Below are 70,392 nucleotides of genomic sequence, written 5' to 3' on the forward strand. Positions count from 1 at the left end.
GGGATGCTTGCAGCATCCCCACTACATAACCTTAACAGCTTCAGTAGGTCCTCCATTAAAGCCTCTGTTACATTGTGCTTCATGGAAAATGCGAGGATGTTCAGCCAACTGGCATCTGTGACATGGTCATTTGAGGGACCTGAAGACACCAGGTTTGATTGGTTGGTATTCTGTAACAAATGGGAAAGAATCCAAATTTGAGTGATCATAAGCAAAGTGTGTACCAAAAGAAACCTGTTTTACTCTAAATGTTGATATTCTTGTTCAACAATATGGCAAGCTGTTTTGACTGTTATTAATTCCCAGGATGTTCATCAAGATTAAAGCTAGTGTTCACAACCCACCCCACCATCTACCTGTATGCTCCTTTCACTTTTACAGACACAATAATACATTACATTTTAGCATTGCTGTTGTGCTTAGATTTATATTGGTGTCTTGAGATGGAAGCCATCTCCATAGGCTACAGATGAATATATTATTATGACATAAAATTATTAGCCATGCATAATATTTTACTGACAGTACTAATGCCAGGCTGCTAATTTATAGAATGTCTGTAAACCTAAAATGGGCGACATATCCTGCTGAGGGACACTAACATTGAGACGCTATGGCGAGCAGTGAAAGCATTGCTCTCATTTCTTGGTTTCATGTCGAAAGGGTGTTTGTTGTGAATATTTAGATATGGTGACTTCGTTCATTGTTCAGTTCACGGGCAGCATTTAAAAACAACATGACCAGCTGTAGTGGGAAATCTACTCGCCTTCAGATATGTTTGTCAATGCATTTTACAACATTTTAAACACATTTTTAAAACCTTAAAACTTAACATAACTTAAACTAAACATTATTTGTACAATTATGTTCAACAATAAGTATAATGCCTATTTATGAATATATTATAGTTTATCATATTTAATACACACATTTCTAGGGCCTATAAATTATCAATATGACCAAAACTTTGCTGGAAAAACAAGTTTTGCCTTGTTTTCCACCTGGTCCGAGTACGACGAGGAATCATTCTTTCTTCTTGGCAACTGTTAAAGCAACACAATTTTCGTTTCGCCATTTTGCATAATAGAAAACACATCGCTACATGTAGGCAAGTGAATTAGGGCCATAAGACCATACAATATGCCGATTGGTTGATGTTTGAACTGCTGCGCGGGATCCAATAGAAATCCAGATCACTGACTCATTGAAGCAGCCAGACAGCGGTAAAACGGGCCGTTGCTTTAAGTTTCAACAGAGGTTTCAGATCGATTAAACATGGATTTCTAACGTCACCCCGAAGGAAAGAATAATTGTATCTTGTTGTAATTATTACTCAGGGATTTGTGTTGATTCAGGTTGGTTCATTTAGTAATTTATAAGCAAAGTAGTTGGTTTGTTCAATAAGACAACAGTTGCAAGAGTTAAGGTTACCTTGCTAGGAGCTAACTGAGCCAGCAACAACTTTGATATTGCCCTTGCTTCGTGTATTTAGGTAACGTGAACTGGATTCATGTATTTGTTGGTTTATGTTGAATGGGTATTATACCGTTAACATTAGACTACATTTACTTTTTTTACTGTCAAGCGATTCAGTTTTGAATCTATTTCATTACACAAATCTACCTACGTTGGTCAGGGGCGGGTGGGTTAATTGAGTTAAAATATTTGAATCGCGTTAGTTTCTCACAACTAACGTTAATGAATCAGATTACCGCGTTAAATCGACAGCCCTCATTATCGATTGTACTAATCTTTCACAGATCTGCAGCTAACTTGCATGCAGCTGACATTTAGCTGGCCTAGCATTATGTCTGTGTCTGGCAAACTGGTCTTACAAAGCAAAAATGATGCCCATGACGCTACAATCAGACTCACAAGACACAAAACTGTGACCTTCCCATGTGAGATCTGATGAAACAGCCGTGATCTAAATTCACTAAAAGCCAAACTCTTCTAAAGCCCAAGGTGTGATGAGAAAGTTTGCAGTGGTCCAATGGGTCAGTGGGGAGGATGCTGGGATGTATAGCGAGGTGGAAACCGAAGCCATACGTAAATATGATGACACCAAGATGGATGACGATGGATACCCGCAAACTGACTGTTCAGCTGCTGTGGGATGGCAGAAAGGGAAAAAGCCAAAACATGGCTGGCCAGTGTACGCTGCCTCTATCAAGTTTGTGAGCAGTAAGTAGACCTATCTAATGCATTTCATTTGTTTTTACACTGTCGGGGCCAATAAATAATGTGAAGCTGTTATGATACACGGATATACGGATTCAGATGAAACTGATGTTGAGAATACACCGGTAAGACTGTTTGTATTCCACTGTCACCGAATGAATGTCATGCATATAATCACACACCATTTACTTAAGTACCAATTCACATAATAATACATTTGAACTTAAAAAACAAAGAAATCTGGTATTAAATCTAGGCTAAGTCCTACTGTTATTTAGAACAGTAAAACCAGCAGTGACAAAAAGTCTATGCAAGGGAAGTCAATCACCTTCATTTATATAGCGCTTTTAACAATATGAATTGTTTGAAAGCAGCTTTCCAGTGATAAGAAATGAAAGTGACAGAGATTGTTTTGGCTTTACAGCAGCTCTAGAATAAAGTTATTGTCCAGCTCAAGTTAGTTTTGATTGATTGACTTGCATGCGAAGATCATTAGTTATTAACGACAACGTTGTAACAGAAAACCCTTAACGCGCTCCGGCCGCCCATCCGCACAAAACAGAGCCTGGTGGCTCAACAACGCGCTCCCGGAAATAGGTTCCAAGGTGCGAGCGATTATCCGCTATCTGTGCGCAAACATACGCAACCTCTGCGCAAACACCGACAACAAAGTAACCTTCTTGTTTTTGCACCTGACTATGTCCAAAATATGCATGTCATTAAGAACTGTGGTAACACTTTATTTGAATAGTCCAGAATGATGCATTAGTTAAGCATAAGTACACTAGTAATTCTGATTAGTAAGGACATATTACCCATTATTTAACATGTATTAAACATTTGAAGGATCAACATTCTTTCATATTAACAACTTAGCAAACCATATTATTTGTGTGTAGTAATGTACCTCACCATCTATTATGTTAACTGGACTATGTTTAGTTATCTTCTACTCATTGATTAGCATATTCTGTCTTGATAATCTCTGAATTGTGTTCAGGGGACGGGGTTTATGTCAATTCTAGGGTTAGTGATGTCACTAACCCAGCCGTTTGTTGTAGTCCTTAAAAAACGATTTCTTTAACAGCAAATATCTCCCTTTGCTTTGAACTTTGAGCTTCGTAACTTTGCAGATGTTGTTTATGCTCAAACAGCAACATTACACACTAACTAAAGTTAGAAAAGTGAAATCATATTCAAGCACCCCGTTAAAGCTCTGATTTCAGAGAGAAGCGCAGAGAGCTGCTATTTGATTTGCGCTCATTTCATTCCTAAAGTTTACACACATTCATTTCACACGGACATTATTGCCTAGTGATTTCAGACATTTAAGTTTCGTGATATGATCCCCTGGCTCACCTGTTATCCATCAAACACAAGCTGTGACTGTCTCAGCCTTAGCCGCATATTATTCGGCAAAATTATTCGTTATTGGTTTTGAAGCCATTATCCGTGCCTTTCCGAATAAGGTATTGTGCTTCGGGACACCCCTAGTGTAAATCTTTACAACAGGGAGTCCAATTCTCTTTAGTACTGTGTTGTTGGCAGTTTAGCCATAATTATTGCCTTATTCTAGGCCAATAAACATAAATATCACTGAATTAGTGCAATAATTAATGTGAATATAACTTTCACTTTAGAACAGGCGGTCAAATTGTCTTTCTTACAATATTTGAGCAATTTATAACTGTAAAACCAGCACTAATTAAACATAGTTACTAGCTTCATATTGTTCAGTTAATTTAATAGATACCTTATGTATAAGGTACACTTATAAATTTCAATTAAAGAAGTGAATTTATAGTATTACCTTATCACGAATCCTGGAGTCTTGTAGAACTCAATTTCTGTAATAATTGGACGCAGACAGATATAAATTGTCAAATTTATTCAAAAACAAAGAATAAATGTAGCACTACACTAATTATACAAAAGGGAAAAACTAATTAAAATTCAACTCTAGATCAACAAATCAAAGACAAATCACTTCCGTGACCAAATCAAAGACCATGGGATCGCATATGATAACACACAAATCTTTAAACAAAAAAGGTTATAAACACATTGACTACAATACCGGTTAGTAAGACGAAGGTGAGTCTCTCATTAGTATTGTTAGTCAGACATTAAATAACTACGCAGGTTAGTATTTATGTCAGGTAACTTCTCGTTATATATATATATATCAGTCTCATTAACGTTTAGGTACAGAGAAAGATCCTATCATTACTTGTTACCACAATTTCCCTTAACTGATTATTATTCAATGATTAAGGATAGGCAGGGCCACCAATAATCTAATGTCTATTCACTTGTGTCAATTTCAGACTAAACAGTTAAACAGGAATGAGAAGATATTTCTCGGCGTTGACAGATTTTATTTCTAAAATTATCAACAAAACAGTTGAATGCAACACACATTTATATTTAAGAAAACTAAATGATATTACACATTCTAGAGTTATGAATCACAGATTAACATTTCTAATTGATTTCTTAAATGTCATGAATCACAAACTCCAAACTGTTAAACTTATGTGAACTTCGTCGCAGAGAGGCCTCTCTGGCTTCGGGCTCAGATAACAGCACACGGCACGAGGTCCGTGTGGTTTGGAACAAAGGCAGTCCGGTTCGGCTTTGTCCAAGAACTTCCACTCAGTCGATGCACCTGGAAGTTGGGGTTTCGCGAATGTAGAGTCTTTTCCAAACAGATTTTCCATTGGTTTGAAGGCTCCAAGGTTGTGCACAAAATCTTCTTTGTAAGCAGGGTTCCACCGTAGTTACTTGAAGACAAAGTCTTTGAGGAAAGCAGGGCCCTGTTCGTTCCAAGGGTCAAGTTTCTTAAGACTCAAATAGCTATTTAAATGACTGACACTTTCGTATTCAGTCGACTTAGTCAATTGTCCAGCTGTAAAACTCCACTGATCAGGTGGGTCTGTAAAGTTATTTATTTAATAAAGTCCTTTAAAAGAATTCTTCGTACGGCTCAATCTCCTTCTCCCAGTTTAATTCTTCTGTTGCCGGCAAAGACTTGGTTGGTTTCTGGTTCCGGTTCTGGCAACAGAGCTACAGGTTGCGAGTTTCTGGTTCAGGTGAGAGAGAGAGTAAGAGAGAGAGACCGTGCGCTGTTCTTTATAGTCTGTCAGATCAATAGGTGATTGGTTCTTGATTTTTTTAGATTGGATTTCGGTTTCAGCCCCCAGTGTCCTATTGGAGGGGGGCTTGATTTATGACTGATGTCAATCCATGCCATCTTTTGGAAATGCCGGTTGGCCCGGGTTCGTAGCTCTATGTCGGGATTTCGGCTCTCGTCCACTTCAAAGAGTTTTTATTACCTACAGGCCCCTTTCTCCTATCTCATAGCAGGATTCCAAACTATTTGGCCTATTCTCGGTGCCATCCTCCCAAGACTGTCACTTTGATGTAAACCAGTTCACATGCTGATGAGTTAAGGAAATCTGATAAATTTGGGGGGGAGAGGTCTTCTTTAGATCAGTGCTTCAGCTCAGAGCTAAAATGCTCTTATCAGAATACACCCAACATAACGCTACACTGGTTAATTCTGTTCTGGGAAAACCACAATCCTGCAGGTTTAATAAGTCTCTCTACACATCAGTCCCTGAGTACCTTCAACCAATGGTCATTTTGACCAATTAAGCCCAAGAATTGAGTCAATTAAGTTGTCAAGGACTACCCAGTGAAGACGTGAACTCACGACTAGGTCACACTGTGAGCTCACCAGAGCAGACATTACACTGAGCTCACTGTGAGCTCACTTAGCGCTTTTCCAGCGACATGGTGCCGGTGCTGGAGCCGGAGCTGCTGCTCGGCCTGGGATCCAGCTGATCTTTTTTGAACCGGCCCGCTTTTCCACCGGTTTTGACGTCACTGGATGTGGGCGTTCCCAAGCATGGAGTAGAAGTGGAGAAACACAGCAATTGTAATCAGCACCGAGGCGACTGCGTCTTTAAACCCCATTTAACATCACAATCAAACTCATTCCGCGTCTATGGCAAATCGTAACCCTAATGTTACAAATGTTCCCTAAATATGTGTTTTGCAGAATACACAAGCAAACGTTATGGAATATCAGCATTTTATCGACACACATGATATAACTTATTGTTCTTTAACATTGATGAGAATAATTAACATGAATAAACTTACTGCTGAAGATGTAACCCTTACCCAGTGGCTAACCCTAACTATGTTACAAATGTTCCCTAAACACTTATTTTGCAGGATCAATAAAAAATTGTTAGGATTTTTTAAACTTTTACTGACACACATAGTTAATAGCAATGTGTTATAACTTTACCGAAAATAATAATCTGTATATCTTTAATTGTTTAGACGTTATTAAGATATAATGCATCTTTCACATAGGGAACATTTGTAACATGTTAGGAAAAACAAACAAATGATTTGAAAATATTCATAATTACAGCATACAATTTGTCAGGCTTCATAAGAATGGTATTTATAACATACTCTGTAAAAATCAAGCAAATAGCATTTGTGGTTCACGAGAAAATATATATATATAATCAAAGCTATCAGACTATAGCAGCCGGTGTATGAAGACACATACAATTATACAGCATTATTTGGCAGCTTCGCAAGACCTAATTTGAAACGTTGTTGGTAAGTTAGATAATTAGTGGGGACCCTCTATTTGCAGTTCTTCCCCTCCATAATTGCTAAAATAAAGTTTTACTGACATTTTATTGACCCTACCACTGCATAGGGCACATCTGTAACATGAACGCTACTGAATGGCACATACATTGAAAACTACGGAGAACTGAGACAAATCCACTTTACACTTCATAAATAATCTTAAAACGTTTCCAACCAAGGCAACACCCACTTGAAATACGTTCATTCTCATTTTTGGTAAACAAAAAGAGAGATTGTTACATATGTTCCCTATGATGCATCTACAGAGAGAGAGAGACAGACAGACACTAACACTCTCTCTCTCTCTCTCTCTCTCTCTCTCTCTCTCTCTCAGCTGGGAGTGTGTGGGAGGGGTCTGCAGTGAGCGGGAGTGCTGCTGAGAGCTCTGTCCTTTGGCTGCGTTTTTTTGTTGCTTTACTTTTTTCAGTTTGTTTATTTTGTCTTCTGTTTTCAGTGCTTTTCTTATTGTGGGGGAACAGGGGAGGGGAGGGGGGAGTACCGGTAGTTCTTCCCGGGTCGGGGGGTCGGACCCCCTGAATGCGTCTTTTGAAAAACTGACCCGACGCCATGGAGTCAAGATCGCTCCGGTGCAGTTCTGCCCCCTAGAGCAGTGTGTGTTAGCGGTTGGGGAGGTAGCAGGGTGTGAAAATATCAAGTCTGCTGCCATTGTTATCTTCTTAAAAACCACTGATCTGGTCAATCAGCTAGTGGCTAATGGCACAGTGTTAGACGACACTTTCACCCCGGTGTTGCCGCTCGCTGCTCCTGCCCGGAAGGTAACGCTGTCTAACGTCCCTCCGTTCATCCGCACCGGCTCGGGCAGCTGATGTCCGGCATTAAGAGGGTCCCGCTGGGCTGCAAATCCCCGCAACTGAAACACGTCATGTCCTTCCGAAGGCAGCTGTATATGATCCTCAATAACATCAATGAGGATCTTAATGTCATTTTTAAATTTAAGATCGACAATACCGACTACGTCGTGTTCGCTACTTCGGAGTCCATGAAGTGTTTCAGGTGTGGGAGCGAGGGGCATGTCGTGAGGAACTGTCCCGAACAGGACAGGGAGCGGGAGGAGGAGCGGGGCGATGCGGGGAGGAATAGAGACACCGGCCCGCAGCCACAGATGCAGCGGGCAGACAGAGATCGAGCCCCGGCGGAGGAGACAGTCGCCGGTCGGACCGATGGTACCACTGATGCCGTGACGGGGGAAGAGCTGCCCGGAGGCGATGACGCACAGCTGGGGGACGGGGTCGAGGCAGCGGGGGATAGTGACGACCGAGACGCCGGGGGGAGATGGTGTTGAGGCGGTGTACGGGGTGCTGGTTAGTGACGAGGAACAACCTCAGCAGTCAGCAGACGGGCGGACAGACACACAGGGTGTAGCCGAGGAGGAGGCAGGGCCAGGCTCGGCGGTACAAGCCGAGGCGCCGGGTGGAAAAAACGCACTAAGAAGGTGCTGGGAGGGAGCACGGACGGTGTTGGTAAATAGTGGCAGTAAAAGAAGTGGTGGCACAGTAGTGAAGCTGGGGTAGCGAGCGGCTTGGTGGGGAAAGGTCCGGCTACACGCTGGAGCATCGCGGCAGCCACCGGGGACGCCTCGGGCTCGGAGTGACAGTGAGGGCGGCTTCACGGATTCCTCTCTCGCCTCCTCGTCCTCGGTGAATCAGAGCTGCAGTGAAGGATATCAGGAGGTTTTTAGAGAAAACGAAGGGAAAGAGGTCTGTTGTAGTGGAGCAGTTTTTCCCAGATCGTGCACGCCTGCTGGCCTCTATTAAGTTTTTACAGAAACCCTGACCTATCAATTTGTACAACACTCACTGAAAACCATGGTTGGGGTCAATTCCTGTTTTTCAATTCCAATTCCTCCTACAAATCAATTCAAAATTGCAATTACTTTTTGCATTCACAGAATATTCTTTATTGGAATTGAATTGAAAAGGGAATTAAAAATTGAATTGGAATTGACCCCAACCCTGTTGAAAACAAAACAAAAAATACAGATCTGGTTCTTCAAATCTTCACTCTGGTTTCATTCTGTGTCGTAGTTCATTTATCTTGCTGTTAATTGCACCACCAATTACACTCTTTGGGGTACTGGGCAATTTTTTCAAGGTAGCCCCTAAAAAACATGTATCACATAGATTTAATGACTTGCACATAGATATATAAAAATCTTTTAATAAACATACCACATATCTTTGAGAAGGGTTCATTAGTTACATATTGCCACAGTAAATCAACATTTTTGTGTGTGGGTGTATTTAAACGTTTTGGTGTATGCTCTTAAACTTGTCTTACACTAGTTCATAGTAAAATCTGTACTTGGCGAAGCAGCTATGCAAAGGCAGTCTTTTCTCCATTAATACCTTGCTTAAGCATTACATTGATGTGGCACAACTGGACTGAAATGTGAAGTATTTGCTCAAAAGTCAAATTTAAATGAGACATGAAAGTTTATATTGTCAAGGATCCCATGGCACTATTCATTATTATTATGTATTAATATGTCTGAAGCATTAATCCAAGGTGATTTACAAGGTGTTGTTGAAAGAGTGACGTGGCTGAATTCTAAGTCAGGCTTCCCTCAATCAGGTCTAACAAATTTGTTATGACTCCACCTTTACTGCTGTGTAGTAATCTGCTGGTACAAAATGGCTGCACCCCAGAGGGTGGTGGGTGAAGTGAGTCTGTAGAGCACTTTGGGATCTTTCCAGCTGCTACATGTAAGGTATTATTATTTATTAATAAATTAACTCTAGTCTCTGAAACTAAAACAAAGGCCAAAGGAACATTTCAAATGCTAACCCTTTGTGTTCTATACAGTTAAAAAGGAGAGTTAGAAATTTTGTACAACAGCATTTACATACCATATATGGCTTCCACCTTTAAGCGATCCAGAGGTGTCTTTTTCTCCGAAGTTGGATCTCTCTTGCTGCCACCACCACGAAGATTGCTCTTTAATAATGTTGGAAAGTCAAAGACAGCAACCGTCAGGGTTCTTGCATATGACGTATTCGTGCTGCACCTCTCTGCAAGGATCCAGGACAGTTTGTCAATGTAAACTCCAGTGCCTGGGAATATTTCCACCTAAAAGACAATGGTAAATAAAAAACAAGTTTATCCCCAAACTATTCTTATATTATGTTAAGTGGAATACATTATCAGTAAGGCTGTGATTTTGTTACAGAAATGTGTTATTAAAGACCACAGTATGTCTCAATTCTAAGTTTATTAATTTACACACATAATAAAGTCAGTGAATCTGTGACACCCATAATTCAATTACATTCTTATTATCAACTATAACTATGAATATAACTGATAATGTAGCATCATTAGATTGTTTACAACCAATATTTGTTTTCAATATATATATTTTTACCTTGTCTTTGTAATATTGTAGACCAAGAGTGTTATACCTGTTTTGGTGATTCTTTGTCAGATTCAGAACAATTTGCTGTGGGGCTGTCAGAACCACTTGATGGTGACACACTTTTGTCTTCATTGCTGATAAATGTGGCTTTTGTTACAATTTTTTTCAGATTGTCCAAAAGGTCTGGAATCTCTGGAGAAAAAAACCTTAGTATTAAATGATAATCATTTCTAGTAATATATTTAATACAAAGTGAAAACAAAACCATCAATGCCTGCAATTATACTTGAGAGACTTGCTCTATGTTATTGGCAAACTGACCTTTTTGTGGGTCATTAACATTAGCTACGAAAAAAATAGAAGAGATAAAATACAAGAATTACCAGGTCTAATGTAATGCATATAGTCATTAATGTAGGATTATGAAGTTATGTTGAAAAACTTTATTTAATAATCAGTATTATTAAACTATTAGACAGTGCACATTAAGAGTCTGTATTGTGGTTCTAGATTACTTCAGTATGATCAACTATAATACATTACTCTGGAATCTAAATTACTGAAGAATAACATTTATCAAGGTAAGGAATTATTTGCTATAAATAAAAAAACTTACCATCAACCATACGGTTTCGAAGACATTGGTTTTCATTTTTAAGTCTTTTTAAGTGTTTTCCTTTTCGAGCTGCTTAACTTTTTGCTGTAGCTCAACTTCACTGGACTCTTTAAATGTCTGTAGAATATGACGGGATCTAATTCTTGAAGCTCCATCGGTTTTCTTTCTTATTTTGTGCTGTATTCAGAGAGGAAAAGAGTTTAAAATGAATATATATATATATATATATATATATATATATATATATATATATATATGAAAATGATTAAAAAAAAAACAATCCTGCAATACATTTAATATTTGCAGTAATTATCTCACCGGTAACTGTGGTTCATCAAGGTCACTATCATCTGAAATTTGAAGTTTTTTGTTTGGTTTAGGTACTCTCTTCATTTTAGGAGAGGGCATTTTTGTTAGGTCATTAAGTTTTCTTCTTAGTTCGCCTTCTTTTCCTAAAATAAAAATAAAATAAATAAAACCCTGCATTATGTCCACAGATATTTGGGGATTATATTTATTTGTCATAAAAATACTGTGCTTTGACCATACAAATTAAGATGAACAGCCAACACTGAATCAAAACTGAAGTTAAATTATATCTGGTTTAATTTATTTTGTGATTTGGGGGATTTTATTGTAAAGCACAACACACAATAAATCGTTCTTACAAATGCCAGTCAAGTATGACGAGTTTTTAGCGCCCTCACCACCACCTACCATGTTATAAGAGTATGTTAGAAGTACAACACATTAATAACTTAAACATTCATTTCAAATATACTGTGATTGTATATATCAAATAGCATGTAAAGACTTTAATGTTTTTTTTTTTTTAAATAAACATTGTTACCAGTCATAATGATCTGCGCTTCATGGACAGGCCATCCACCTTTTGGAGGTTTGTTCGTGTCTCTCCACTCTGCTCTGAAGTTTCGAGTCGTCTCTTCGTCATCATCAGCAATGCTGAATAAATCAAAATTGCGAAAGCAAGCAGTGGGAATCACGCTGTAAGAGTCTTTGTCGACCCCGCTTTCCCACTTCACCAACGCGTGCATCACCGCCATACTACCTTCACCTTCTCGTCCGTTTTTTCTGCGCCTTTTTCCCCCGACAAGTCACGGCACAAAAAACAGTCCCGCTCTGCATTCTGGTACTTGGCGTTCTTAATAACACCAACAGGGTGTAATCGCATAGACCACTCGAGTATAAAGTACTACATATCCCATCAGTTACAGTTTTTTTTCATCTTCTGAAACTGCAATTTAGCACTTTCAACTGTTTCTTAGTGATTCCTAGAATTACTAACCGGTATTGTAGTCAATGTGTTTATAACCTTTTTTGTTTAACGATTTGTGTGTTATCCTATGGGATCCCATGGTCTTTGATTTGGTCACGGAAGTGATTTGTCTTTGATTTGTTGATCTAGAGTTGAATTTTAATTAGTTTTTCCCTTTTGTATAATTAGTGTAGTGCTACATTTAGTCTTTGTTTTTAAATAAATTTGACAATTTATATCTTTGGAATTGGTGTCTGCGTCCAATTATTACAGAAATTGAGTTCTACAAGACTCCAGGATTCGTGATAAGGTGATACTATGAATTCACTTCTTTAATTGAAATGTATAAGTGTACCTTACGCTACATATATGTATGTATGTATGTATGTATGTCCAATTGCTTTGACAATACAAATGAATTGAATTGAGAGAGAGAGAGAGACAGACAGACTGACAAACAGAAAAACAGACAGACACAGACACACACACACACAGAGCCAGCCAGCCAGCCAGCTCAGCGATGACATCACGAGCCTCTCTCAGCTGACTGCTATGACATCACAGAGCACGTACATTCCATTGCTTGCCGTCTGTCAACCACTCAGTCACTGCCAGCCAGACTGGCTGGCTGGCTGGATGGGGGGGCTGCTTGCTGCTGCTGCGTACCTTAGCAAGCTTATTTGCTTGACCGGCCTTCCTACTCCTCTGCCCACATGCCCACCTATGCCCGATCTGCTGTTCACCTGGATCACAGCTCCGCCCCAACAAGGCAGAGCCCCCCAAGAATGGTACAAACTCACCCACGATCCCCTCCACGGAAAGCTTTAGCAAAAGGCAAAAGCGTTATACGTAATGAAGAGGAACCCGAGTCCAAGACGCATCCGACCAGCCATACATATTTGTGTGTATTAAAGATCACATTTTCTTACATTTAGTTTTTCTGTACTTTATTACATCTTATTGTGATTTATAAAAGTATTGTTTCTTTTCCATATGTATGTATGTATGTATGTGTGTGTGTGTGTGTGTGTGTCTGTCTCTGTGTGAAAGTTAGTGTGTGTGTCTGTACGTGTGTGTGCCTGTCTCTGTGTGATAGTGTGTGTGTGTGTGTGTGTGTGTGTGTGTGTGTATATGTCTCTCTGTGAAAGTGTGTGTGTGGGTGTGACAGTGTGTGTGAGTGTCTGTCTGTCTGTCAATTCATTTCAATTCAATTCAAAGGTTCTTTATTGCCATGATCTATCACAATATTGCCAAAGCAGATACAAATGTTCTATCAATCAAGACAAAACATTGCAATACAAGATTCAGTGGAACAAATATAGTACACATTGAAATAAAATTAAGTAGGATATAAACCATATTTGTTGTTTGTATCAAAATTTGTGTCATGACATCAGAAAAATCACTGTTTTTATTTTGTTTTGCAAATGGAGTGCCACAGGCTGGTGTCTACACACTGTCTCGCAGGCTGTGGCAGGTGGATACATATTGCGCTGCTAAGAAGGCAGTGCGCTCCTCCTCTCCCAGCAGGACGGGGAGTTTGCAGCAATCGGGGATCATGCTGAACTCAGGGATATGCATTTTTAATATTTTAAAGTATGTCTCCCTGATTTTTGTGTATTTAGGGCAGGACAGCAGGAAATGCGCCTGTGTTTCGACCTCCCCTAGGTCACACTGGCTGCACAGCCGCTCTTCTCTGGCAACCCAGAATTTTCTGTAGCGGCCTTTTTCAATGGCGAGGCTGTGGTCACTGAGCCTGTATTTAGTTAGATTTTGTCTCTCTTTTATATTTTGGATTTTTAAGTATTCAGCCAATGTAATGTTTCTATTCAGGGCCCGGTAGCATTCCAATTTGTTTTGTAATTCTAATTCGTGTCTCTAATCTTTTGTGTATTTGCTTTTCAGGTACATGTCAATTTTCCCAATTGTTGTTGTTTTGGTCATTGTGTGTTCGGGCTCTGTGAGCCTCAGAGCCGTGGGGGCGTTTCTGTGTACGTGTAAGATGTTTTTATTAAATTCTAGGTGGAATATTTCCATGGGGCTTTTGTCCCAATTGTTGTTATTGAGGTTCATGAGGGGACCCCACACTTCGCTCCCATATAGCAGGATTGGTTGGATGATGGAGTTTAATATTTTAATCCAAATAGTTATTGGTATTGTTGTTTTCCCAAATTGTGTCTTTATGGCATAAAATGCCCGGCGTGCCTTGTCTTTTAATGCGTTTATAGCCAGGCTGAAGCTCCCTGACGCACTGATGGTCAGGCCAAGGTAGTTGTATCTGGTGCAGTGCTCTAATCCAGTGCTGCCCAGAGTGAAGCGGTACCTGTTTCCCTGAGATGGGGCTTTTTTCTGGAAAACCATAACTCTGGTCTTGTCCAGATTGACTGCCAGGGCCCATTTCTGACAGTACTGCTCTAGCAGCGCCAGGTTCTGCTGAAGCCCCTGCTCTGTGGGCGACAGCAGCACCAGGTCGTCTGCATAGAGCAGGAACTTGATCTCTGTGTCATGGAGAGTTAGGCTGCGGGCGTCAGACTGCTCCAACACTGTGGCCAACTCGATGATGTAGATGTTGAACAGTGTTGGACTCAGACTGCAGCCCTGTCTCACTCCCCGCCCCTGAGTGAAGAACTCTGTTCTTGAGTTGCCAATTTGAACTCCGCATTTGTTTTCAGAATACATTGATTTAATGATGTCATAAACTTTACCCCCTACACCACTCTGTAGAAGTTTATAAAATAATCCCTTGTGCCAGATTGAGTCAAATGCCTTTCTAAAGTCTACAAAACAGGCAAATATTTTTCCTTTATTGTTTTGGGTATATTTATTTATGAGGGTGTGTAGAGTGTAAATATGATCGGTTGTGCGGCGTTTTGGTAGGAAGCCAATCTGACTCTTATTCAGGACACTGTGCTTGGTAAGGAAGGCCAGTATCTGGGCGTTGATGATACTGCAGAACACCTTCCCCAGGTTACTGCTCACACAGCTGCCCCAGTAGTTATTGGGGTCTAATTTGTCTCCACTTTTAAAAATCGGGGTGATCAATCCTTGATTCCCGACCTCAGGGAAACACCCGGCTCTCAGCACCAGGTTAAAGAGTTTGAGCAGAGCCTCCTGCAGCTGCGGGCTGCTGTGCTTCAGCATCTCAGGGCTGATGCTGTCGGGGCCGCTGGCTTTCCTGGGTTTGAGGATTTTGAGTTGATGTTTTAGTTCCTGTATTGTAAATGGGTTATCTAAGGGATTTTGGTTATTCTTAATGATTTCTTCCAATTTATTTAGGTTTTTTAATATTTTAACCTGTTCTGGCTTTGGATTGTTTTCAACATTTTGGTAAAGTTTTTCAAAGTGTGTTTTCCAGATTTCTCCATTTTGAATTGGTATTTCATTTTTTGTTTTTGGGGTATTTATTCTGCCCATATAGTGGTCTTTTTTCTTACTGAGGAGTTGCTTGTAGTGCCGCAGGGCCTGGCAGTAGCTGAGGCGAGCCTCCTGGTTGTCGGGCTCTCTGTGTTTAGTGTTGGAGAGATGTCTCAGGTGTTTCCTAGAAGTTTCACACTCCTGGTCACACCACTGTTCTTTTTTTCTTTTAGACGATTTCATATTTTGGTTTTTAATTGTTTTAATGTTTGATTTTAAAGCCAGTCTCTCAAATATTTCATTCAGTGTTTTGGTGGCTGAGTTTATTCCGTTTTGGTTTATTTGATAGTGTGAGGATTGATATCTGTCTAACATGTTTTCAATCTCATCACTATTCAGGGCTCTTGTGTAGTTCTCTGTGCTGGGCTCTGACCATCTCTAACTGGGTGGCAGGGAGACCAGTTTTGTGGGAAGTTTGGCTCTGACTTGTGGCTGCGCTGATCTTTTTAGGTAAAGTGTTATTTGGCTGTGGTCTGATAGTGGAGATTGTTGTCTGACTATAAACGCATTGTTGGCTTGTGGGTCCAGGTCAGTTATGGCGTAGTCCACCACACTGCTGCCCAGAGCCGAGCAGTATGTGAATCTCCCCAGAGAGTACCCCCTGGTCCTGCCATTGATGATATATAGACCCAGGCTTTTACATAGGCGCACTACCTGCTTCCTGCTCTTGTTTACCACGCTGTCGTGGCTGTGTCAGTGTGGAGGTGTGTGTGTGGCACAGCGGGGAGTCTCCGAACAGGTGTGTGTTCCCCTCTGTATTGATGTAGTCCATCTCTCTGCCAGTCCTGGCATTGAGATCGCCACACAGCAGTACAGAGCCCAGGGTCTGGAAGTGGCAGATTTCGTTTTGAAGCTCATGAAAGCCTTCCTCATTATAGTAGGGGGAGTCTGCGGGTGGCATATAAATTGCACATAGGTATATATCTGTGTTATTTTGTAGGGTGTCTTTTCTGATTTTCATCCACAGGTGTGTGTCTCCTCTCTGTACTGGGCATAGGGCTGCTCGGAGCTCCTCCCTGTACCACACGATAATCCCCCACGAGGCCCTGCCACACCTGACTTTGGGTTTTTTATAGGAGGGCACAATCAGCTCCCTGTATCCATTGTATCCATCCAGTGTATAGACATATCTGCACAGCACCAAGTCTCTACAAGAATGAAAACATCTGAACTATTTACAGTGTTGATCAGTTCAGGGCCTGTGCTCTTCATTCCAAAAGTTGAGGAGCGTAAACCCTGCATATTCCAACTGCTTATTTTAAAGGACATGTTAATATATTTTATTATACTTGTCTCTTCTACATAAGAAAGTTTAATTTGTGGTCTACAACTGATATTATATTACTATTAATAATTATATATGGATATACATAATAATCACTCAAAGATTTTATGTTTGCATCAAAATATCAGAATAATTAAATCACATTTTTTCTTACTCTCCATCTCCACAACCATATATATGTGTGTTGAGGCTCAGTTAACTCAGCAGTGTGGAACAGATGACACTGAGGAGTTGCCTTATCTGGGCCAGCTGGGCAGCATCGGGCCTCCAGGCTCTGGAAGCCGCTGCTGCGTGGCTGTGTGGCTGTGCTGGTCCCCGGCTGTCCGCTCTGCTGTGCTGGACGGGCCCTCTGGGGATGGGGGGGTGGGGAATGGGGCCGCGGGGTCTCAGGGGCTGGGGCTGGGGTGGAGCCGGTGGCTGGGGATGTGGCCGGGGGCTGGGGGGTTTGCTCCTGGTCTCGAGGTGGGGGTGTGTGGGGTTTCGGCCCAGGGTTGTGTCCTTGAGGACCTTTGAGATGATCCTCACACCCGTCTTGTTGAGGTGGACGTGGTCATACAGGTGATGTGGCTGGATGTCTCAGTGGTGTGCCAGGTGGACGTTGGGGAGGAGGGCACATCTTCGGGACACTTCTGCGTTGATGGCCTGGATGATGTGCAGGGGCACGTCTGTGCGGGGCAGCAGTGTGGAGATGGAAATTTTGGCAGTTGGGAATTCCTCTGTGGCTTTCGTTGCTACCTGTCTCAGGGCTGAGGCCACATCGCCCCTGCGGGCACTCAGGTCGTTAGTGCCGGTGTGGATGAGGATGTGTTTGACTTGGCAAAGCCTCCTCTTGGAGAGCAGCTCCAGGGCTCTCTGTGCTGTGGAGCACCAAAGCTTTTTCACTTTTCGCCCAGGGAAGAGGCGCCTCTCAACCAGGAACTTCCCATTGGATTCGCTCAGAATGACCACCTCTGCGTTGACCTGCCACTCCGGGTTTGCGTCGGGAGTGGTGGGGGCAGCGGGTGTGTTTTGGGGGAGTGGCGTTTCAGGGGGTTGTGTATTAGTGGCAGGTCTGGTGATAGTGGGTGTGTCAGGAGTGGTGGGGAGTGTGGGTGGATCAGTGGGTGCGTCAGGGGTTGGAGGTGTTGTGGGGTCAGTGCAGTGCAGTCTCTGTGCTCCAGTGATGTGTAGCTCCTCTCTTAGCTCCTCCAGCTGGCTCTGCAGGCTCCTCAGCTAGCTGTGCTGGGGTGTCCAGGTCAGCTCCTCCCTCGCTCTGCGCAGCTCCGTCCTCAGGGTTTGGCTCTGCTCCTCCAGGTCTCTCACTGCTGCTCTCAGCTCATGGATCTCAGCCTTGTGCTGCATCTTTAGTCTGTGCATCTCATCCCGGAGCTGATCACACAAGGAGGTCTGGGCCAGGGTGCTCAAGGTCTGCTCCCTGAACTCCGCAAACTCCAGCTCCAGCACTGATAGGCATTCCTTTAGTGTTTTAATGTTGCTGGAGAGTTTTGGGGAGACAGGGGGGCAGTCTGTGGGAGATGGGGCACTGTCTGGCTCCGTGTGGCTGGGGGCAGACTGCAGGGTGGCCGGCTCTGGCTCTTGTTTCTCTACCTCAGTCTGCTGCTTTGAGGTGTGGAAGCCGAGAGCTAATTGGTCCAGGCTGCTCTCGCTGCCCTGCACCATGATGGTCCCGTTGTGGTATACATTAAAAGTGAGCATCACACTGTCTGTGTCTTTCTCTACCAGCACTGAGATCTGCCTGCCTCTGCTAATGCCCCTCTTGTTGTTATTGGGGTATGTCTGGCACAGGGTTTTGTGAAAGGCGGTGTAGAACAGTAGATTGTTCTTGACCCTGTTTTCTCCTTTACCGGTGTAGTCTAGGATGAGGGTCTCAGGAGATGCTCTCATCACAGCTTGTTTGTAGTCCTTCTTAGCCTGTGCAGAGCGAATGTCTTCAGGGTATCGGATTTCAAAAGGCAGCTCTGCAGTCAGACTGCTGTTCGATAGATTTCTATCAGTCTCAGTGGCAGTTGGGCTCTCTCCTACTGTCACTCTATTCAAATCGGAGCTCTGCATTTTCATTGGCTGAGTCAACTACTGAGAATGCTTATTTATTTTATTAATACATATTTTTTTGTTTAATTATTTGTCTCTTACCTCCAATTCTTGTCTTCAGCTTTTCTTTTCTGACTTTTCTTCCTGAACTGTCTCTCTGCTTTCTTCTTTTTGTGTTTCTCTTAAAATTATTATTTTTTGAATACTTTTTCTTCTGAATTTCTATTCCATGTCTTCTGTGTATGTTTATAGTGCTATATATTCATTTGTAAATGACAAATTAAATCCGCTTATGTATAAAAACAAATGTTTTTTAGGAGCTCATATTCCTCTCTCTCTCTCTCTCTCTCTCTCTCTCTCTCTCTCTCAATTCATTTCATTTGTATTGTCAAAGCAATTGGACATACATACACATACATACATATACACTCACCTAAAGGATTATTAGGAACACCTGTTCAATTTCTCATTAATGCAATTATCTAATCAACCAATCACATGGCAGTTGCTTCAATGCATTTAGGGGTGTGGTCCTGGTCAAGACAATCTCCTGAACTCCAAACTGAATGTCTGAATGGGAATGAAAGGTGATTTAAGCAATTTTGAGCGTGGCATGGTTGTTGGTGCCAGACGGGCCGGTCTGAGTATTTCACAATCTGCTCAGTTACTGGGATTTTCACGCACAACCATTTCTAGGGTTTACAAAGAATGGTGTGAAAAGGGAAAAACATCCAGTATGCGGCAGTCCTGTGGGCGAAAATGCCTTGTTGATGCAAGAGGTCAGAGGAGAATGGGCTGACTGATTCAAGCTGATAGAAGAGCAACTTTGACTGAAATAACCACTAGTTACAAACGAGGTATGCAGCAAAGCATTTGTGAAGCCACAACACGTACAACCTTGAGGCGGATGGGCTACAACAGCAGAAGACCCCACCGGGTACCACTCATCTCCACTACAAATAGGAAAAAGAGGTGAGACATTCAGATGGTAGAGTCAGAATTTGGCGTAAACAGAATGAGAACATGGATCCATCATGTCTTGTTACCACTGTGCAGGCTGGTGGTGGTGGTGTAATGGTGTGGGGGATGTCTTCTTGGCACACTTTAGGCCCCTTAGTACCAATTGGGCATCGTTTAAATGCTACGGCCTACCTGAGCATTGTTTCTGACCATGTCCATCCCTTTTTGACCACCATGTACCCATCCTCTGATGGCTACTTCCAGCAGGATAATGCACCATGTCACAAAGGTCGAATCATTTCAAATTGGTTTCTTGAACATGACAATGAGTTCACTGTACTAAACTGGCCCCCACAGTCACCAGATCTCAACCCAATGGAGCATCTTTGGGATGTGGTGGAACGGGAGCTTCGTGCCCTGGATGTGCATCCCACAAATCTCCATCAACTGCAAGATGCTATCCTATCAATATGGGCCAACATTTCTAAAGAATGCTTTCAGCACCTTGTTGAAGCAATGCCACGTAGAATTAAAGCAGTTCTGAAGGCGAAAGGGGGTCAAACACAGTATTAGTATGGTGTTCCTAATAATCCTTTAGGTGAGTTCATCGTAGCTCTTAATACTCTCTTTCTGTCTGGAGGAGATATAATTGAAGTATTGTACACGTACCCGGCTACTTTCAACACCCATTGCTGCACTGATATTTTTCCCTCCATTTTTCTTTATCCATTTTTTTTTTGCTGGAAGTTCCGTCAATACCCGCCAACCTTTAAGAGACATCATGCAGCCAGGCGTTTCGGCTTGTGGCCACACCGTCCTGAACGCGCCCGATCTCGTCAGATCTCGGAAGCTAAACGGGGCAGGACCTGGTCAGTACTTGAATGTGAGACCTCCTGGAAATACCAGGTGCTGCAAACTTTTACGTCTCCTGGGTAACATTATCGTAGCTCTTAATACTCTCTTTCAGTCTGCAGGAGATATAATTGAAGAATTGTACACGTACCCGGCTACTTTCAACAGCCTTTGCTGCACTGATATTTTTCCCTCCATTTTTCTTTTTTCTTTTTTTTTTTGCTGGCAGTTCCGTCAGTACCCGCCAGCCTTTAAGAGACATCATGCAGCCAGGCATCTCGGTTTGCGGCCACACCATCCTGAACGCGCCCGATCTCGTCAGATCTCGGAAGCTAAACGGGGCAGGACCTGGTCAGTACATGAATGAGAGACCTCCTGGAAATACCTAGTGCTGCAAGCTTTTACGTCTCCTGGGTAACTTTATCGTAGCTCTTAATACTCTCTCTCTGTCTGGAGGAGATATAATTGAAGTATTGTACACGTATCCAGCTACTGTCAACACCCTTTGCTGCACTGATATTTTTCCATCCATTTTTCTTTTTTTTTTTTTTTTTTTTTTTTTTTTGCTGGAAGTTCCGTCAATACCCGCCAGCCATTAAGAGACATCATGTAGCCAGGCCTCTCGGCTTGCGGCCACACCGTCCTGAATGCGCCTGATCTCGTCAGATCTCGGAAGCTAAACGGGGCAGGGCCTCGTCAGTACTTGGATGGGACACCTCCTAGAAATACCAGGTGCTGCAAGCTTTTTACGTCTCCTGGGTAACTTCATCGTAGCTCTTAATACTCTCTTTCTGTCTCCAGGAGATATAATTGAAGAATTGTACACGTACCCGGCTACTTTCAACACCCTTTGCTGCACTGGTATATTTCCCTCTATTTTTCTTTTTTTTTTTGCTGGCAGTTCCGTCAATACCCGCCAGCCTTTAAGAGACATCATGCAGCCAGGCATCTCGGCTTGCGGCCACACCATCCTGAACGCGCCCGATCTCGTCAGATCTCGGAAGCTAAACGGGGCAGGGCCTGGTCAGTACTTGGATGGGAGACCTCCGAGAAATACCAGGTGCTGCAAGCCTTTTACGTCTCCTGGGTAACTTTATCGTAGCTCTTAATACTCTCTTTCTGTCTGGAGGAGATATAATTGAAGAATTGTACACGTACTAGGCTACTTTCAACACCCTTTGCTGCACTGATATTTTTCCCTCCATTTTTCTTTTTATTTTATTTTTTTGCTGGAAGTTCCGTCAATATCCGCCAGCCTTTAAGAGACATCATGTAGCCAGGCCTCTCGGCTTGTGGCCACACCGTCCTAAATGCGCCCGATCTCGTCAGATCTCGGAAGCTAAACGGGGCAGGGCCTGGTCAGTACTTGTATGGGAGACCTCCTAGAAATACCAGGTGCTGCAAGCTTTTTACGTCTCCTGGGTAACTTCATCGTAGCTCTTAATACTCTCTTTCTGTCTCCAGGAGATATAATTGAAGAATTGTACACGTACCCGGCTACTTTCAACACCCTTTGCTGCACTGGTATATTTCCCTCTATTTTTCTTTTTTTTTTTTGCTGGCAGTTCCGTCAATACCCGCCAGCCTTTAAGAGACATCATGCAGCCAGGCATCTCGGCTTGCGGCCACACCATCCTGAACGCGCCCGATCTCGTCAGATCTCGGAAGCTAAACGGGGCAGGACCTGGTCAGTACATGAATGTGAGACCTCCTGGAAATACCTGGTGCTGCAAGATTTTACGTCTCCTGGGTAACTTTATCGTAGCTCTTAATACTCTCTATCTGTCTGGAGGAGATATAATTGAAGTATTGTACACGTACCCGGCTACTTTCAAAACCCATTACTGCACTGATATTTTTCCCTCCATTTTTCTTTTTCTTTTTTTTTTTTTTTTTTTTTTGCTGGAAGTTCCGTCAATACCCGCCAGCCATTAAGAGACATCATGTAGCCAGGCCTCTCGGCTTGCGGCCACACCGTCCTGAATGCGCCCGATCTCGTCAGATCTCGGAAGCTAAACGGGGCAGGGCCTGGTCAGTACTTGGATGGGAGACCTCCTAGAAATACCAGGTGCTGCAAGCTTTTTACGTCTCCTGGGTAACTTCATCGTAGCTCTTAATACTCTCTTTCTGTCTCCAGGAGATATAATTGAAGAATTGTACACGTACCCGGCTACTTTCAACACCCTTTGCTGCACTGGTATATTTCCCTCTATTTTTCTTTTTTTTTTTTGCTGGCAGTTCCGTCAATACCCGCCAGCCTTTAAGAAACATCATGCAGCCAGACATCTCGGCTTGCGGCCACACCGTCCTTGACGCGCCCGATCTCGTCAGATCTCGGAAGCTAAACGGGGCAGGACCTGGTCAGTACTTGAATGTGAGACCTCCTGGAAATACCTGGTGCTGCAAGCTTTTACGTCTCCTGGGTAACTTTATCGTAGCTCTTAATACTCTCTATCTGTCTGGAGGAGATATAATTGAAGAATTGTACACATACCCAGCTACTGTCAACACCATTTGCTGCACTGATATTTTTCCCTCCATTTTTCTTTTTTCTTTTGTTTTTTGCTGGAAGTTCCATCAATACCCGCCAGCCTTTAAGACACATCATGCCGCCAGGCCTCTTGGCTTGCAGCCACACCGTCCTGAACGCCCCCGATCTCATCAGATCTTGGAATTTAAACGGGGCAGGGCCTGGTCAGTACTTGGATGGGTGACCTCCTAGAAATGCCAGGTGCTGCAAGCTTTTTACGTCTCCTGGGTAACTTCATCGTAGCTCTTAATACTCTCTTTCTGTCCGGAGGAGATATAATTGAAGAATTGTACACGTACCCGGCTACTTTCAAAACCCATTACTGCACTGATATTTTTCCCTCCATTCTTCTTTTTCTTTTTTTTTTTCTTTTGTTTTTTGCTGGCTGTTCCGTCAATACCCGCCAGCCTTTAAGAGACATCATGCCGCCAGGCATCTTGGCTTGCGGCCACACCGTCCTGAACGCGCCCGATCTCGTCAGATCTCGGAAGCCAAACGGGGCAGGGCCTGGTCAGTACTTGGATGGGTTTCCTCCTGGAAATACCAGGTGCTGCAAGCTTTTTACGTCTCCTGTGTAACTTCATCGTAGCTCTTAATACTCTCTTTCAATCTGGAGGAGATATAATTGAAGAATTGTACACGTACCTCGCTACTTTCAACACCCTTTGCTGCACTGATATTTTTACCACCATTTCTCTTTTTTTTTTTTTGCTGGCAGTTCCGTCAATACCCGCCAGCCTTTAAGAGACATCATGCAGCCAGGCGTCTCGGCTTGCGGCCACACCATCCTGAACGCGCCCGATCTCGTCAGATCTCGGAAGCTAAACGGGGCAGGACCTGGTCAGTACTTGAATGTGAGACCTCCTGGAAATACCTGGTGCTGCAAGCTTTTACAACTCCTGGGTAACTTCATCGTAGCTCTTAATACTCTCTATCTGTCTGGAAGAGATATAATTGAAGTATTGTACATGTACCCAGCTACTGTCAACACCCTTTGCTGCACTGATATTTTTCCATCCATTTTTCTTTTTTTTTTTTTTGCTGGAAGTTCCGTCAATACCCGCCAACCTTTAAGAGACATCATGCAGCCAGGCCTCTCGGCTTGTGGCCACACCGTCCTGAATGCGCCTGATCTCGTCAGATCTCGGAAGCTAAACGGGGCAGGGCCTGGTCAGTACTTGGATGGGAGACCTCCTAGAAATACCAGGTGCTGCAAGCTTTTTACGTCACCTGGGTAACTTCATCGTAGCTCTTAATACTCTCTTTCTGTCTGGAGGAGATATAATTCAAGTATTGTACACGTACCCGGCTACTTTCAACACCCTTTGCTGCACTGGTATTTCTCCCTCCATTTCTCTTTTTTTTTTTTGCTGGCAGTTCCGTCAATACCCGCCAGCCTTTAAGAGACATCATGCAGCCAGGATCTCGGCTTGCGGCCACACCATCCTGAACGCGCCCGATCTCGTCAGATCTCGGAAACTGAATGGGGCAGGGCCTGGTCAGTACTTGGATGGGAGACCTCCTGGAAATACCAGGTGCTGCAAGCTTTTTACGTCTGCTGGGTAAGTTTATCGTAGCTCTTAATACTCTCTTTCTGTCTGGAGGAGATATAATTGAAGTATTGTACACGTACCCGGTTACTTTCAACACCCATTGCTGCACTGATATTTTTCCCTCCATTTTTCTTTTTCTTTATTATTATTTCTGGAAGTTCCGTCAATATCCGCCAGCCTTTAAGAGACATCATGCAACCAGGCCTCTCGGCTTGCGGACACACAGTCCTGAACGCGCCCGATCTCGGAAGATCTCGGAAACTAAACGGGACAGGACCTGGTCAGTACTTGGATGGGAGATCGTCTGGAAATACCAGGTGCTGCCAGCTTTTTACGTCTCCTGGGGAACTTCATCGTAGCTCTTAATACTCTCTTTCTGTCTGGAGAATATATAATTGAAGAATTGTACACGTACCCGGCTACTTTCAACACCCTTTGCTGCACTGGTATTTTTCCCTCTATTTTTCTTTTTTTTTTTTTTTTTTTTTGCTGGAAGTTCCGTCAATACCCACCAGCCTTTAAGAGACATCATGCAGCCAGGCCTCTTGGCTTGCGGCCACATTGTCCTGAACGCGCCTGATCTCGTTAGATCTCGGAAGCTAAACGGGGCAGGGCCTGGTCAGTACTTGGATGGGAGACCTCCAGGAAATACCTGGTGCTGCAAGCTTTTTACGTCTCCTGGGAAACTTAATCGTAGCTCTTAATACTCTCTATCTGTCTGGAGGTGTTATAATTGAGGAATTGTACACGTACCCGGCTACTTTCATCAGCCTTTGCTGCACTGGTATTTTTCCCTCTATTTTTCTTTTTTTTTTTTGCTGGCAGTTCCGTCAATACCCGCCAGCCTTTTAGAGACATCATGCAGCCAGGCGTCTCGGCTTGCGGCCACACCATCCTGAACGCGCCCGATCTCGTCAGATCTCGGAAGCTAAACGGGGCAGGACCTGGTCAGTACTTGAATGTGAGACCTCCTGGAAATACCTGGTGCTGCAAGCTTTTACGTCTCCTGGGTAACTTCATCGTAGCTCTTAATACTCTCTTTCTGTCTGGAGGAGATATAATTCAAGTATTGTACACGTACCCGGCTACTTTCAACACCCTTTGCTGCACTGGTATTTCTCCCTCCATTTCTCTTTTTTTTATTGCTGGCAGTTCCGTCAATATCCGCCAGCCTTTAAGAGACATCATGCAGCCAGGCATCTCGGCTTGCGGCCACACCGTCCTGAACGCGTCCGATCTCGTAAGATCTCGGAAACTGAGTGGGGCAGGGCCTGGTCAGTACTTGGATGGGTGTCCTCCTGGAAATACCAGGTGCTGCAAGCTTTTTACGTCTCCTGGGTAACTTCATCGTAGCTCTTAATACTCTCTTTCAGTCTGGAGGAGATATAATTGAAGAATTGTACACGTACCTGGCTACTTTCAACACCCTTTGCTGCACTGATATTTTTACCACCATTTCTCTTTTTTTTTATTTGTTGGATGTTCCGTCAAAACCCGCCAACCATTAAGAGACATCATGCAGCCAGGCCTCTTGGCTTGCAGCCACACCGTCCTGAACGCCCCCGATCTCATCAGATCTTGGAATTTAAACGGGGCAGGGCCTGGTCAGTACTTGGATGGGTGACCTCCTAGAAATGCCAGGTGCTGCAAGCTTTTTACGTCTCCTGGGTAACTTCATCGTAGCTCTTAATACTCTCTTTCTGTCCGGAGGAGATATAATTGAAGAATTGTACACGTACCCGGCTACTTTCAAAACCCATTACTGCACTGATATTTTTCCCTCCATTTTTCTTTTTCTTTTTTTTTTTTTTTTTTTTGCTGGAAGTTCTGTCAATACCCGCCAGCCATTAAGAGACATCATGCAGCCAGGCCTCTCGGCTTGCGGCCACACCGTCCTGAACGCGCCCGATCTCGTCAGATCTCAGAATTTAAACGGGGCAGGGCCTGGTCAGTACTTTTATGGGTGACCTTCTGGAAATACGAGGTGCTGCAAACTTTTTACGTCTCCTGGGTAACTTCATCGTAGCTCTTAATTCTCTCTTTCTGTCTGGAGGAGATATAATTGAAGAGTTGTACACGTACCCGGCTACTTTCAACAGCCTTAGCTGCACTGATATTTTTCCCTCCATTTCTCTTTTTTTTTTTGCTGGCTGTTCCGTCAATACCCGCCAGCCTTTAAGAGACATCATGCCGCCAGGCATCTTGGCTTGCGGCCACACCGTCCTGAACGCGCCCGATCTCGTCAGATCTCGGAAGCCAAACGGGGCAGGGCCTGGTCAGTACTTGGATGGGTTTCCTCCTGGAAATACCAGGTGCTGCAAGCTTTTTACGTCTCCTGTGTAACTTCATCGTAGCTCTTAATACTCTCTTTCAATCTGGAGGAGATATAATTGAAGAATTGTACACGTACCTGGCTACTTTCAACACCCTTTGCTGCACTGATATTTTTACCACCATTTCTCTTTTTTTTTATTTGCTGGATGTTCCGTCACAACCCGCCAACCATTAAGAGACATCATGCAGTCAGGCCTCTCGGCTTGCAGCCACACCGTCCTGAACGCCCCCGATCTCATCAGATCTTGGAATTTAAACGGGGCAGGGCCTGGTCAGTACATGGATGGGTGACCTCCTGGAAATGCCAGGTGCTGCAAGCTTTTTACGTCTCCTGGGTAACTTCATCGTAGCTCTTAATACTCTCTTTCTGTCTGGAGGAGATATAATTGAAGAATTGTACACGTACCCGGCTACTTTCAAAACCCATTACTGCACTGATATTTTTCCCTCCATTTTTCTTTTTCTTTTTTTTTTTTTTTTTTTTTTTGCTGGAAGTTCCGTCAATACCCGCCAGCCTTTAAGAGACATCATGCAGCCAGGCCTCTTGGCTTGCGGCCACATTGTCCTGAAAGCGCCCGATCTCGTCAGATCTCGGAAGCTAAACGGGGCAGGGCCTGATCAGTACTTGGATGGGAGACCTCCAGGAAATACCTGGTGCTGCAAGCTTTTAACGTCTCCTGGGAAACTTCATCATAGCTCTTAATACTCTCTATCTGTCTGGAGGTGTTATAATTGAGGAATTGTACATGTACCCAGCTACTTTCAACAGCCTTTGCTGCACTGGTATTTTTCCCTGTATTTTTCTTTTTTTTTTTGCTGGCAGTTCCGTCAATACCCGCCAGCCTTTAAGAGACATCATGCAGCCAGGCGTCTCGGCTTGCGGCCACACCATCCTGAACGCGCCCGATCTCGTCAGATCTCGGAAGCTAAACGGGGCAGGACCTGGTCAGTACTTGAATGTGAGACCTCCTGGAAATACCTGGTGCTGCAAGCTTTTACAACTCCTGGGTAACTTCATCGTAGCTCTTAATACTCTCTATCTGTCTGGAAGAGATATAATTGAAGTATTGTACACGTACCCAGCTACTTTCAACACCCTTTGCTGCACTGGTATTTCTCCCTCCATTTCTCTTTTTTTTTTTTGCTGGCAGTTCCGTCAATATCCGCCAGCCTTTAAGAGACATCATGCAGCCAGGATCTCGGCTTGCGGCCACACCATCCTGAACGCGCCCGATCTCGTCAGATCTCGGAAACTGAATGGGGCAGGGCCTGGTCAGTACTTGGATGGGAGACCTCCTGGAAATACCTGGTGCTGCAAGCTTTTACGTCTCCTGGGTAACTTTATCGTAGCTCTTAATTCTCTCTTTCTGTCTGGAGGAGATATAATTGAAGAATTGTACACGTACCCGGCTACTTTCAACACCCTTTGCTGCACTGATATTTTTCCCTCCCTTTTTCTATTTTTTTTTTTTTTTTTTTTTGCTGGAAGTTCCGTCAATACTTGCCAGCCTTTAAGAGACATCATGCAGCCAGGCCTCTCGGCTTGCGGCCACACCGTCCTGAACGCGCCTGATCTCATCATATCTCGGAAGCTAAACGGGGCAGGGTCTGGTCAGTACTTGGTTGGGTGACCTCCTGGAAATACCAGGTGCTGCAAGCTTTTTACGTCTCCTGGGTAACTTCATCGTAGCTCTTAATACTCTCTTTCAGTCTGGAGGAGATATTATTGAAGAATTGTACACGTACCCGGCTACTTTCAACAGCCTTTGCTGCACTGATATTTTTCCCTCCATTTTTCTTTTTTTTTTTTGCTGGAAGTTCGTCAATATCCGCCAACCTTTAAGAGACATCATGCAGCCAGGCCTCTCGGCTTGTGGCCACACCGTCCTGAATGCGCCCGATCTCGTAAGATCTCGGAAGCTAAACGGGGCAGGGCCTGGTCAGTACTTGGATGGCTGACCTCCTAGAAATACCAGGTGCTGCAAGCTTTTTACGTCTCCTGGGTAACTTCATCGTAGCTCTTAAAACTCTCTTTCTGTCTGGAGGAGACATAATTGAAGTATTGTACACGTACCCAGCTACTGTCAACACCCTTTGCTGCACTGATATTTTTCCATCCATTTTTCTTTTTTTTTTTTTTTTTTTTTTTTTTGCTGGAAGTTCCGTCAATACCCGCCAACGTTTAAGAGACATCATGCAGCCCGGCCTCTTGGCTTGCAGCCACACCGTCCTGAACGCCCCCGATCTCATCAGATCTTGGAATTTAAACGGGGCAGGGCCTGGTCAGTACTTGGATGGGTGACCTCCTGGAAATGCCAGGTGCTGCAAGCTTTTTACGTCTCCTGGGAAACTTCATCGTAGCTCTTTATACTCTCTTTCTGTCTGGAGGAGATATAATTGAAGAATTGTACACGTACCCGGCTACTATCAAAACCCTTTGCTGCACTGATTTGTTTCTCTCCATTTTTCTTTTTTCTTATTTTTTTTGCTGGAAGTTCCATCAATACCCGCCAGCCTTTAAGAGACATCATGCAGCCAGGCCTCTTTGTTTGCGGCCACACCGTCCTGAACGTGCCCGATTTCGTCAGATCTCGGAAGCTGAACGGGGCAGGGCCTGATCAGTACTTGGATGGGAGACCTCCTGGAAATACCAGGTGCTGCAAGCTTCTTACGTCTCCTGGGTAACTTCATCATAGCTCTTAATACTCTCTTTCTGTCTGGAGGAGATATGATTGAAGAATTGTACACGTACCCGGCTACTTTCAACTCCCTTTGCTGCACTGAAATTTTTCACTCCATTTTTCTTATTTCTTTTTTTTTTGCTGGCAGTTCCGTCAATACCCGCCAGCCTTTAAGAGACATCATGCAGCCAGGCCTTTTGGTTTGCGGCCACACCGTCCTGAACGCGCCCAATCTCATCAGATCTCGGAAGCTAAACGGGGCAGGGCCTGGTCAGTACTTGGATGGGAGACCTCCTGGAAATACCAGGTGCTGCAAGCTTCTTACGTCTCCTGGGTAACTTCATCGTAGCTCTTAATACTCGCTTTCTGTCTGGAGGAGATATAATTGAAGTATTGTACACGTACCCAGCTACATTTAACACCCTTTGCTGCACTGATATTTTTCCCTCCATTTTTCTTATTTCTTTTTTTTTTGCTGGAACTTCCGTCAATACCCGCCAGCCTTTTAGAGACATCATGCAGCCAGGCCTCTAGGTTTGCGGCCACACCGTCCTGAACGCGCCCGATCTCATCAGATCTCGGAAGCTAAACGGGGCAAGACCTGGTCAGTACTTGGATGGGAGACCTTCTGGAAAAACTAGGTACTGCAAACTTTTTACGTCTCCTGGGTAACTTCATCGTAGCTCTTAATACTCTCTTTCTGTCAGGAGAAGATACAATTGAAGAAATGTACACGTACCCGGCTACTTTCAACACCATTTGCTGCACTGGTATTTTTCCCTCCATTTTTCTTTTTTTTGCTGGAAGTTCCGTCAATACCCGCCAGCCATTAAGAGACATCATGCAGCCAGGCTTTTTGGCTTGCGGCCACACCGTCCTGAACGCGCCCGATCTTGTCAGATCTAGGAAGCAAAACGTGGCAGGACCTGGTCAGTATTTGGATTGGTGACCTCCTGGAAAAACTAGGTACTGCAAACTTTTTACGTCTCCTGGGTAACTTCATCGTAGCTCTTAATACTCTCTTTCTGTCTGGAGGAGATATAATTGAAGAAATGTACACGTACCCGGCTACTTTCAACACCCTTTGCTGAACTGATATTTTTCCCTCCATTTTTCTTTTTTTATTTGCTGGAAGTTCCGTCAACACCCGTCAGCCTTTAAGAGACATCATGCAGCCAGGCCTCTCGGCTTGCGGCCATGCCGTCCTGAACACGACCGATCTCGTCAGATCTCGGAAGCTATACAGGGCAGGGCCTGGTCAGTACTTGGATGGGTGACCTCCTGGAAATACCAGGTGCTGCAAGCTTTTTACGTCTCCTGGGTAACTTCATCGTAGCTCTTAATACTCTCTTTCTGTCTGGAGGAGATATAATTGAAGAATTGTACACGTTCCCGGCTACTTTCAACACCCTTTCCTGCACTGTTATTTTTCCCTCCATTTTTTTATTTTTTTATTTTTTATTTTTTGCTGGAAATTCCGTCAACACCCGTCAGCCTTTAAGAGACATCATTCAGCCAGGCATTTCGGCTTGCGGCCACACCGTCCTGAACGTGCCCGGTCTCGTCAGACCTTGGAAACTAAACGGGCCAGGGCCTGGTTAGTACTTGGATGGGTGACCTCCAGGAAATACCAGGTGATGCAAGCTTTTTACGTCTCCTGGGTATCTTCATCGTAGCTCTTAATACCCTTTATCTGTCTGGAGGAGATATAATTGAAGTATTGTACACTTTGTCTTAGGGACAGTCTGGCTAGCAGTGACTGAGTGGTTGACAGACGACAAGCAACGGAATGTACGTGCTCTGTGATGTCATAGCAGTCAGCTGAGAGAGGCTCGTGATGTCATCGCTGAGCTGTCTGTCTGTCTGTCTGTCTCTCTCTCTCTCTTTCTCTCTCTCTCTCTCTCTCTCTCTTCCTCTCAATTCAATTCATTTGTATTGTCAAAGCAATTGGACATACATACATATATATATATATATACATACATACATACATCCATACATGCTAGAAAGTCATTACTATGTTATCTTAAAGGCTAACTAAGCAGAACATATATCATTATAGAACAGAGTTCATAGGTCAACACATGGTTTTAGGGAACAGGCACGTAGGTCATACCGTTTGACAATGTCTCCAAGGTTCTCATCGTAAATAACAAACAGAAATCAAACTATCTTCTGGGCTGACCTTCTAGCTTGACCGTATCTTTCTTAAGTATACAAGAGAGAAAAACAGGTGTAAGAAAATAATTTCTAATTTTCCTTCTACACATATATACATACATACATACATATGTAGCGTTATGTTGGGTGTATTTGGATAAGAGCATTTGGGCTCTGAGCTGAAGCACTGATCTAAAGAAGACCTCTCCCCCCCCAAAGTTATCAGATTTCCTTAGCTCATCAGCTTGGAACTGGTTTGCATCAAAGTGACAGTTTTGGGGAGGATGGCACCGAGAAGAGGCCAAATAGTTTGGAATTCTGCTATGAGATGTCTGGAGAAAGGGGCCTGTAGGTGATAAAAACTCTTTGAAGTGGATGAGAGCCGAAATCCCGACATAGAGCTACGAACCCAGGCCAACCGGCATTTCCAAAAGATGGCATGGATTGACATCAGTCATAAATAAAGCCTCCCTCCAATAGGACACTGGGGGCTGAAACCGAAATCCAATCTCAAGAACTCAGGGACCAATCACCTACTGATCTGACAGACTATAAGGAACAGCGGACAGTCTTTCTCTCTCTCTCTCTCTCACCTGAACCAGAAACTCGCTGCCACAGCTCAACCTGTAGCTCTGTTGCCAGAACCGGAATCAGAAACCAACCAAGTCTTTGCCGGCAACAGAAGAGTTAAACTATGAGAAGGAGATTGAGCGAAGAATTATTTTAAAGGACTTTATTAAATAAATAACTTCACAGACCCACCTGATCAGTGGAGTTTTACAGCTGGACAATTGACTAAGTCGACTGAATACGAAAGTGTCAGTCACTTAAATAGCTATTTGAGTCTTAAGAAACTTGACCCTTGGAACAAACAGGGCCCTGCTTTCCTCAAAGACTTCGTCTTCAAGTAACTACGGTGGAACCATGCTTACAAAGAAGATTTTGTGCACAACCTTGGAGCCTTCAAACCAATGGAAAATCTGTTTGGAAACGACTCTACATTCCCGAAACCCCAACTTCCAGGTGCATCGACTGAGTGGAAGTTCTTGGACAAAGCCGAACCGGACTGCCTTTGTTCCAAACCACACGGACCTCGTGCCGTGTGCTGTTATCTGAGCCCGAAGCCAGAGAGGCCTCTCTGCGACGAAGTTCACATAAGTTTAACAGTTTGGAGTTTGTGATTCATGACATTTGAGAAATCAATTAGAAATGTTAATCTGTGATTCATAACTCTAGAATGTGTAATATCATTTAGTTTTCTTAAATATAAATGTGAGTTGCATTAAACTGTTTTGTTGATAATTTTAGAAATAAAATCTGTCAACGCCGAGAAATATCTTCTCATTCCTGTTTAACTGTTTAGTCTGAAATTGACACAAGTTAATAGACATTAGATTATTGGTGGCCCTGCCTATCCTTAATCATTGAATAATAATCAGTTAAGGGAAATTGTGGTAACAAATAGGATCTTTCTCGGCACCTAAACGTAAATGAGACTGATATATATATAACGAGAAGTTACCTGACATAAATACTAACCTGCGTAGTTATTTAATGTCTGACTAATAATACTAACGAGAGACTCACCTTCGTCTTACTAACCGGTATTGTAGTCAATGTGTTTATAACCTTTTTTGTTTAACGATTTGTTAAACGGAATGTACGTGCTCTGTGATGTCATAGCAGTAAGCTGAGAGAGGCTCGTCATGTCATCGCTGAGCTGGCTGGCTGGCTCTCTGTGTGTGTGTGTGTGTGTCTCTCTCTGTCTGTCTGTCTGTCTGTCTCTCTCTCTCTCTCTTACTCTCTCTCTCTCCCTCTCAATTCAATTCATTTGTATTGTCAAAGCAATTGGACATGCATACATACATACATACATATATATGGAAAATAAACAATATGTGTACATCTCTTTCTGCATTAGTGGTGCCCTCACAGATGTGCAAGTTACATGACAGACAGACAGACAGACACACACACACTTTCACACACAGACAGACAGACACAGACACACACAGAAACACACACACATACTTTGACAGACAGACAGACAGACACACGCATATTATGGGTCTTTGTTGGGTAGTGAAATGGGTAGCATCAGTCGCAGTGTGGGTAAAGTCAGGGAGCCAATCATAGTCCCCGTTATTTGCATATCGTGGCGCAAAGCATTCTGGGAAAAGCAACTAAACACGTTTAGTCATGTATTTGTCCATAGTTTACACATGAGATGAAAGAGACAGTATGACGTATTGAGCACCTGGGATTCCTCATGTGTATGTGAGGGGCAGAGGAACCGGATCCCAAGTGTGCGTCCCAGGTGCTATAGGTTTCAAAGCATGCAGGGGAATAGGCACCCCACCCTGACACATAAAGAAGACTGGATAGGGAGATATAAATAGCAATGGGGAGACTCTTGTACTTGGTGTGGCTCTATCCATATAGTGGGGCCAGCAGGTGCAGCAATAGAAGCTCAGCCTGGGGAGACTGGATTTAGCATTTCCTCTCCATTTTGATAACTATCCATAATCATTTCTGCAAAATACTTCTATGATACCTATGTATGTTTTTTACTTGTACTATATTATACTATCAAGTATCAGTGTACACATACAATGTGACCTGTTACATTAATACAGAGGCCACGGAAGGCCAGATCACTAATAGCCACTGTCCCCTGATATTACACTTTTTTACAATCACTTTGGCACTCATTTCAGAACCTTGATGTCATTTTTCAAAACTCTAGACACTAAACTCACACCCGATGATCAAAATGCACATTTTTCAAAACTCTAACACTTTTTTACAATTGCTTGGATACAATACACATCAACCTCAGAACATTTGTTCATTGAACTAAAATGACACAACTTAACATCAAAGTATTACCATTTCAAAATGCAATTCACACATTACATCTGAGATCACTGTCTATTCATTTCATTACAAAGATCTAACTATCAATTGATACAGCTGCTCAAAATGATAAGTGACTGTTGCATTACTCTTAATGCATAATTTTATGGAAACTGACAAACAATATTCCATGTTTCGATCATGAAAGTTTCAGGATAATGAGATCCATTGACATCAATAAACGAGGAGCATGAACCAGTTGGACTACATTATCTATGGATGTAATATTTCATCATCATTCATCATCATGTAGCACTTTTCCACACCATGTTTGCAGTGTGGAAGGAAAGTTAGAAATTCTTTCTCTAATACCTGTTTTTCTCTCTTGTATACTTAAGAAAGATAAGGTCAAGCTAGAAGGTCAGGCCAGAAGGTAGTTTGATTTCTGTTTGTTATTTACGATGAGAATCTTGGAGACAATGTCAAACAGTATGATTGAAGTGCCTGCTCCCTAATCCATGTGTTGATCTATGAACTCTGTCCTATAATGATATAAATTCTGCTTAGCTAACTTTTAAGATAACATAGTAATGACTTTCTGATTATAACCAGCTCTTTGATTTTTGTGTATAAAAGCTCTGACTGTTAAAATGAAGGCAGAGCGACTTTGGGATCTACTTGAGTCACTGTTCCTCTCCACGCTGCGTGTATTAAAGGCATTGCAACTAACGCTCCAACCTGGTTGAAGATGATTGTTCTTCCACATCAGATTTGACATTACTGTATGTATGCAGGCCCTTGTAATTGCTTTTCCAATACTGCCAACTGGTTATTGATGATTGATTTCACATTGTGGTACGAGTATCGAGTGAAATGAGTGCTATCCACCCCAGCAACACAGTGATAACATGGAGCCGGCAAGTCATCCAGGTCACAATAGAGGTCAAGCAGTGGGAGGAGGAAGACGTGGTGGTCAAAGGAATGGAAGGGGACATGCACCCCTTCTGAGAGGTGGTCGTGGGCCTCGTCATAGAGGAGGGCTTAGGCCTCACCAGAGAGGCAGCCATGGGCCTCATTTGAGAGGTGTTGGGGGAACGTGGTAGAGGACAAGGCCACGGACCAGACAGCGGCAGCAACAGCAAATAGTGTCCAGTGAAATCCGAGAAATAGTTGTAGAGCATGTTGTAAATCATGGCATGACCATGACTGAGGCAGCTACAATGATTCAATCAAACCTCAGAATCAACTCAGGATCAACTGTGGCCTCAATCATCAGAAATTTCCGTACTGAGAAGCGGCAAGTCTTCAGCATGCACTAAACATTAGGCTACTCTCAATTGTCAAATGACTGTATACTGCATACCAATGTGTAGCACAGAGTATAGTGTGCCTTTTGAAAGAAATGCAGACAGAGTGAAGCAGCTGATGACTGAGTATGTTCAGGTATGTTCAGTTTCAAGATGCCTCTTGTGAAAAATGGTTGTGAGAACCTGAACCTGAACACAGGGCTGATGGAAATTCAGAAGTACAGTAATCAATCCTTTGTTTTACACTAAGCCAGGTGAGGAACACTGCAGTTGACATTTTACTGTAGTTTTGTTCTTTTTTGTAGCTAATTATTGTTGCATGGCTTCAAAGAAACCTATGGTGTGATTTGATTGTATTGCATCAATACATTTCAGATTTTGTTCAATGATTCCACTGTGTCTGTAGTATTCTCTCTACTAGTCCTTTTACAGTGATGTATTTATGTGTAGTACCATAATGAAACATGTATCACATATTTTGTACTACAATATTTAATGATTGTACGAACAACTACACAGTGAAACTATCGGTATCTTCTGTGTGGGTGATCTAAATAAATGTTACTATGGTATTTCATGATAAATGAATTATTTGAACCAACAAGTCTGCAAGTGCAAGGTTTCTTTAAAGATATGAATGCACAATGCAATGTTTTGAACATTGGACAGCCTGTGTTACAAGTGATGACCGTTTTGAGTTTTGTGTCTAGAGTTTTGAAAAATGACATCAAGGTTCTGAAATTAGTGACAAAGTGATTGTAAAAAACTGTATATTCATCCTATTTAATGTGCTCTTTTAAAATGTACTTTTCTTTTTTATGTTGCCATTTCTGTTCTACCAATGTTTCAGTTGTTAGCCAAAGATTGACAGAGTACATCTCATACACACAGGCCAGACAGCAAGGATTTCTTTTTGAAATTCAATTACAAATGCTGCATGAACTCATCAATACGATTAGAGCTCCTGAAAGCAATATAACTAACTCACTCTACAGCATCTCATTAGCAGTGAAAAGAAACCAAGAAAGTTGGGACAGTCGACTGTTTACCACTATGTAACATCACCTTTTCTTTTAATAACACTTATTAAGCACTTGGGCACTGAAGACACCACTTGGTTAAGTTTAGCAAGTGGGATTTCCCCCCATTCATCCATTATGCATTTCCTCAGCTGCGCAACTGCACAGGGCCTTCGTTGTCTTAATTTGCACTTCATAGTGCGCCACACATTCTCAATTCGGAGACAGGTCAGGACTGCAGGCAGGCCATGCTAGCACCCGCACTCTCTGCCTACGCAACCATGCGCTTGTAATCTGGGCAGAATGTGGTTTGGCGTTATCCTGCTGAAAAATGCAGGGATGTCCCTGGAAAAGACGATGTCTGGATGGCAGCATATGTTGCTCCAAAATGTGTACATCTCTTTCTGCAAAAATGGTGCCCTCACAGATGTGCGAGTTACATGACAGACAGACACTCATACACACTGTCACACCCACACACACACACACACTTTCACAGACAGACACACGCACACACACTCACTTTCACACAGAGACAGACACACAAACACAGAGACAGACACACACACACTCACTTTCACACAGAGACACACAAACACATACACTTTCACACAGACACACACACACATACATACATACATACATACATATATAAGGAAAAGAAACAATACATTTAAAAATCACAAAAAGATGTAATAAAGTACAGAAAATCTAAATGTAATAAAATGTGATCTTTAATACACACAAATATGTATGGCTGGTCGGATGCGTCTTGGACTCGGGTTCCTCTTCATTACGTATAATGCTTTTGCCTTTTGCTATAGCTTTCCGTGGAGGGGATCGTGGGTGAGTTTGTACCATTCTTGGGGGGCTCTGCCTTGTTGGGGCGGAGCTGTGATCCAGGTGAACAGCAGATCGGACATAGGTGGGCATGTGGGCGGAGGAGGAAGGCCGGTCAAGCAAATAAGCTTGCTAAGGTACGCAGCAGCAGCAAGCAGCCCCACCATCCAGTCAGCCAGCCAGTCTGGCTGGCAGTGACTGAGTGGTTGACAGACGGCAAGCAACGGAATGTACGTGCTCTGTGATGTCATAGGAGTCACCTGAGAGAGATGTTTGTGATGTCATCGCTGAGCTGGCTGGCTCTGTGTGTCTTGCTGGCTGTGTGTGTGTGTGTGAGAGAGAGAGAGACTTTTTGACTTTTATCAGACTTCATTGCCTGTTTGCAACACGCAATAATTCATACAAAAGAAAATAAATAAATAAAAAAGTGTTCCCCTTTGTTTGTCTCCCCCCAACAAGCATTAACTCCGCCACTGATCTGTACACTTTTAAAGAAAGCAACCCAATACACACAACAAAACAACCATCAAATACTAAACCCTATAAATGAATTACATAATAAAAACCAACTCCCCGTCATACAATTCACAAAGGGCATCATTAATACACCAGACCTGTTCAAAACTCTCCAAATCATTCATCAGCCTGTAATAGTTAAACTCTAGTCTGACTCTGCACTTGACCAGCATGGCAAACACTCTCACTGCATCCTCACTGCCCTCCCCACACACTCTGTTCTTCCTAGTCTTATAGACGGCCATTTTAGCCTGGCCCAGCAAGAAGTTTACCAGCTGGTCCACATGTTTGGTCTTTCTGGTGTATCGCGCCCCTAAAATAAAAACCTTTGTGTTAAAAATCAGGTTAAGATCAGTAAAAAGACGAGTTAAAAGACTAAAAATGGGTGACAACCGAGAGCAAGTGCTGAAACAGTGAAACACGGTCTCTCTCTGAGCACAGAATGGGCAGGCGTCGGACACAGCAGGGTTAAGAACAGTAATAAAAGAATTGACAGCAATAATGGTGTGTAACACCCTCCACTGCAGATTGCCAGCTCTCTTATTGAGGGGGGCTTGTACAGGCTTCTCCAGGCGGGCGCAGTGTCTTCCCCCAGCCCCAGCCTGTAAAGTAATTTTAGGAATCACAAAGAAACAGTTGAAAGTGCTAAATAAGTATTTTGATGCACCATATTAATTTAGGAAATTTACATGTTGTTTTTCATCAGCTTCTGTATCTGATGGCTCCACATCACTGGCTGGATTGACAGCAACGACACTCTAAAAAAAGAAGTGTTAAGTTTGAGCATTCAGGACTTGTTTTGAAGATCCTGAATATCACTGGTCCACAATTTATCTGTGAAACTATGGGTTAATCTCCATATACAAAATACTTTTCACACACACTTTAAATTTACAACTAAATTTACATGTTGATGTCTTTCGTCAGCTTCTGTATTTGATGGCTCAATATAACTGGTTGCATTAACAGCAACGGCACACTACAAGAAAATAACATTATATTTAAACATTCAGGACTGGTTTAGCATCACCTCGAATATCCCTAGCCCTTGAGGTCGATTGTTATTGTGGTCTTCAAGACCAGTGCTTCTCAACCTTAGTCCTGGAGGAGGCCCACTGTCTGCTGATTTTCATTACAACAACATTGTAGGTTATATCAGTGACTGTACCCCTATGCCTGCTGTTTTTTTTCCAGTTGAGCTCTTAATTACCTAATTGGCTTAACTGAAGCCATTTAACCCTTTTCCCAGGTCTTTGGTTGTTGATGAGTTACAAAGAGCTGGATTGTGGCCCGCCATGACTGGAAGTGAAGAACACTCACTCTAGGCCTTTAACTTAATGTTCATATGTAGGGGCCTATCCATCTAATTTGTTTTTGCACATTTATTAACAGAAAAATTGATGGTATGTGAAATCATCTGAGCTGAAAAACATAATGTTCCACCAATAATAAAATAAATGTATTAATTAAAATTATAGAGATAATAGAATGTTCACAGATTATTAGTTCAGAAAATAAAATATTTTTTTATATCTTAAATAGAATTAACACTCAAATCAGTTGTAGGGTAAACAAGGTCTATTTTTTGGATTGATTTTATAATTATACATGTATGGCTGCATGAAGCTTACCTGAGAATCTGATATTTTAGTAACTTTGTTGCTTCTTGTTGGGTAGTCCACGTTTGCCGCCGTTCTTTTTCTGTAAATGTAAATCAAAAGGCAATAATTACATACTGTAATTAAAATACAAAAAGTATAAACATTGTATTATTATTTTTGTATCCTGTTTCTCCATCTCGATGCTGTTCTTTTTGGAATTGCATATCTAGGTTTACTTAAATACTGTTTATAAGATTGTAAACTCATCATCCAAATTTCTTCATTTGCCAAACTTTATGTAGTGCACTTGCAGTTTCAGAAGAAGAAAAAAAACTGTAACAGATGGGATATGTAGTACTTTATACTCGAGTGGTCTATGCGATTACACCCTGTTGGTGTTATTAAGAACGCCAAGTACCAGAATGCAGAGTGGGACTGTTTTTTGTGCCGTGACTTGTCGGGGGAAAAACGGACGAGAAGGTGAAGGTAGTATGGCGGTGATGCACGCGTTGGTGAAGTGGGAAAGCGGGGTCGACAAAGACTCTAACAGCGTGATTCCCACTGCTTGCTTTCGCAATTTTGATTTATTCAGCATTGCTGATGATGACGAAGAGACGACTCGAAACTTCAGAGCAGAGTGGAGAGACACGAACAAACCTCCAAAAGGTGGATGGCCTGTCCATGAAGCGCAGATCATTATGACTGGTAACAATGTTTATTTAAAAAAAAAAAACATTAAAGTCTTTACATGCTATTTGATATATACAATCACAGTATATTTGAAATGAATGTTTAAGTTATTAATGTGTTGTACGTCTAACATACTCTTATAACATGGTAGGTGGTGGTGAGGGCGCTAAAAACTCGTCATACTTGACTGGCATTTGTAAGAACGATTTATTGTGTGTTGTGCTTTACAATAAAATCCCCCAAATCACAAAATAAATTAAACCAGATATAATTTAACTTCAGTTTTGATTCAGTGTTGGCTGTTCATCTTAATTTGTATGGTCAAAGCACAGTATTTTTATGACAAATAAATATAATCCCCAAATATCTGTGGACATAATGCAGGGTTTTATTTATTTTATTTTTATTTTAGGAAAAGAAGGCGAACTAAGAAGAAAACTTAATGACCTAACAAAAATGCCCTGTCCTAAAATGAAGAGAGTACCTAAACCAAACAAAAAACTTCAAATTTCAGATGATAGTGACCTTGATGAACCACAGTTACCGGTGAGATAATTACTGCAAATATTAAATAAATGTATTGCAGGATTGTTTTTTTTTAATCATATTCATATATATATATATATATATATATATTTTCATTTTAAACTCTTTTCCTCTCTGAATACAGCACAAAATAAGAAAGAAAACCGATGGAGCTTCAAGAATTAGATCCCGTCATATTCTACAGACATTTAAAGAGTCCAGTGAAGTTGAGCTACAGCAAAACGTTAAGCAGCTCGAAAAGGAAAACACAAGACTTAAAAATGAAAACCAATGTCTTCGAAACCGTATGGTTGATGGTAAGTTTTTTTATTTATAGCAAATAATTCCTTACCTTGATAAATGTTATTCTTCAGTAATTTAGATTCCAGAGTAATGTATTATAGTTGATCATACTGAAGTAATCTAGAACCACAATACAGACTCTTAATGTGCACTGTCTAATAGTTTAATAATACTGATTATTAAATAAAGTTTTTCAACATAACTTCATAATCCTACATTAATGACTATATGCATTACATTAGACCTGGAAATTCTTGTATTTTATCTTTCTTATTTTTTTCGTAGCTAATGTTAATGACCCACAAAAAGGTCAGTTTGCCAATAACATAGAGCAAGTCTCTCAAGTATAATTGCAGGCATTGATGGTTTTGTTTTCACTTTGCATTAAATATATTACTAGAAATGATTATCATTTAATACTAAGGTTTTTTTCTCCAGAGATTCCAGACCTTTTGGACAATCTGAAAAAAATTGTAACAAAAGCCACATTTATCAGCAATGAAGACAAAAGTGTGTCACCATCAAGTGGTTCTGACAGCCCCACAGCAAATTGTTCTGAATCTGACAAAGAATCACCAAAACAGGTATAACACTCTTGGTCTACAATATTACAAAGACAAGGTAAAAATATATATATTGAAAACAAATATTGGTTGTAAACAATCTAATGATGCTACATTATCAGTTATATTCATAGTTATAGTTGATAATAAGAATGTAATTGAATTATGGGTGTCACAGATTCACTGACTTTATTATGTCTGTAAATTAATAAACTTAGAATTGAGACATACTGTGGTCTTTAATAACACATTTCTGTAACAAAATCACAGCCTTACTGATAATGTATTCCACTTAACATAATATAAGAATAGTTTGGGGATAAACTTGTTTTTTATTTACCATTGTCTTTTAGGTGGAAAAGTTCCCAGGCACTGGAGTTTACATTGACAAACTGTCCTGGATCCTTGCAGAGAGGTGCAGCACGAATACGTCATATGCAAGAACCCTGACGGTTGCTGTCTTTGACTTTCCAACATTACTAAAGAGCAATCTTCGTGGTGGTGGCAGCAAGAGAGATCCAACTTCGGAGACATTAAGATCCTCATTGATGTTATTGAGGATCATATACAGCTGCCTTCGGAAGGACACGACGTGTTTCAGTTGCGGGGCTTTGCAGCCCAGCGGGACCCTCTTAATGCCGGACATCAGCTGCCCGAGCCGGTGCGGATGAACGGAGGGACGTTAGACAGCGTTACCTTCCGGGCAGGAGCAGCGAGCGGCAACACCGGGGTGAAAGTGTCGTCTAACACTGTGCCATTAGCCACTAGCTGATTGAGCAGATCAGTGGTTTTTAAGAAGATAACAATGGCAGCAGACTTGATATTTTCACACCCTGCTACCTCCCCAACCGCTAACACACACTGCTCTAGGGGGCAGAACTGCACCGGAGCGATCTTGACTCCATGGCGTCGGGTCAGTTTTTCAAAAGACGCATTCAGGGGGTCCGACCCCCCGACCCGGGAAGAACTACCGGTACTCCCCCCTCCCCTCCCCTGTTCCCCCACAATAAGAAAAGCACTGAAAACAGAAGACAAAATAAACAAACTGAAAAAAGTAAAGCAACAAAAAAACGCAGCCAAAGGACAGAGCTCTCAGCAGCACTCCCGCTCACTGCAGACCCCTCCCACACACTCCCAGCTGAGAGAGAGAGAGAGTTAGTGTCTGTCTGTCTCTCTCTCTCTCTCTCTGTAGATGCATCATAGGGAACATATGTAACAATCTCTCTTTTTGTTTACCAAAAATGAGAATGAACGTATTTCAAGTGGGTGTTGCCTTGGTTGGAAACGTTTTAAGATTATTTATGAAGTGTAAAGTGGATTTGTCTCAGTTCTCCGTAGTTTTCAATGTATGTGCCATTCAGTAGCGTTCATGTTACAGATGTGCCCTATGCAGTGGTAGGGTCAATAAAATGTCAGTAAAACTTTATTTTAGCAATTATGGAGGGGAAGAACTGCAAATAGCGGGTCCCCACTAATTATCTAACTTACCAACAACGTTTCAAATTAGGTCTTGCGAAGCTGCCAAATAATGCTGTATAATCGTATGTGTCTTCATACACCGGCTGCTATAGTCTGATAGCTTTGATTATATATACATATTTTCTCGTGAACCACAAATGCTATTTGCTTGATTTTTACAGAGTATGTTATAAATACCATTGTTATGAAGCCTGACAAATTGTATGCTGTAATTATGAATATTTTCAAATCATTTGTTTGTTTTTCCTAACATGTTACAAATGTTCCCTATGTGAAAGATGCATTATATCTTAATAACGTCTAAACAATTAAAGATATACAGATTATTATTTTCGGTAAAGTTATAACACATTGCTATTAACTATGTGTGTCAGTAAAAGTTTAAAAAATCCTAATAATTTTTTATTGATCCTGCAAAATAGGTGTTTAGGGAACATTTGTAACATTAGGGTTACGATTTGCCATAGACGCGGAATGAGTTTGATTGTGATGTTAAATGGGGTTTAAAGACGCAGTCGCCTCGGTGCTGATTACTATTGCTGTGTTTCTCCACTTCTACTCCATGCTTGGGAACGCCCACATCCAGTGACGTCAAAACCGGTGGAAAAGCGGGCCGGTTCAAAAAAGATCAGCTGGATCCCAGGCCGAGCAGCAGCTCCGGCTCCAGCACCGGCACCATGTCGCTGGAAAAGCGCTAAGTGAGCTCACAGTGAGCTCAGTGTAATGTCTGCTCTGGTGAGCTCACAGTGTGACCTAGTCGTGAGTTCACGTCTTCACTGGGTAGTCCATGACAACTTAATTGACTCAATTCTTGGGCTTAATTGGTCAAAATGACCATTGGTTGAAGGTACTCAGGGACTGATGTGTAGAGAGACTTATTAAACCTGCAGGATTGTGGTTTTCCCAGAACAGAATTAACCAGTGTAGCGTTATGTTGGGTGTATTCTGATAAGAGCATTTTAGCTCTGAGCTGAAGCACTGATCTAAAGAAGACCTCTCCCCCCCAAATTTATCAGATTTCCTTAACTCATCAGCATGTGAACTGGTTTACATCAAAGTGACAGTCTTGGGAGGATGGCACCAAGAATGGGCCAAATAGCTTGGAATCCCTGCTGTGAGATGTCTGGGGAAGGGGGCCTGTAGGAAATAAAAACTCTTTGAAATGGACGAGAGCCGAAATCCTGACACAGAGCTACGAACCCGTGCCAACCGGCATTTCCAAAAGATGGCATGGATTGACATCAGTCATACATCAAGCCCCCCTCCAATAGGACACTGGGGGCTGAAGCCGAAATCCAATCTCACAAACTAAAGAACCAATCACCTATTGATCTGACAGGCGTATAAAGGGTAACGCACGGCATCTCTCTCTCTCTCTCACCTAAACCAGTAACTCGCTGCCACAGCTCAACTTGTATCTCTGTTGCCAGAACCGGAACCAGAAACCAACTAAGTCTTTACCAGCAACAGAAGGGTTAAACTGGGAGAAGGAGATTGAGCCGTACGAAGAATTCTTTTAAAGGACTTTATTAAATAAAGAACTTTACAGACTGCGCTGCCCGCCTGTGCCCAGCCATCCAGCTGGACAATTGACTAAGTCGACTGAATACGAAAGTCATTTAAATAGCTATTTGAGTCTTAAGAAACTTGACCCTTGGAACGAACAGGGCCCTGCTTTCCTCAAAGACTTTGTCTTCAAGTAACTACGGTGGAACCCTGCTTACAAAGAAGATTTTGTGCACAACCTTGGAGCCTTCAAACCAGTGGAAAATCTGTTTGGAAAAGACTCTACATTCGCGAAACCCCAACTTCCAGGTGCATCGACTGAGTGGAAGTTCTTGGACAAAGCCGAACCGGACTGCCTTTGTTCCAAACCACACGGACCTCGTGCCGTGTGCTGTTATCTGAGCCCGAAGCCATAGAGGCCTCTCTGCGACGAAGTTCACATAAGTTTAACAGTTTGGAGTTTGTGATTCATGACATTTGAGAAATCAATTAGAAATGTTAATCTGTGATTCATAACTCTAGAATGTGTAATATCATTTAGTTTTCTTAAATATAAATGTGTGTTGCATTCAACTGTTTTGTTGATAATTTTAGAAATAAAATCTGTCAACGCCGAGAAATATCTTCTCATTCCTGTTTAACTGTTTAGTCTGAAATTGACACAAGTTAATAGACACCAGATTATAGGTGGCCCTGCCTATCCTTAATCATTGAATAATAATCAGTTAAGGGAAATTGTGGTAACAAGTAATGATAGGATCTTTCTCTCCACCTAAACGTTAATGAGACTGATATATATATAATGAGAAGTTACCTGACATAAATACTAACCTGCATAGTTATTGAATGTCTGACTAACAATACTAATGAGAGACTCACCTTCGTCTTACTAACCGGTATTGTAGTCAATGTGTTTATAACCTTTTTTGTTTAATGATTTGTGTGTTATCATATGCGATCCCATGGTCTTTGATTTGGTCACGGAAGTGATTTGTCTTTGATTTGTTGATCTAGAGTTGAATTTTAATTAGTTTTTCCCTTTTGTATAATTAGTGTAGTGCTACATTTAGTCTTTGTTTTTGAATAAATTTGACAATTTATATCTTTGGAATTGGTGTCTGCGTCCAATTATTACAGAAATTGAGTTCTACAAGATTCCAGGATTCGTGATAAGGTGATACTATAAATTCACTTCTTTAATTGAATTTTATAAGTGTACCTTACGCTACACCTTTGACCACCACGTCTTCCTCCTCCCACTGCTTGACCTCTATTGTGACCTGGATCACCTGCCGGCTCCATGTTATCGCTGTGTTGTTGAGGTGGATAGCACTCATTTCACTCGATACTCGTACCACAATGTGAAATCAATCATCAATAACCAGTTGGCAGTATTGGAAAAGCAATTACAAGGGCCTGCATACATACAGTAATGTCAAATCTGATGTGGAAGAACAATTCCTTTATCCCTCTGTTCTCCACCAGGGTTGTGCTGTTCGCCTCGATTGGCAAGTTTGCAGTGTGAGGAGTGGATCCATGTCGTCGTTCCTAGGCACTTCACAGCTGTGTGGGTGGTCAGGAGCACCTGGTAGGGCCCTGTCCACCTGGGCTGTTGGGAGGACTTTCTCTTGTGTGCTTTGATATACACAGTCACCTTGCTGGAAGGGGTGGTAAACCTGCTGGGATGGTTCAGTCTGGGCGGCTTTCATCTGTGAATGGACAGCTTCGAAAGCACGTGTTAGTCCCATACAAAAAGACAACAGAGCATCATCCATCAAGTGGATGTCCATTTCCCTTACAGACAATGGAGGAGTGATGGAGAGTCTCATAAGTCATCCCATAATAATCTCACACAGAGAAAGACCTGTTTTTCTCAATTTGCTGACGATTTCATTGTCATTAGGACTATAGGAAGGGGATCTGGACGTTTGAGTCCTGTTTGTTTGCATATATTAGACAGCTTATTCTTTAATATCCCATTTTGTTTCTCCACTGCTCCAGCTGACTGAGCCTGATGGGGCAGTGAAAATGTTGTTTACCTCGCAGGGCTTTGCATAGTTCCTGCACTATTGTCCCAGTGAAGTGAGTGTTCCTATCACTGGAAATTTCCCTGGAATGCGAAATCTACATATAACATCCCTTAACTGTATTTTTGCTACTTTTACTACTTCAGCCTTCCTACGGGATAGGCTTCAACCCATTTAGAACACCTATATATTATTACAAGTATATATTCATATCCACAACATTTAAGCTTTTGAACACAATCTATTTGCATATTGCAGGATTATGAGCTTGACAAATGTGGCAAGTTCTACAATATTGCTAAGCTGTTACTATAAAACCTGGGGCAAACCAATTTAAAAGACTGATGCACACATCCCCCCTTTGCCCGTGTGGCCAACACCATGCGCCACATGGGCAAACCAGGGAAAGAGTGCCTGTGAGGCAACCAATGCATTAGCAAATGTTTGAGCTCTCTTATGGAAGGTGCAGTGGCCAGTTGCAATTTCCTGGAGCTTTTACAGTGCATCTCAAATTAAATTTCATCCAGCCCCAGGTCATAAAAGTCAAACCCTAGTTACGACATACATAACACATACATTTTGTTGCTTCAAAGAGAATACAAAAGTCAGCAAAACATTCTTTTTTACAAATTCAGTTTGTAAACTGTATTGTACATATATTTGTTGCGTTTTGATTTATAAACATTATACATTGTACAAATCTTAAGTGAAGGGCAATGGACTGATTCTGACTTCATGGCTGTCATTCTATTCATTTGAATAATGTGACATCTCCACTAAAAGTACATTATAAATTAAACTATCAATAGAAGAATATGTGCTACTGCGGACGTCATCTGAGCAGTTTCACAATATATTGTAGATTCCTATAATCTGGAAAACCTTTAATTATAGTATTTTAACTTATTTCTCCACTGAGTCAAGCATCACTTCAGCGTAGTGGACCTCAGCATTGGTCTGTTCAAGTTGCTGTGAGGCTGTCTTTAAAGCCGCGCCCTCGGCCTACTGTGTCTCAACAAGAACACCAGCATCTTCTCCATATGGGTCAGACATCGGTTCCTTCAGGACACGATTCATAATATGCATATCTGCCATGTGGAATAAATCAGTCTGGAGACACAATGTGTGGTTCACACAACATCAGAGATCGTCCTTATAAAAGGCATCTCTATCACATTAGTTGACATTCGCACAATCTATAAGGTTTCTAGTAAAGGGACAATTCAAAATAATAATAATCTTGATTCCAATTTATCTCATTTATCAAATTATTTCAGTACAGCACTCAGCTGTCGTCAGAAGCATCATATCTCCTGTGTTTATTGAATCAGCTTTACTTCCTAGTGTAGATACTCTTTTTGTGTGGAGTTGTCAAAGTTTCAAAACAATGTGCTTATCTTTGTCCTTTTATCTAACTTAAATACCTGAGAACATTACAATAACTATTACAGCAGCTCCTTCAACACCATAGTTAATAGTAGTTGGGTAAATGATGGCAGTTATTAATCTTTGTTTCTCAATTCATTTTTTACCAATAAACCATAATTTGAAATTATTTCCATACTCCTATTATTCCTATTTTCATTATTATTAGTTTTATGCGGTTGTCATCTAGTATGTGATGTATTCGTCTGTATCAACATCAATATTATTATCATTATTAATACAAGCAGTGTAAATTACCATTCATTACACTCTTGCTCTGTTTGTAATAAGTTATGAACCCTTACACGTACTTACAGTCTCTGCCTTGTCTCTGACTTCTCTCTCTCTCTCTCTCCCTCTCTCTCTCATCTCAGGCTGCTTGTCTGCTCAGGCGAACAGGGGGAGCAGAGGAGCACATACGGCCCTTGCCCCCTGCCCCCCTCTTCCTAATTGATAGGGTATTTCTGTTTGTGAAAGGACTATTTCCAAACAGTTTTATAACTTGCCATGACTATGTTTCATTAAATTAGTTATGTTACACCTTTAGTTATACCTGTAGTAACTTCATTATTTTCCCTCATATTCCAGTCAATCACCATCAGAGTCTCTCGTGGCAGTACATTTGTCTCACACAGAACAAACTCTCCTTTCTCAACCGCTTTCAATTTTGGATAACATCGCACTGCATCCCAACAGCTGTTCTTTCTCCTATTCCTAATTTCTTACAAGAAAATGCAAGTTATATTTGATCGATTTGTATTATTACTATTTATATACATTTCACTACATTATTGTAGTTAATGAATGTATTTAATCTTTGGAAAATAAGCCTTTTCATTGATCTCAATAATGATGTCCAGGTACTTCAGGAAAGCACATTTTCAAAAAATGTGTCCAGTCAATGATTTCCCCAACTAAGAACCTGCGTGGGCACTAAGACTGTCCTCCTGCGCGGCTCATGTCTTTATTGTGTCACTTCCTCCTATTGAAGTCCAATCTACACCAGTACAGGTTCAGAAGAACTGTTCCCGAATCCAGATTGAACTGATCAATAGTTAATTTCTTACCTACACATTGTATTTAGGGATCTATTTCTAGGGATTTAAAAACTCTTCATTGTGGAACTCATAGCTTCCAAATGAGCACATCGTTAATTTCCTGGAGTATCTGGTTATCTATTTATCAATATGTAAGAAACCTTCACCGAATGTTTGTGGTTGCCTCGGATTCCTATTTCTAAATTTGGCTCTAATTCCATTTCTAACATGTTACTTTTAACTTCTGTATTCGTAAGACCTATTTAAATAACTTAATTTTGTATTATTATTTCTGTTTGCAATAGCATTCTGTGTACAGTTAAATGCTGACTTTCTTGTAGGTCTGTTATTACAACATATTTAACTGGCGTTTTTTAGCTATCATTCTGTAACTATTTGTGACTTATGACTCTCTTAGTCATATTCTGGACTATACAGTACATGAAAAAGTCAAAATATGGACATTTACCTTGCGCAAACTGAAAACGTACAAACATACAAAGAGACACATATTAATTTATATCCATAGTAAATTCAGATACCATGGTTTTGGTTGGCATGTTATATTGACCTGCAGTGTCTCAAACTACCCTTATTTATTACTTATCTAGTAATTTTCCTTCAGTATCTTGAGGACTGTCATTTATACTGAAAAACATATATATATATATTTTTAATTTGTCTTCGGGGCATTCAGATTGAATTATGCCTGTTGTCTTTTCTTTCTTTTCTCTAACAAATGTTTTAAGATAGCTAGCTTTGGTTTCTCATTTCTTAATGCTTTGTATTCCTATTTTGCAAAACCGTTTTTAGGTGCTCAAGTCTATCTGAATCAAAAGTCCCATCTTCTGGAAACCTTAATTTTCTGTCACCTATTGTCCAGTCAAACGCACCGCTTCACTCCATAGTTATCATACATGTACCTTACATGTGTACCTTTAAGTGGCGGGTCGCCCGTCTTACTAGAGCTGTTCCCACACAGTAACACGTTTTCCCATTTTCTATGTATCGTTTTGTACACAACAACCAAGGCGTGCAAGCCCGCAAAATAACAATAAACGACAGGGGAGAAAACATAGCAAAAAACAAGAAAACACAAATAATACTAAATCCTATATAGGAATAACAACAAACATGCTTTTCAATGTTTGCATTTATAGAACTTGTATATAACTTAATGACTTTTCTTCATTTACCATAAACACTATAAACTTCTATAAACTATAAACACGTTATTTTATATTATCACCGGCGTATCAGATATTGAACAATTAATTAGCGCTCCTTTTTTTTTTTTTTTCTAATAGTAGGTCAAACCTACGCTGCAGTTTACAAACACACTTAAGCCTGCGGGAACCCAGACAGGAAAACACAGTCCTGTTCCTTCACAAACAAGAAGACACAGTCAAGTCTATGGTAACCCTAAGAAACCATGCTCCTCGGTTATTGGTGTCAATGGATCTCATTATCCTGAAACTTTCATGATCGAAACATGGAATACTGTTTGTCAGTTTCCATAAAACTATGCATTAAGAGTAATGCAACAGTCACTTATCATTTTGAGCAGCTGTATCAATTGATAGTTAGATCTTTGTAATGAAATGAATAGACAGTGATCTCAGATGTAATGTGTGAATTGCATTTTGAAATGGTAATACTTTGATGTTAAGTTGTGTCATTTTAGTTCAATGAACAAATGATCTGAGGTTGATGTGTATTGTATCCAAGCAATTGTAAAAAAGTGTTAGAGTTTTGAAAAATGTGCATTTTGATCATCGGGTGTGAGTTTAGTGTCTAGAGTTTTGAAAAATGACATCAAGGTTCTGAAATGAGTGCCAAAGTGATTGTAAAAAAGTGTAATATCAGGGGACAGTGGCTATTAGTGATCTGGCCTTCCGTGGCCTCTGTATTAATGTAACAGGTCACATTGTATGTGTACACTGATACTTGATAGTATAATATAGTACAAGTAAAAAACATACATAGGTATCATAGAAGTATTTTGCAGAAATGATTATGGATAGTTATCAAAATGGAGAGGAAATGCTAAATCCAGTCTCCCCAGGCTGAGCTTCTATTGCTACACCTGCTAGGTGGCTGCTGGCCCCACTATATGGATAGAGCCACACCAAGTACAAGAGTCTCCCCATTGCTATTTATATCTCCCTATCCAGTCTTCTATAGGTGTCAGGGTGGGGTGCCTATTCCCCTGCATGCTTTGAAACCTATAGCACCTGGGACGCACACTTGGGATCCGGTTCCTCTGCCCCTCACATACACATGAGGAATCCCAGGTGCTCAATACGTCATACTGTCTCTTTCATCTCATGTGTAAACTATGGACAAATACATGACTAAACGTGTTTAGTTGCTTTTCCCAGAATGCTTTGCGCCACGATATGCAAATAACGGGGACTATGATTGGCTCCCTGACATTACCCACACTGCGACTGATGCTATCCATTTCACTACCCAACAAAGACCCATAATATGCATGTGTCTGTCTGTCTGTCTGTCAAAGTATGTGTGTCTGTGTCTGTTTGTGTGTGTTTGTGTGTCTGTCTCTGTGTGAAAATGTGCCTGTCTCTGTGTGAAAGTGAGTGTGTCTGTGTCTGTGTCTGTCTGTCTGTGAAAGTGAGTGTGTGAAAGTGTGTGTGAGTGTCTGTCTGTCTGTCTGTCTTTGAAAGTGTGTGTGAGTGTCTGTCTGTCATGTAACTTGCACATCTGTTAGGGCACCATATGCAGAGATGTACACATATTGTTCCTTTTCCATATACACTCACCTAAAGGATTATTAGGAACACCATACTAATACTGTGTTTGACCCCCTTTCGCCTTCAGAACTGCCTTAATTCTACGTGGCATTGATTCAACAAGGTGCTGAAAGCATTCTTTAGAAATGTTGGCCCATATTGATAGGATAGCATCTTGCAGTTGATGGAGATTTGTGGGATGCACATCCAGGGCACGAAGCTCCCGTTCCACCTGTAGCGTAAGGTACACTTATAAATTTCAATTAAAGAAGTGAATTTATAGTATCACCTTATCACGAATCCTGGAATCTTGTAGAACTCAATTTCTGTAATAATTGGACGCAGACACCAATTCCAAAGATATAAATTGTCAAATTTATTCAAAACAAAGACTAAATGTAGCACTACACTAATTATACAAAAGGGAAAAACTAATTAAAATTCAACTCTAGATCAACAAATCAAAGACAAATCACTTCCGTGACCAAATCAAAGACCATGGGATCGCATATGATAACACAAATCTTAAACAAAAGAGGTTATAAACACATTGACTACAATACCAGTTAGTAAGATGAAGGTGAGTCTCTTGTTAGTATTATTAGTCAGACATTAAATAACTACGCAGGTTAGTATTTATGTCAGGTAACTTCTCGTTATATATATATCAGTCTCATTAACGTTTAGGTACAGAGAAAGATCCTATCATTACTTGTTACCACAATTTCCCTTAACTGATTATTATTCAATGATTAAGGATAGGCAGGGCCACCAATAATCTAATGTCTATTAACTTGTGTCAATTTCAGACTAAACAGTTAAACAGGAATGAGAAGATATTTCTCGGCGTTGACAGATTTTATTTCTAAAATTATCAACAAAACAGTTTAATGCAACACACATTTATATTTAAGAAAACTAAATGATATTACACATTCTAGAGTTATGAATCACAGATTAACATTTCTAATTGATTTCTCAAATGTCATGAATCATGAACTCCAAACTGTTAAACTTATCTGAACTTCGTCGCAGAGAGGCCTCTCTGCCTTCGGGCTCAGATAACAGCACACGGCACGAGGTCCGTGTGGTTTGGAACAAAGGCAGTCCGGTTCGGCTTTGTCCAAGAACTTCCACTCAGTCGATGCACCTGGAAGTTGGGGTTTCGCGAAAGTAGAGTCGTTTCCAAACAGATTTTCCACTGGTTTGAAGGCTCCAAGGTTGTGCACAAAATCTTCTTTGTAAGCAGGTTTCCACCGTAGTTACTTGAAGACAAAGTCTTTGAGGAAAGCAGGGCCCTGTTTGTTCCAAGGGTCAAGTTTCTTAAAACTCAAATAGCTATTTAAATGACTGACACTTTCGTATTCAGTCGACTTAGTCATTTGTCCAGCTGTAAAACTCCACTGATCAGGTGGGCACAGGCGGGCAGCGCAGTCTGTAAAGTTCTTTATTTAATAAAGTCCTTTAAAATAATTCTTTGTACGGCTCAATCTCCTTCTCCCAGTTTAACTCTTCTGTTGCCGGCAAAGACTTGGTTGGTTTCTGGTTCCGGTTCGGGCAACAGAGCTACAGGTTGAGCTGTGGCAGCGAGTTACTGGTTCAGGTGAGAGAGAAAGAGAAAGAAAGGCCTTGTTTGTCCTTTATAGTCTGTCAGATCAATAGGTGATTGGTTCCTGAGTTCTTGAGATTGGATTTCGGTTTCAGCCCCCAGTGTCCTATTGGAGGGGGGCTTGATTTATGACTGATGTCAATCCATGCCATCTTTTGGAAATGCCGGTTGGCCTGGGTTCGTAGCTCTATGTCGGGATTTCGGCTCTCATCCACTTCAAAGAGTTTTTATCACCTACAGGCCCCTTTCTCCAGACATCTCATAGCAGAATAACAAACTATTTGGCCTCTTCTCGGTGCCATCCTCCCCAAAACTGTCACTTTGATGCAAACCAGTTCCAAGCTGATGAGCTAAGGAAATCTGATAACTTTGGGGGGGAGAGGTCTTCTTTAGATCCGTGCTTCAGCTCAGAGCCCAAATACTCTTATCCAAATACACCCAACATAACGCTACATACCCCCTTTCTTGAATGGGACTGAGGTCGACTAGGACGTTATCCCCTTCAAGACAAAATAAGACGTTAAGCATTTATCTCAAAGTTATGTAACAGAATTCAACAGTGGACTTCACCATTCATGACCCCGAGAAATCAAAGAAAACAAACTAATAGTTCATTATTTAAGCAGAATGTATTCCAATCAAATTGACAATCCTATACTAGCACATATACAGGTTACATATTATAACACAAGTACATTAAAACAAAAAAACAATTGGTATTACTCAGTATTGAGTATGGTTACTGACGGTAACCAATAGGTGGAAGTTGATTAACAGAGGGAGGTGACTGGGAATTCAGGTGTTATTCAGGCACCTGACCTTCACTATGTCTATAATAGTTGGTAGGGACCTGGGTTCGAATGGTTGGCTTACATGGTAAGCCGGTGCCCCCTTTAGGGACATGCACAAAAAATGGTCTCATTGGGAAGTTGTATCTTGGTGGCTGTATCATATCTGTCATTCAATTCCACCGGCTTTGGTGATTCAACTTGAGCCCACAACCTGTTCAATAGATCCTGACCAATGATCAACTTCTCTGTTTCAAATTTGGAAATATAAACTGGATGAACCAACTTAATCTTCCCAAAGGTGAACTCTAACAATGCCTTTTGAGTGAGCTGTGCCTTAGTCTCTGTGTAACTTGTAATGTTCACACTACAAGCTTCCACTTTCAGTCGTTGGTCTGAGGTTTCCATAATTTGTTTCAGGTTGCCCATTGTGGTGGCAGACATTAAACAAATTTCAGCCCCAGTGTCCAACAAGGCTCCTCACTCCCACACATTCTCAATGGTCACTTCTATGTAAACTTGCTTGGCTCTGCCTCTCTGTGTCAGATCACCCAGTAACATCACCAAAGGTTCAGCTTGCCTGCAGGCAACTTCCCCCACTGGGAGGTCCCAGTGGGCTGATGTGTCAGAGAAACCCCCCTGCTGTTCCTCACATCCAATCAAAAACACAGAGGCGGGGACAGGGGGTGGTTCCAGAGCTAGTCATTCCTTAGGTGGCGAGTCCGGCCCTTTACCCTGGCTACTAACTTCCAGTTTGGGAAGAGGGGGCAAAGGGAGCAGAGCTAAGCGTAGCAGTAGCTCAGAAACTGCAACATTGCTCAGAGACTGAGTTAACCCACCTAGGCTAGGAGCAGATTTCTTTTTTTTATTGTAAGCCTGGGTGTCTTGGATTCCATCCTTGGGAGGTTCTTTCCTTCTTTGAATCTCTGTCCCCTCTAACTCCAGTGGAGAAATAGGGCTCTCAGAGCGCCTTGCCAGTACTTGGGTGCTTGAATCTTTACGATCAGAAGTGCTATTGTACTTGCTTTCACAAGCTTTCTGTGCCATTTTTTCGAATTTCAGCTATGTTCATATACATTGCGTCTGCATGTAATATGATCATTTCCTTAATCGCTGGGAACAAATTAGCAACAAACAACCCTTTAAAGCTCACCTCTTCCTCGGCCCCGGGTCGATCTTGACCCGCAAAATAGGTTTTCCTAAGCTTTTCATAGTAATCACGGGGGGACTCATGCTTACCCTGTTTGATCTGCTGTGCGGCAGTCACTGCTGCCACTGGATCAATGAACCTGGAATAGTCCCTAACTAATGCTCTGCACAAGCGTTGAAACCTATCGCAGACCATGGACCCTTGCCTCTCCATCCAAGAATGGACTTTCCGAGAGGTAGTTTTGCGGATTAGGAGAACCTTTTCCTTCTCCGTAGCCTCAGGATAGAAACTCAAAGCATACTTAATGTCCTTAATATACGCTTCCACATTTCCTTCCTTGTCTGCTGGGTTAAAGGTTTCACAATCTTTAGCCAGTTCTCTCAACTGGCGCATGTTAACCTTTCGGTCTGGACTCTCGGGAGAGGAAGTTCGTCTGTGCGACGAGCTTCTTACCCTGGGTGGAGAAAGACTACAGGGAGGGGTACGATCAGGACGAGGCAACCCGGGGCCTAAATGTGGAGACGGTGTGCGACTCCGTGCATTGGCCGGTTCCGGCTGTTCCTTTATGCTGTCAGGTGTCAGCTTTGCAGCCCACCAAGAGGCAGCTTTCAGGGCCCCTATTTGTTGCTTGAGACGCTCATTTTCAACTTCAGTTGATTTGAGTTCTCCCCTAAGCACCTGATTTACTCTCCTCATTTCTTCACTGTCCCTTTTTAAATGTATGACCTCGCCTTCGAGTATCTCCATTTTTACAGTGCCCAAATTTTTCTCCCTGACTGTTTTGCAAAGACGCATTTCCAAAACATCCCGGTCCTTCAAAACTATCCTTTCATTTTCAACCGCTTTACATCTGTCATTTTGCAGACCTTTTACTTGGATCAGAGTTGTTTCCAATTCAACTTGACATTGTCTTAAATCATTTCCTAATTGCTCTCTCTGTTCAATTAAGTCCTCTTTTTCAGCATTCAACACAATGACTTGTTTTCCACAAGTATCTAGCTTTCCTTCAAATTCTAAAACCATTCCATGCCGTTTGGCTCTTTCTTCTTTCGCTTTAGCATACTTTTCTCCTAGCTTTTTCAGTTTTTCAAACTTGCTTATGATCCAGTTCACTACCCTTGAGCTCGCAAGTGCTAAGCTAGCCATAACTTTCATCACCTCTATCGACTCTTTTTCGAGTTGCGTCGTAGTGTCGTTTGCCAACTGAGTTCGACGCGACTCTACTTCAAAGTCCAAACTGCCTAGGCGTCCAAGGAATTCAGGAATCTCTGTTCCTGGTACCTTAACAATCAATGCTTCACATGGGGACATTTGGGTAATCATTGTTTTGGCTATTCAGTAACAACCCAACAGAACAGTACTCGATTAATCACCTAATGACTCTAATGCCAACGCTTAGGATATCAACAATTTATCACAAGTAACTAAAACAGACTTAATCTTTTGTGACTTTGGATTTATGACTGATGTCAATCCATGCCATCTTTTGGAAATGCCGGTTGGCCTGGGTTCGTAGCTCTATGTCGGGATTTCGGCTCTCATCCACTTCAAAGAGTTTTTATCACCCACAGGCCCCTTTCTCCAGACATCTCATAGCAGAATAACAAACTATTTGGCCTCTTCTCGGTGCCATCCTCCCCAAAACTGTCACTTTGATGCAAACCAGTTCCAAGCTGATGAGCTAAGGAAATCTGATAACTTTGGGGGGGAGAGGTCTTCTTTAGATCCGTGCTTCAGCTCAGAGTCCAAATACTCTTATCCAAATACACCCAACATAACGTTACACACCACATCCCAAAGATGCTCTATTGGGTTGAGATCTGGTGACTGTGGGGGCCAGTTTAGTACAGTGAACTCATTGTCATGTTCAAGAAACCAATTTGAAATGATTCGACCTTTGTGACATGGTGCATTATCCTGCTGGAAGTAGCCATCAGAGGATGGGTACATGGTGGTCATAAAGGGATGGACATGGTCAGAAACAACGGGCCGTGGCATTTAAACGATGCCCAATTGGCACTAAGGGGCCTAAAGTGTGCCAAGAAAACATCCCCCACACCATTACACCACCACCACCAGCCTGCACAGTGGTAACAAGGCATGATGGATCCATGTTCTCATTCTGTTTACGCCAAATTCTGACTCTGAAATCGAGACTCATCAGACCAGGCAACATTTTTCCAGTCTTCAACTGTCCAATTTTGGTGAGCTTGTGCAAATTGTAGCCTCTTTTTCCTATTTGTAGTGGAGATGAGTGGTACCCAGTGGGGTCTTCTGCTGTTGTAGCCCATCCGCCTCAAGGTTGTACGTGTTGTGGCATCACAAATGCTTTGCTGCATACCTCGGTTGTAGCGAGTGGTTATTTCAGTCAAAGTTGCTCTTCTATCAGCTTGAATCGAGTCGGCCCATTCTCCTCTGAGCTCTAGCATCAACAAGGCATTTTCGCCCACAGGACTGCCGCATACTGGATGTTTTTCCCTTTTCACACCATTCTTTGTAAACCCTAGAAATGGTTGTGCGTGAAAATCCCAGTAATTGAGCAGATTGTGAAATACTCAGACCGGCCCGTCTGGCACCAACAACCATGCCACGCTCAAAATTGCTTAAATCACCTTTCATTCCCATTCAGACATTCAGTTTGGAGTTCAGGAGATTGTCTTGACCAGGACCACACCCCTAAATGCATTGAAGCAACTGCCATGTGATTGGTTGGTTAGATAATTGCATTAATGAGAAATTGAACAGGTGTTCCTAATAATCCTTTAGGTGAGTGTATATGTATGTATGTATGTATGCATGTCCAATTGCTTTGACAATTCAAATGCACTGAATTGAGAGAGAGAGAGAGAGAGAGAGAGAGAGAGAGAGAGAGAGAGAGAGAGAGTTGTAGTCCAGACCACTGCAAAATTCCTGCTGAAGTGATCTGGATCACCACACAATGGCCCAAGGACCACTGCAAACTTGGATTTCAATGTATTTGTGTAATCTGTGTTGCAATAGCACCTACCATGTTCCTTTGTGGTGATCTGGTTAATTCTGATCTGGGAAAACCACAATCCTGCAGGTTTAATAAGTCTCTCTACACATCAGTCCCTGAGTACCTTCAACCAATGGTCATTTTGACCAATTAAGCCCAAGATTTGAGTCAATTAAGTTGTCAAGGACTACCCAGTGAAGACGTGAACTCACGACTAGGTCACACTGTGAGCTCACCAGAGCAGACATTACACTGAGCTCACTGTGAGCTCACTTAGCGCTTTTCCAGCGACATGGTGACGGTGCTGGAGCCGGAGCCGCTGCCCTTAGCCGGTGGCTAACCCACCTCTATGTTACAAATGTTCCCTAAACACTTATTTTGCAAGATCAATAAAAATCCTTTAGGAAATTTAAACTTTTACTGACACACATAGTTAATAGCAATGTATTATAACTTTACCAAAAATAATAATCTGTATATCTTTAATTGTTTAGACGTCATTAAGATATAATGCATCTTTCACATAGGGAACATTTGTAACATGTTAGGAAAAACAAACAAATGATTTGAAAATATTCATAATTACAGCATACAATTTGTCAGGCTTCATAAGAATGGTATTTATAACATACTCTGTAAAAATCAAGCAAATAGCATTTGTGGTTCACGAGAAAATATATATATATATATACAATCAAAGCTATCAGACTATAGCAGCCGGTGTATGAAGACACATACGATTATACAGCATTATTTGGCAGCTTCGCAAGACCTAATTTTAAACGTTGTTGGTAAGTTAGATAATTAGTGGGGACCCGCTATTTGCAGTTCTTCCCCTCCATAATTGCTAAAATAAAGTTTTACTGACATTTTATTGACCCTACCACTGCATAGGGCACATCTGTAACATGAACGCTACTGAATGGCACATACATTGAAAACTACGGAGAACTGAGACAAATCCACTTTACACTTCATAAATAATCTTAAAACGTTTCCAACCAAGGCAACACCCACTTGAAATACGTTCATTCTCATTTTTGGTAAACAAAAAGAGAGATTGTTACATATGTTCCCTATGATGCATCTACAGAGAGAGAGAGAGAGAGACAGACAGACACTAACTCTCTCTCTCTCTCTCTCTCTCTCTCTCTCTCAGCTGGGAGTGTGTGGGAGGGGTCTGCAGTGAGCGGGAGTGCTGCTGAGAGCTCTGTCCTTTGGCTGCGTTTTTTTTGTTGCTTTACTTTTTTCAGTTTGTTTATTTTGTCTTCTGTTTTCAGTGCTTTTCTTATTGTGGGGGAACAGGGGAGGGGAGGGGGGAGTACCGGTAGTTCTTCCCGGGTCGGGGGGTCGGACCCCCTGAATGCGTCTTTTGAAAAACTGACCCGACGCCATGGAGTCAAGATCGCTCCGGTGCAGTTCTGCCCCCTAGAGCAGTGTGTGTTAGCGGTTGGGGAGGTAGCAGGGTGTGAAAATATCAAGTCTGCTGCCATTGTTATCTTCTTAAAAACCACTGATCTGCTCAATCAGCTAGTGGCTAATGGCACAGTGTTAGACGACACTTTCACCCCGGTGTTGCCGCTCGCTGCTCCTGCCCGGAAGGTAACGCTGTCTAACGTCCCTCCGTTCATCCGCACCGGCTCGGGCAGCTGATGTCCGGCATTAAGAGGGTCCCGCTGGGCTGCAAAGCCCCGCAACTGAAACACGTCGTGTCCTTCCGAAGGCAGCTGTATATGATCCTCAATAACATCAATGAGGATCTTAATGTCATTTTTAAATTTAAGATCGACAATACCGACTACGTCGTGTTCGCTACTTCGGAGTCCATGAAGTGTTTCAGGTGTGGGAGCGAGGGGCATGTCGTGAGGAACTGTCCCGAACAGGACAGGGAGCGGGAGGAGGAGCGGGGCGACGCGGGGAGGAATAGAGACACCGGCCCGCAGCCACAGATGCAGCGGGCAGACAGAGATCGAGCCCCGGCGGAGGAGACAGTCGCCGGTCGGACCGATGGTACCACTGATGCCGTGACGGGGGAAGAGCTGCCCGGAGGCGATGACGCACAGCTGGGGGACGGGGTCGAGGCAGCGGGGGATAGTGACGACCGAGACGCCGGGGGGAGATGGTGTTGAGGCGGTGCACGGGGCGCTGGTTAGTGACGAGGAACAACCTCAGCAGCCAGCAGACGGGCGGACAGACACACAGGGTGTAGCCGAGGAGGAGGCAGGGCCAGGCTCGGCGGTACAAGCCGAGGCGCCGGGTGGAAAAAACGCAAAACGCACTAAGAAGGTGCTGGGAGGGAGCACGGACGGTGTTGGTAAATAGTGGCAGTAAAAGAAGTGGTGGCACAGTAGTGAAGCTGGGGTAGCGAGCGGCTTGGTGGGGAAAGGTCCGGCTACACGCTGGAGCATCGCGGCAGCCACCGGGGACGCCTCGGGCTCGGAGTGACAGTGAGGGCGGCTTCACGGATTCCTCTCTCGCCTCCTCGTCCTCGGTGAGTCAGAGCTGCAGTGAAGGATATCAGGAGGTTTTTAGAGAAAACGAAGGGAAAGAGGTCTGTTGTAGTGGAGCAGTTTTTCCCAGATCGTGCACGCCTGCTGGCCTCTATTAAGTTTTTACAGAAACCCTGACCTATCAATTTGTACAACACTCACTGAAAACCATGGTTGGGGTCAATTCCTGTTTTTCAATTCCAATTCCTCCTACAAATCAATTCAAAATTGCAATTACTTTTTGCATTCACAGAATATTCTTTATTGGAATTGAATTGAAAAGGGAATTAAAAATTTAATTGGAATTGACCCCAACCCTGTTGAAAACAAAACAAAAAATACAGATCTGGTTCTTCAAATCTTCACTCTGGTTTCATTCTGTGTCGTAGTTCATTTATCTTGCTGTTAATTGCACCACCAATTACACTCTTTGGGGTACTGGGCAATTTTTTCAAGGTAGCCCCTAAAAAACATGTATCACATAGATTTAATGACTTGCACATAGATATATAAAAATCTTTTAATAAACATACCACATATCTTTGAGAAGGGTTCATTAGTTACATATTGCCACAGTAAATCAACATTTTTGTGTGTGGGTGTATTTAAACGTTTTGGTGTATGCTCTTAAACTTGTCTTACACTAGTTCATAGTAAAATCTGTACTTGGCGAAGCAGCTATGCAAAGGCAGTCTTTTCTCCATTAATACCTTGCTTAAGCATTACATTGATGTGGCACAACTGGACTGAAATGTGAAGTATTTGCTCAAAAGTCAAATTTAAATGAGACATGAAAGTTTATATTGTCAAGGATCCCATGGCACTATTCATTATTATTATGTATTAATATGTCTGAAGCATTAATCCAAGGTGATTTACAAGGTGTTGTTGAAAGAGTGACGTGGCTGAATTCTAAGTCAGGCTTCCCTCAATCAGGTCTAACAAATTTGTTATGACTCCACCTTTACTGCTGTGTAGTAATCTGCTGGTACAAAATGGCTGCACCCCAGAGGGTGGTGGGTGAAGTGAGTCTGTAGAGCACTTCGGGATCTTTCCAGCTGCTACATGTAAGGTATTATTATTTATTAATAAATTAACTCTAGTCTCTGAAACTAAAACAAAGGCCAAAGGAACATTTCAAATGCTAACCCTTTGTGTTCTATACAGTTAAAAAGGAGAGTTAGAAATTTTGTACAACAGCATTTACATACCATATATGGCTTCCACCTTTAAGCGATCCAGAGGTGTCTTTTTCTCCGAAGTTGGATCTCTCTTGCTGCCACCACCACGAAGATTGCTCTTTAATAATGTTGGAAAGTCAAAGACAGCAACCGTCAGGGTTCTTGCATATGACGTATTCGTGCTGCACCTCTCTGCAAGGATCCAGGACAGTTTGTCAATGTAAACTCCAGTGCCTGGGAATATTTCCACCTAAAAGACAATGGTAAATAAAAAACAAGTTTATCCCCAAACTATTCTTATATTATGTTAAGTGGAATACATTATCAGTAAGGCTGTGATTTTGTTACAGAAATGTGTTATTAAAGACCACAGTATGTCTCAATTCTAAGTTTATTAATTTACAGACATAATAAAGTCAGTGAATCTGTGACACCCATAATTCAATTACATTCTTATTATCAACTATAACTATGAATATAACTGATAATGTAGCATCATTAGATTGTTTACAACCAATATTTGTTTTCAATATATATATTTTTACCTTGTCTTTGTAATATTGTAGACCAAGAGTGTTATACCTGTTTTGGTGATTCTTTGTCAGATTCAGAACAATTTGCTGTGGGGCTGTCAGAACCACTTGATGGTGACACACTTTTGTATTCATTGCTGATAAATGTGGCTTTTGTTACAATTTTTTTCAGATTGTCCAAAAGGTCTGGAATCTCTGGAGAAAAAAACCTTAGTATTAAATGATAATCATTTCTAGTAATATATTTAATACAAAGTGAAAACAAAACCATCAATGCCTGCAATTATACTTGAGAGACTTGCTCTATGTTATTGGCAAACTGACCTTTTTGTGGGTCATTAACATTAGCTACGAAAAAAATAGAAGAGATAAAATACAAGAATTACCAGGTCTAATGTAATGCATATAGTCATTAATGTAGGATTATGAAGTTATGTTGAAAAACTTTATTTAATAATCAGTATTATTAAACTATTAGACAGTGCACATTAAGAGTCTGTATTGTGGTTCTAGATTACTTCAGTATGATCAACTATAATACATTACTCTGGAATCTAAATTACTGAAGAATAACATTTATCAAGGTAAGGAATTATTTGCTATAAATAAAAAAACTTACCATCAACCATACGGTTTCGAAGACATTGGTTTTCATTTTTAAGTCTTGTGTTTTCCTTTTCGAGCTGCTTAACGTTTTGCTGTAGCACAACTTCACTGGACTCCTTAAATGTCTGTAGAATATGACGGGATCTAATTCTTGAAGCTCCATCGGTTTTCTTTCTTATTTTGTGCTGTATTCAGAGAGAAAAAGAGTTTAAAATGAATATATATATATATATATATATATATATATATATATATATATATATATATATATATATGAAAATGATTTAAAAAAAAACAATCCTGCAATACATTTATTTAATATTTGCAGTAATTATCTCACCGGTAACTGTGGTTCATCAAGGTCACTATCATCTGAAATTTGAAGTTTTTTGTTTGGTTAAGGTACTCTCTTCATTTTAGGACAGGGCATTTTTGTTAGGTCATTAAGTTTTCTTCTTAGTTCGCCTTCTTTTCCTAAAATAAAAATAAAATAAATAAAACCCTGCATTATGTCCACAGATATTTGGGGATTATATTTATTTGTCATAAAAATACTGTGCTTTGACCATACAAATTAAGATGAACAGCCAACACTGAATCAAAACTGAAGTTAAATTATATCTGGTTTAATTTATTTTGTGATTTGGGGGATTTTATTGTAAAGCACAACACACAATAAATCGTTCTTACAAATGCCAGTCAAGTATGACGAGTTTTAGCGCCCTCACCACCATCTACCATGTTATAAGAGTATGTTAGAAGTACAACACATTAATAACTTAAACATTCATTTCAAATATACTGTGATTGTATATATCAAATAGCATGTAAAGACTTTAATGTTTTTTTTTTTTTAAATAAACATTGTTACCAGTCATAATGATCTGCGCTTCATGGACAGGCCATCCACCTTTTGGAGGTTTGTTCGTGTCTCTCCACTCTGCTCTGAAGTTTCGAGTCGTCTCTTCGTCATCATCAGCAATGCTGAATAAATCAAAATTGCGAAAGCAAGCAGTGGGAATCACGCTGTAAGAGTCTTTGTCGACCCCGCTTTCCCACTTCACCAACGCGTGCATCACCGCCATACTACCTTCACCTTCTCGTCCGTTTTTTCTGCGCCGTTTTCCCCCAACAAGTCACGGCACAAAAAACAGTCCCGCTCTGCATTCTGGTACTTGGCGTTCTTAATAACACCAACAGGGTGTAATCGCATAGACCATTCGAGTATAAAGTACTACATATCCCATCTGTTACAGTTTTTTTTCATCTTCTGAAACTGCAATTTAGCACTTTCAACTGTTTCTTAGTGATTCCTAGAATTACTAACCGGTATTGTAGTCAATGTGTTTATAACCTTTTTTGTTAAACGATTTGTGTGTTATCCTATGTGATCCCATGGTCTTTGATTTGGTCACGGAAGTGATTTGTCTTTGATTTGTTGATCTAGAGTTGAATTTTAATTAGTTTTTCCATTTTGTATAGTTAGTGTAGTGCTACATTTAGTCTTTGTTTTTAAATAAATTTGACAATTTATATCTTTGGAATTGGTGTCTGCGTCCAATGATTACAGAAATTGAGTTCTACAAGACTCCAGGATTTGTGATAAGGTGATACTATGAATTCACTTCTTTAATTGAAATTTAAAAGTGTACCTTACGCTACATATATATATATATATATATGTATGTATGTATGTCCAATTGCTTTGACAATACAAATGAATAGAATTGAGAGGGAGAGAGAGAGAGAGAGACAGACAGACAGACTGACAAACAGAAAAACAGACAGACATAGACACACACACACACACACACACACACAGAGCCAGCCAGCCAGCCAGCTCAGCGATGACATCACGAGCCTCTCTCAGCTGACTGCTATGACATCACAGAGCACGTACATTCCGTTGCTTGCCGTCTGTCAACCACTCAGTCACTGCCAGCCAGACTGGCTGGCTGGCTGGATGTGGGGGCTGCTTGCTGCTGCTGTGTACCTTAGCAAGCTTATTTGCTTGACCGGCCTTCCTACTCCTCTGCCCACATGCCCACCTATGCCCGATCTGCTGTTCACCTGGATCACAGCTCCGCCCCAACAAGGCAGATCCTCCCAAAAATGGTACAAACTCACCCACGATCCCCTCCACGGAAAGCTTTAGCAAAAGGCAAAAGCGTTATACGTAATGAAGAGGAACCCGAGTCCAAGACGCATCCGACCAGCCATACATATTTGTGTGTATTAAAGATCACATTTTCTTACATTTAGTTTTTCTGTACTTTATTACATCTTATTGTGATTTATAAATGTATTGTTTCTTTTCCATATGTATGTATGTATGTATGTGTGTGTGTGTGTGCCTGTCTCTGTGTGAAAGTGAGTGTGTGTGTGTGTGTGTGTATGTCTGTCTGTGAAAGTGTGTGTGTGGGTGTGAGTGTCTGTCTGTCTGTCTGTCATGTAACTCGCACATCTGTGAGGGCACCATTTTTGCAGAAGAGATGTACACATTTTGGAGCAACATATGCTGCCATCCAGACATCATCTTTTCCAGTGACGTCCCTGCATTTTCAAAAAGATCACATTTTATTACATTTTGTTTATCTGTACTTTATTACATCTTATTGTGATTTATACTTGTAATGTTTCTTTTCCATATATATGTATGTACAGTGGGGGAAAAAAGTATTTGATCCCCTGCTGATTTTGTACGTTTGCCCACTGACAAAGAAATGATCAGTCTATAATTTTAATGGTAGGTGTATTTTAACAGTGAGAGACAGAATAACAGCCACAAAATCCAGAAAAATGCATTTCAAAAAAGTTATAAATTGATTTGCATGTTAATGAGGGAAATAAGTATTTGACCCATTTTCAATGCCCTGTCTTAGGGAAGGAGGTTCTCACCCATGATTTGACGGTACATGGCCCCGTCCATCGTCCCTTTGATGCGGTGCAGTTGTCCTGTCCCCTTAGCAGAAAAACAGCCCCAAAGCATAATGTTTCCACCTCCTTGTTTGATGGTGGGAATGGTGTTCTTGGGGTCATTCCTCCTCCTCCAAACACGGCGAGTTGAGTTGATGGCAAAGAGCTTGATTTTGGTCTCATCTGAGACCACTTTCACCCAGTTCTCCTCTGAATCATTCAGATGTTCATTGGCAAACTTCAGACGGGCCTGTACATGTGCTTTCTTGAGCAGGGGGACCTTGCGGGCGCTGCAGGATTTCAGTCCTTCATGGCGTAGTGTGTTACCAATTGTTTTCTTGGTGACTATGGTCCCAGCTACCTTGAGATCATTAACAAGATCCTCCCATGTAGTTCTGGGCTGATTCCTCACCGTTCTCATGATCATTGAAACTCCACGAGGTGAGATCTTGCATGGAGCCCCAGACTGAGGGAGACTGACAGTTATTTTGTGTTTCTTCCATTTGCGAATAATCGCACCAACTGTTGTCACCTTCTCACCAAGCTGCTTGGTGATGGTCTTGTAGCCCATTCCAGCCTTGTGTAGGTCTACAATCTTGTCCCTGACATCCTTGGACAGCTCTTTGGTCTTGGCCATGGTGGAGAGTTTGGAATCTGATTGATTGATTGCTTCTGTGGACAGGTGTCTTTTATACAGGTAACGAGCTGAGATTAGGAGCACTCCCTTTAAGAGAGTGCACCTAATCTCAGCTCGTTACCTGTATGAAAGACAGCTGGGAGCCAGAAATCTTGCTGATTGATAGGGGATCAAATACTTATTTCCCTCATTAACATGCAAATCAATTTATAACTTTTTTGAAATGCGTTTTTCTGGATTTTTTGGCTGTTATTCTGTCTCTCACTGTTAAAATACACCTACCATTAAAATTATAGACTGATCATTTCTTTGTGAGTGGGCAAACGCACAAAATCAGCAGGGGATCAAATACTTTTTTCCCTCACTGTATGTATGTATGTATGTATGTATGTAAGTGTGTGTGTGTCTGTCTCTGTGTGAAAGTGTGTGTGTGTGTGTGTGTGTCTGTGAAAGTGTGTGTGTGTGTGTGTGTGTGTGTGTGTGTGTGTGTGTGTGTGTGTGTGTGTGTGCGTGTGTCTGTCTGTGAAAGTGTGTGTGTGTGTGTGGGTGTGACAGTGTGTATGAGTGTCTGTCTGTCATGTAACTCGCACATCTGTGAGGGCACCATTTTTGCAGAAAGAGATGTACACATTTTGGAGCAACATATGCTGCCATCCAGACATCATCTTCTCCAGGGACGTCCCTGCATTTTTCAGCAGGATAACGCCAAACCACATTCTGCCCAGATTACAAGCGCATGGTTGCGTAGGCAGAGAGTGCGGGTGCTAGCATGGCCTGCCTGCAGTCCTGACCTGTCTCCGAATTGAGAATGTGTGGCGCACTATGAAGTGCAAATTAAGACAACGAAGGCCCTGTGCAGTTGCGCAGCTGAGGAAATGCATAATGGATGAATGGGGGGAAATCCCACTTGCTAAACTTAACCAAGTGGTGTCTTCAGTGCCCAAGTGCTTAATAAGTGTTATTAAAAGAAAAGGTGATGTTACATAGTGGTAAACAGTCGACTGTCCCAACTTTCTTGGTTTCTTTTCACTGCTAATGAGATGCTGTAGAGTGAGTTTTCAGGAGCTCTAATCGTATTGATGAATTCATGCAGCATTTGTAATTGAATTTCAAAAAGAAATCCTTGCTGTCTGGCCTGTGTGTATGAGATGTACTCTGTCAATCTTTGGCTAACAACTGAAACATTGGTAGAACAGAAATGGCAACATAAAAAAGAAAAGTACATTTTAAAAGAGCACATTAAATAGGATGAATATACAGTTTTTTACAATCACTTTGTCACTAATTTCAGAACCTTGATGTCATTTTTCAAAACTAGACACAAAACTCAAAACGGTCATCACTTGTAACACTGCACAATACAATGTTTTGAACATTGAACAGCCTTTCATATCTTTAAAGAAACCTTGCACTTGCAGACTTGTTGGTTCAAATAACTCATTTATCATGAAATACCATAGTAACATAGTAACACAGAAGATACCGATAGTTTCACTGTGTAGTTGTTCGTACAATCATTAAATATTGTAGTACAAAATATGTGATACATGTTTCATTATGGTACTACACATAAATACATCACTGTAAAAGGACTAGTAGAGAGAATACTACAGACACAGTGGAATCATTGAACAAAATCTGAAATGTATTGATGCAATACAATCAAATCACACCATAGGTTTCTTTGAATCCATGCAACAATAATTAGCTACAAAAAAGAACAAAACTACAGTAAAATGTCAACTGCAGTGTTCCTCACCTGGCTTAGTGTAAAAAGCAAAACAAAGGATTGATTACTGTACTTCTAAATTTCCATCAGCCCTGTGTTCAGGTTCAGGTTCTCACAACCATTTTTCACAAGAGGCATCTTGAAACTGAACATACCTGAACATACTCAGTCATCAGCTGCTTCACTCTGTCTGCATTTCTTTCAAAAGGCACACTATACTCTGTGCTACACATTGGTATGCAGTATACAGTCATTTGACAATTGAGAGTAGCCTAATGTTTAGTGCATGCTGAAGACTTGCCGCTTCTCAGTACGGACATTTCTGATGATTGAGGCCACAGTTGATCCTGAGTTGATTCTGAGGTTTGATTGAATCATTGTAGCTGCCTCAGTCATGGTCATGCCATGATTTACAACATGCTCTACAACTATTTCTCGGATTTCACTGGACACTATTTGCTGTTGCTGCCGCTGTCTGGTCCGTGGCCTTGTCCTCTACCACGTTCCCCCAACACCTCTCAAATGAGGCCCATGGCTGCCTCTCTGGTGAGGCCTAAGCCCTCCTCTATGACGAGGCCCACGACCACCTCTCAGAAGGGGTGCATGTCCCCTTCCATTCCTTTGACCACCACGTCTTCCTCCTCCCACTGCTTGACCTCTATTGTGACCTGGATGACTTGCCGGCTCCATGTTATCACTGTGTTGCTGGGGTGGATAGCACTCATTTCACTCGATACTCGTACCACAATGTGAAATCAATCATCAATAACCAGTTGGCAGTATTGGAAAAGCAATTACAAGGGCCTGCATACATACAGTAATGTCAAATCTGATGTGGAAGAACAATCATCTTCAACCAGGTTGGAGCGTTAGTTGCAATGCCTTTAATACATGCAGCGTGGAGAGGAACAGTGACTCAAGTAGATCCCAAAGTCGCTCTGCCTTCATTTTAACAGTCAGAGCTTTTATATACAAAAATCAAAGAGCTGGTTATAATCAGAAAGTCATTACTATGTTATCTTAAAAGTTAGCTAAGCAGAATTTATATCATTATAGGACAGAGTTCATAGATCAACACATGGATTAGGGAGCAGGCACTTCAATCATACTGTTTGACATTGTCTCCAAGATTCTCATCGTAAATAACAAACAGAAATCAAACTACCTTCTGGCCTGACCTTCTAGCTTGACCTTATCTTTCTTAAGTATACAAGAGAGAAAAACAGGTATTAGAGAAAGAATTTCTAACTTTCCTTCCACACTGAAAACATGGTGTGGAAAAGTGCTACATGATGATGAATGATGATGAAATATTACATCCATAGATAATGTAGTCCAACTGGTTCATGCTCCTCGGTTATTGGTGTCAATGGATCTCATTATCCTGAAACTTTCATGATCGAA

General features: G+C 41.7%; 11 non-coding genes and 25 pseudogenes across 11 annotated transcripts; 34 read left to right on the forward strand and 2 right to left on the reverse strand.

The window, feature by feature from the left end:
* Positions 1-12,883: 12,883 nt before the first annotated feature.
* LOC136762258 (U5 spliceosomal RNA) lies at positions 12,884-12,998 on the reverse strand. Its single transcript, XR_010820464.1, has one exon. It is a non-coding gene; the product is annotated as a U5 spliceosomal RNA (small nuclear RNA).
* A 7,617-nt stretch (positions 12,999-20,615) lies between these two features.
* LOC136761295 (uncharacterized) lies at positions 20,616-20,734 on the forward strand (annotated as a pseudogene).
* A 215-nt stretch (positions 20,735-20,949) lies between these two features.
* On the forward strand, positions 20,950-21,068 carry LOC136761630 (uncharacterized; annotated as a pseudogene).
* Positions 21,069-21,293: 225 nt separating this feature from the next.
* On the forward strand, positions 21,294-21,412 carry LOC136761252 (uncharacterized; annotated as a pseudogene).
* Positions 21,413-21,621: 209 nt separating this feature from the next.
* On the forward strand, positions 21,622-21,740 carry LOC136762391 (5S ribosomal RNA). The gene has a single exon (XR_010820591.1). It is a non-coding gene; the product is annotated as a 5S ribosomal RNA (ribosomal RNA).
* A 216-nt stretch (positions 21,741-21,956) lies between these two features.
* On the forward strand, positions 21,957-22,075 carry LOC136760875 (uncharacterized; annotated as a pseudogene).
* Positions 22,076-22,285: 210 nt separating this feature from the next.
* On the forward strand, positions 22,286-22,404 carry LOC136761518 (uncharacterized; annotated as a pseudogene).
* A 225-nt stretch (positions 22,405-22,629) lies between these two features.
* On the forward strand, positions 22,630-22,748 carry LOC136760785 (5S ribosomal RNA). Its single transcript, XR_010820288.1, has one exon. It is a non-coding gene; the product is annotated as a 5S ribosomal RNA (ribosomal RNA).
* Positions 22,749-22,958: 210 nt separating this feature from the next.
* Positions 22,959-23,077, forward strand: LOC136761046 (uncharacterized; annotated as a pseudogene).
* Positions 23,078-23,292: 215 nt separating this feature from the next.
* On the forward strand, positions 23,293-23,411 carry LOC136760939 (uncharacterized; annotated as a pseudogene).
* Positions 23,412-23,638: 227 nt separating this feature from the next.
* On the forward strand, positions 23,639-23,757 carry LOC136762539 (5S ribosomal RNA). Its single transcript, XR_010820736.1, has one exon. It is a non-coding gene; the product is annotated as a 5S ribosomal RNA (ribosomal RNA).
* Positions 23,758-23,968: 211 nt separating this feature from the next.
* Positions 23,969-24,087, forward strand: LOC136760796 (uncharacterized; annotated as a pseudogene).
* A 211-nt stretch (positions 24,088-24,298) lies between these two features.
* LOC136762561 (5S ribosomal RNA) lies at positions 24,299-24,417 on the forward strand. The gene has a single exon (XR_010820757.1). It is a non-coding gene; the product is annotated as a 5S ribosomal RNA (ribosomal RNA).
* A 209-nt stretch (positions 24,418-24,626) lies between these two features.
* LOC136761002 (uncharacterized) lies at positions 24,627-24,745 on the forward strand (annotated as a pseudogene).
* A 216-nt stretch (positions 24,746-24,961) lies between these two features.
* Positions 24,962-25,080, forward strand: LOC136762191 (uncharacterized; annotated as a pseudogene).
* Positions 25,081-25,299: 219 nt separating this feature from the next.
* LOC136760957 (uncharacterized) lies at positions 25,300-25,418 on the forward strand (annotated as a pseudogene).
* Positions 25,419-25,628: 210 nt separating this feature from the next.
* LOC136760798 (uncharacterized) lies at positions 25,629-25,747 on the forward strand (annotated as a pseudogene).
* Positions 25,748-25,955: 208 nt separating this feature from the next.
* Positions 25,956-26,074, forward strand: LOC136761531 (uncharacterized; annotated as a pseudogene).
* A 211-nt stretch (positions 26,075-26,285) lies between these two features.
* On the forward strand, positions 26,286-26,404 carry LOC136760940 (uncharacterized; annotated as a pseudogene).
* A 224-nt stretch (positions 26,405-26,628) lies between these two features.
* Positions 26,629-26,747, forward strand: LOC136761771 (uncharacterized; annotated as a pseudogene).
* Positions 26,748-26,956: 209 nt separating this feature from the next.
* On the forward strand, positions 26,957-27,075 carry LOC136762540 (5S ribosomal RNA). Its single transcript, XR_010820737.1, has one exon. It is a non-coding gene; the product is annotated as a 5S ribosomal RNA (ribosomal RNA).
* Positions 27,076-27,286: 211 nt separating this feature from the next.
* Positions 27,287-27,405, forward strand: LOC136761129 (uncharacterized; annotated as a pseudogene).
* A 227-nt stretch (positions 27,406-27,632) lies between these two features.
* LOC136762654 (5S ribosomal RNA) lies at positions 27,633-27,751 on the forward strand. The gene has a single exon (XR_010820848.1). It is a non-coding gene; the product is annotated as a 5S ribosomal RNA (ribosomal RNA).
* A 209-nt stretch (positions 27,752-27,960) lies between these two features.
* LOC136760799 (uncharacterized) lies at positions 27,961-28,079 on the forward strand (annotated as a pseudogene).
* A 208-nt stretch (positions 28,080-28,287) lies between these two features.
* LOC136761019 (uncharacterized) lies at positions 28,288-28,406 on the forward strand (annotated as a pseudogene).
* A 220-nt stretch (positions 28,407-28,626) lies between these two features.
* LOC136761110 (uncharacterized) lies at positions 28,627-28,745 on the forward strand (annotated as a pseudogene).
* A 209-nt stretch (positions 28,746-28,954) lies between these two features.
* LOC136760692 (uncharacterized) lies at positions 28,955-29,073 on the forward strand (annotated as a pseudogene).
* A 224-nt stretch (positions 29,074-29,297) lies between these two features.
* LOC136760710 (uncharacterized) lies at positions 29,298-29,416 on the forward strand (annotated as a pseudogene).
* A 216-nt stretch (positions 29,417-29,632) lies between these two features.
* LOC136761063 (uncharacterized) lies at positions 29,633-29,751 on the forward strand (annotated as a pseudogene).
* Positions 29,752-29,966: 215 nt separating this feature from the next.
* On the forward strand, positions 29,967-30,085 carry LOC136762490 (5S ribosomal RNA). The gene has a single exon (XR_010820688.1). It is a non-coding gene; the product is annotated as a 5S ribosomal RNA (ribosomal RNA).
* A 215-nt stretch (positions 30,086-30,300) lies between these two features.
* Positions 30,301-30,419, forward strand: LOC136761151 (uncharacterized; annotated as a pseudogene).
* Positions 30,420-30,625: 206 nt separating this feature from the next.
* Positions 30,626-30,744, forward strand: LOC136762224 (uncharacterized; annotated as a pseudogene).
* A 209-nt stretch (positions 30,745-30,953) lies between these two features.
* LOC136762670 (5S ribosomal RNA) lies at positions 30,954-31,072 on the forward strand. Its single transcript, XR_010820863.1, has one exon. It is a non-coding gene; the product is annotated as a 5S ribosomal RNA (ribosomal RNA).
* A 221-nt stretch (positions 31,073-31,293) lies between these two features.
* Positions 31,294-31,412, forward strand: LOC136761340 (uncharacterized; annotated as a pseudogene).
* A 6,470-nt stretch (positions 31,413-37,882) lies between these two features.
* Positions 37,883-37,997, forward strand: LOC136762329 (U5 spliceosomal RNA). Its single transcript, XR_010820532.1, has one exon. It is a non-coding gene; the product is annotated as a U5 spliceosomal RNA (small nuclear RNA).
* A 27,793-nt stretch (positions 37,998-65,790) lies between these two features.
* LOC136762285 (U5 spliceosomal RNA) lies at positions 65,791-65,905 on the reverse strand. The gene has a single exon (XR_010820491.1). It is a non-coding gene; the product is annotated as a U5 spliceosomal RNA (small nuclear RNA).
* Positions 65,906-70,392: the final 4,487 nt, after the last annotated feature.

Source organism: Amia ocellicauda, chromosome 10 (genome assembly GCF_036373705.1).
Source record: "Amia ocellicauda isolate fAmiCal2 chromosome 10, fAmiCal2.hap1, whole genome shotgun sequence".
Taxonomy (NCBI): Eukaryota; Metazoa; Chordata; class Actinopteri; order Amiiformes; family Amiidae; genus Amia; species Amia ocellicauda.